Genomic DNA, 59,074 nt, shown 5'->3' with positions numbered 1-59,074 from the left:
ATAGTTAGCTGGGTGTGGTGGGCAACAAAAGTAAAACTTTGTCTCAAAACAAACAAACAAAGACATAAATGATGGAATAAAACATTCCCTATCACTGATGACTGTGCCTCAACTTTCCATTCCATTCCATCATTACAAGTTTGGAGTCAAAGACATGCTGTCGCTAATTTAGCTTTGAATGTATTACAGAATCAGGAACAAAACATTTCCCCTTCTTGGTTTTCTTTTCTGGAATTAGGAGGTGTTTGTGCACATTCATATGTGACTTCCACATGCAGCTGCTCCACTCCTGGTCTACAGAGAGCTGATGGTGCATCCAGACGTGGCCCCTGAACACTCCCTGCTGCCCAGCAGCCCTGACACCACGGGGCCCACACCCCGTCTCCATCCACGTCTGGGGAGAGCCCTTCCCAGGACCATGCCCAGTGCAGCCTCTTCCCAAGCTCATGTCACTGGGTCACCAGAGATGGAATCTAGTTGAGATGAGAGGGACTGAGGGAAGGCACGGGTGAGCGCCAGCAAACCTGTCAGGCAGGACGCTTCAGACTCAGAGAAGATTCCCAACTGCAAGCAGGAAGGAGACAGAACAAGCCACCGAGAAGATCATCTCACCTGAGGAAGAGCCATCCCTAGCTCCTTTGCTTTCCTCTTCCTCTTCCGGGTTTCTTCCTCATGTATCAGGAGTCTTTAAAAGTCAATCCTGAGGCCAGGCGCGGTGGCTCACGCCTGTAATCCCAGCACTTAGGGAATCTGAGGTGGGCGGATCACAAGGTCAGGAGTTTGAAACCAGCCTGGCTAACATGGTGAAACCCTGTCTCTACTAAAAATACAAAAATTAGCCGGGTCTGGTGGCGGGCACCTCTAATCCCAGCTACTTGGGAGGCTGAGGTAGGAGAATCACTTGAACCTGGGAGGCGGAGGTTGCAGTGAGCCGAGATCGCCATTGCACTCCAGCCTGGGCGACAGAGTAAGACTCCATTTAAAAAAGAAAAGAAAAGAAAAGAAATTTCTACAGGAAGACCAACATGTAAGTCTTCTGACCTCCTTCCTCAGAACTTGCTCCCCTCCTGGAGAAGCCCCCACACACCAGGCAGCAGTGGGGAGCTGGGCTGGACCGAGCTCCCCTTCAGGGCACAGACCCAGCCCTGACCAAACCCCAAGCAGAGCACAGCCCCTCCCCTCTCTGTGGATCACAGGCTCAGCTCAGCCCTCAGAAACGGAGGACTCAGAGCCTTGACGCTCAGTGCTGCACACAGATCACTATCACCTGGGACACTGTCAGTATTACTGAGGATGGATCCCAAACTGACTGTGGAATCTTGGGTAAAGGAGCACAGAGATGATTCTGCAAAATGTTCTGCAAAAGCTGAAGTGTTTTCAAGTTTTAGTGGAAAGTTGAAACTGTTTATGTTAAAAGCTATTTTTGCCAGCGGATGGGACAGTGTTTCAAATGGTTTACATTGAAATGGTTATTTCTGCCAGCAGGTAGGACGAAAGAGCTGTTAGTGAGACTGAAGCAACTCTGGGTAGGGATCTGGCATCTCTGGGGTAATGACTGAATCCAGGAAAGTTTCTGCAGTTTGAATTAATTTAAGCAACTTAACTAAAAAGCCCTGAAAATGTCTGTGAGGGGTATGCAAACTCGAATGTGAAATGCAAAACTCTGCCTGGGCAGAATGTGTAATTTCATGTTGCCTTGAAACAGAACTTAATAGAATCCCCTCCATATTCTACACCCCATTCACCCTGAGCGAGAGGGTCAACCCTGTGCACAGTTGCAGAGATTTTCTTATAGTAAATATCTGGGATGTGCAGCAAGGAGGGCTAATACCTGTGACATTAACTCTTGCTTTAGAAAAACCAGTAACTTTTATTTACTTTAAATCTTATTCAAATTCAAAAGGTTATCAGCCATATTCCATGCCATGATTAGCTTTCTATAAGCAATTTTGTTTACTGTGTACAGATCAGTGTCAATGAAATAAAAAGTAAAACTGTATACTGGGCAAAGAACTTTATTAACTTTTGTTTCAAGCTTGATTCCCAGGCTTCTTTGGCTTCATTAGCTGCAAAGAATGAATTGTTTATAAGCAAAAACAGAAAAGAGCTGCAGTGTCTGAGGGGCTTGGGCTTAAATATATTAGAGATCAGGCTGGGCGTGGTGGCTCATGCCTGTAATTCAAACACTTCGGAGGCCAAGGCAGGCGGATCACCTGAGGTCAGGAGTTCAAGACCAGCCTGACCAACATGGTGAAACCCCGTCTTTAAAAAAAAAAAAAAAATTGGAGATCCAGATTTTATCAGATCTATAAAGAAAACTTTCTTAAAAAGCAGTCATAATATAAAATAGCAGCTCCCAGTAACTTCTTCGAGTTTTATCTTCAGAAGTTGACTCAATTCAGTTGCCTCATTCTTGGAAGCCTCATCAAAATTCTCCACAAGATCTGGAACTTCATCATCATCCTCTTCTCCAGTAGCAGGTGGTGCTTTCCCAGCCACAGATTTTGGGCAGAGCTTCAGCCAGTCTCCTTAAACTAGTCAGACTGTCTGCCCCAAGCTGGTGTAAGATGCTGGGTAGCACTTGTCAGCTGCTTTGTCTCAGCATGGCCTGTGATGGTGAAAGTGTTCGCTGCCAGAGATGCCTGAACTTTAGGGTTGTGAAAGCGGATCACTGTTCCTTGGTTTGTAAACACATTCACCTCTTCAATACCAGAGATATTGTTTACCCCTAACTTCTTTAAGGAGAACTGAAGTTCTTTTTATCATCTGCTGCGGCTGTTCTATGAACCACCTTCTTCCCTTTCCCACCAATAAGCACCTGTGCCTGCAGTTTGGGGAGTTTTCCTGGTTCGTGATTGTTTCTTGCATCTTGTCGGAGCAGATAAGGGGCCGCTGGGGGCACTAGGGTTGGTGCTCAGGGGGTCTCGGGTGGACCAGCCGAGATTAGGTGTACGCACGCGGGGACGCAAGATGGCAGCAAAACTAGTAACTTTTAAAAAATAGTTAAGTAACTTAAGTTGGCAATTTAGGGAAACATCTTAGTTTCCAATATAGACGGCCCACATAACTCTAAGGCTTTACCTTAAAATGGAAACATTAACTGAAAATAAGCAGAAAGGAAAACTGCTCCGCAGGACACGAAATAGACTTAAGTGTTCCCAAACCCAGAAGATAGGGACGCTCTGGGAACCAGGTGGCTGGAAACGCAGGCTCGGACCGCCCTCCCTGCCCCGCCCCTTGCCTGTCCAGGCCCCGCCCACCCTGGCGTTTTCCCCCCGCCCCCGCCCCCTGCCGGTCGCGCCCCGCCCAGGCCCCGCCCCTAGGCGGCCTCAGTCCTCTCCGGCCCGACCCCTGCCGGTCGCTTCCTGATCAGACCCCGCCTCTGCCCCGCCCCCTGGACCGCCCAGTCTGAGCTGCGCGCGGTTTTCTGCAAACCCGGAAGCGGATCGCGGGGAGTGAAGATTGCACCGCGGAGCGTGAGTTTTCCTCTCTCTAGATAAAACCTGCGCTTCGCAGTCCCCCTTCTTCCATCCCCCGGGTCTGGAGGGGGTCCCCACAGACCTTAAAACGCCCGCACCGCGCCCTCCACCCCAAGTAAATTCTGACGTTGCTGTGAGAGTGCGGGGATCGCTTTCCCTTTGGGTTAAAGTTGCTCTTAGGCTGGTCCCTGACCCTCGTCTTTCAGCCTCGCGCTAGGTAAACACGGCCTTTCGCGTCTTTTCCTGCCTAAAATCCTTTACCGATTTTTCTTCCCGCCACGCGGGAGGGCACTTCTTAAAGCCCTCACCTGCTGGGTGGATTCAGTTCTATCCGATTCTCCAAGACTCGCCCTTGTCGGTCCCTGGAGCGCACGCAGCGCTGCAGCCTCAGTCCCGAGGGGCCGCGTCCTTTCCTTGGTTCTGGGATTCTGCAGACCCCACCCCTGTCCTGAGGTGCCACCTCTGTCGTTCTCACCTCAAGTCTTTCTCAGGCAGGGCCTTCAAGCTCCCAAGCCCCTCTTGGCAGTCACCTCCCGTGGTGGGAGGTGACCTGGGCTTGTCCTGTGACATCCATGGTGGACGAGGTGACCTGGGCCTGTCCTGTGACACCCAGTATCCTTTTTTTTTGAGACCGAGTCTCGCTCTCTCAGGCTGGAGTGCAGTGGTGCGACCTCAGTCCACTGTAACCTACGCCTCACAGGTTCCAACGAGTCTCCTGCCTCAACCTCCCGAGTAGCTGGGATTACAGGCACCTGCCACCACGCCCGGCTAAGTTTTGTATTTTCAGTAGAGATGGAGGTTTCATCATGTTGGCCAGGCTGGTCTTGAACTCCTGACCTCAGGTTATCCCCCTGCCTCAGGCTCCCAAAGGGCTGGGATTACAGGCATTAGCCACGGGGCCAGCCAACATAGAACACTTCTGACAGCAAATGTGTGGGAGTTTTTTCCCACATACTACGCAGTTCTCCAGTGGACACCAGCTGGGTGTTCTGCAAGACACTGTGCACCTGGAGCTAGAGTCAGATCCAACAGGTTAAGGTCTTAGTCCCACAAGACCACTCCCCACCCTCGCCCTGCTACCACTTCAGATGTCAATCAAAAGTAATAGGCTGTCACCGGTCCTTAAAACTGACCTATATATTAAGGCTCCCATGACTCCCTCTTTGATTAATTTGTGAGGACAGCTCACAGAACTGCTGGAAGCACTTAGGTTTACTGATTTTTTTGGGCAGTCAGTCCTCACTTAATGTTTTCCATAGGTTGTTGGAAACTGGGTCATGAATCAAATGATATACAGAAGGTACTCGAATAATGTTTGGTTCAATGTGATTATTATTATTATTTTGAGACAGAGTCTTGCTCTGTTGCCAGGCTGGAATACAGTGGCACGATCTTGGTTCACTGCAACCCCGCCTCCCGAGTTCAAGCGATTCACCTGCCTCAGCCTCCCGAGTAGATGTGATTACAGGCACCTGCCACCATGCCCAGCTAATTTTTATATTTTTAGTAGAGACAGGGTTCCACCACGTTGGCCAGGATGGTCTCGATCTCCTGACTGATCCACCCACCTTGGCCTCCCAAAATGCTGGGATTAGAGGCATAAGCCACTGCGCCTAGCTGTTCAATATCTTTTTTTTTATGTTGATGAGGAAAAAAAATTTGCCATTTCACTTAAAATTCCAGTTTCCAAGAATCTATTGGTAACATCAAGGGAGGATTTGGTGTATTAATAAAGGATATCATGAAAGATACCCATGGGCAGCCAGTTGAAGAGATACATACGGTGACGTCTGAGAATGTCCTGGGCGCAGGAGCTTCTGTCCTTGTGGATTTGGGTGCACCACCTCCCGGCATTCAAATGTGTTTATCAACCAGAAAGCTCTTTGAACCCGACAGATCAGGGATTTTTTTATCGAGGCTTCATCCTGTAGGCATGAGAGAATATTAACTAAATCTTCAGGCCGCTCCACTCTTTGGGAAATGGGGGATGGGAAATTTCCAAGCTTTGAATCATAGCTTAGTCTTTCTGGCCAATGGCTATATCCAGGAGCCCACCAAGACTTGCCTCATTAGAACAAGCACATTCCTATCATGCAGGAAATTCTAAGGGATTGAGGAGCTTTGTGCTGGACGTGGGGTCAAAGACCAAATATGAGAACAAAAGATTCTCCTAACAGCCCTATCTATGAGGTATCCATGTCCTAGGAACCAGGGACAGAGACCAAAAATATATTTCTTGTTATTTCACACTCCCTCTGAGGGGAGCTCAGTCCTGGTTTGACTTGAGAGTACTGAGTCATTTTGCAAATAAAACTCTTGTGCCTCCTTACCTGAGATTTCCCTTCCTGTAATGGGGATAGTAGTTATATTACCCCAGCTGATCCTGACCTGTGTCCAGCATTGATAACCAGGCTCCGTGTCCTCCATTTCCTTTTTCTTGAGATGGAGTTTCGCTCTGCCACCCAGACTGGAGTGCAGTGGGACAATCTTGGCTCACTGCAACCTCCATCTCCCAGGTTCAAGCGATTCTCCTGCCTCAGTTTCCCAAGTAGCTGGGACTACATGTGTGCACCACCACACCCAGCTAATTTTTGTATTTTTTAGTAGAGATGGGGTTTCACCATGTTGGTCAGGCTAGTCTTGAACTCCTGACCTTGTGATCCACTCACGTCAGCCTCCCAAAGTGCTGAGATTACAGGTGTGAGCCATCGTACTCAGCCTTTTTTATTTTTTAGCTGGAGTTTCACTCTGTTGCCTAGGCTGGAGTGCAATGGGGCCGATCTCAGCTCACTGCAACCTTTGCCTCCCGGGTTCAAGCAATTCTCCTCCCTCAGCCTCCCAAGTAGCTGGGACTACAAGCATGCACCACCACACCTGGCTAATTTTTGTATTTTAAATAGAGATGGGGTTTCAAGATGTTGTCCAGGCTGGTCTCGAACTCCTGACCTCAGGTGATCTGCCCATCCTGGCCTCCCAAAGTGCTGGGATTACAGACTGTGTCCTCCGTTTCTGAGGGCTGAGCTCAGCCTGGGAGCCAGAGAGAGGTGAGGGTGCTGTGCTCTGCATGGGGCTTGCTCGAGGCCAGGTCTGTGCCCTGAAGGGAAGCTCAGTCCAGCTGAGCTCCCCACTGCTGCAGTGTGCATGGGGGCTTCTCCAGGAGGAGAGCGAGTTCTGAAGAAAGGGGTGACAGACTCATCTACTGGTCCTTCTACAAGTTTCTTGTTCCTCCATCATTCCTGATGCAGTAGGTGGCAGAGGACCGTCTTTACATGGGGAGAGGTCTTCCCTGTGTGTGTGGTTGTGGAAGGAAGTGGGTGTGTTGATTCTAAGCATTAAATAACTTATTTTTCACATTCCAGATTGACCTCTAAAGACTCATGTTGCCTGAAGAAGTCCAGAAGAGAAGAAAGGGGAAAGAAAGAGGCAGGGATGGCTCTTCCTCAGGTAAAGTGATATTCTTGGGACGTTGTTCTGTTTCTCTTTCCTTTCTGAAATCTCTTTCTTTGAAGCTGCAAATCTCTGAGTCTAAAGCGTCCTGCCTGACAGGTTTGCTGACACTCACCCATGCCTTCTCTCAGTCCCTCTCATCTCACTTAGATGCCACTGGCTGTGACCCAGTGACATGAACTTGGGAAGAGGCTGCACTGGGCATGGTCTTGGGAAGGGCTCACCCCAGACATGGACAGACACAGGTGTGGGCCCTGTGGTGTCAGGGCTGTCGCACAACAGGGATTGTTTAGCGGCCACATCTGGATATACCGTGAGGTCTCTGTGGACCAGGATTAGATAAGCTGGATGTGGAAGTCACCTACTCATGTGCATAAGTACCTGGGAAACCCTAGAAAAGGAGACTGATTCGGTGAATTGTGTTTGTCTGATTTGATAATACATTCGAAGATAAACACATGAACCACTATGTTTCTGGCTCCAGAACTGTTACGGTTTGGAATGGAATCTAAAGTTCAGAAACACCTTAGCGAAGGTGTTTTATTCTAACTCCGATTTTGTGTGTGTGTGTGTGTGTGTGATGGAGTTTTGCTCTTGTTGCTCAGGCTGGAGTACAATGGTGCGATCTCAGCTCACCGCAACCTCTGCCTCCCGGGTTCAAGCGATTCTCCTGCCTCAGCCTCCTGAGTAGCTGGGATTACAGGCATGCACCACCATGCCCGGCTAATTTTATATTTTTAGTACAGACGCGGTTTCTCCGTGTTGGTCAGGCTGATCTTGAACTCCTGACCTCAGGTGATCCGCCCACCTCGGCCTCCCAAAGTGCTGGGATTACAGGCGTGAGCCATACACCCGGCCAGTTGTGTATTTTTAAAATGTTCAGATATTTATATCTGAAATATTTTCCATAGCCTTAATTTTTTTCCTACATCATCACATTAATGAGTTGACGAATAGTAAGAATACTAATTTATTATGTGCATGCATGTGTATGTATGTGTAATGACCTTTTATGCAGTTTCATGTTGTTAGATGTAAACTCGTGTTTTTTCAGGGAATTCTTTGCCAAAGTACTTTTGATGCTGTATGTGTTACTTAACTGTCTGATTCTTTAGCCCCAAATGCCTAGGTTCGAGGGCTTGTCCTGCTGTATTTTAGCTGTTTTACCTGAGTTGAGTTTCTGAGGGTTTCTGTGACAGTTTTCTCCTAGTAAAATGGAAATAAAAATTATTTCTCTCATAGGTTGTTGTGTTCTTACACGAGTTAGTACACGTAAACCATTAGAATAATGCCCACCACATGGAAAGTGTTCAAAAGCTTTAGTCATGATTGATGTCATCGTCACAGTTTTAATTTTTTTTTTTTTGAGATGGAGTCTCGCTCTGTCGCCCAGGCTGGAGTGCAGTGTTGCAACTGCGGCTCACTGCAACCTCTGCCTCCCGGGTTCAAACGTTTCTTCTGCCTCAGCCTCCCGAGTAGCTGGGGCTACAGGCACGGGCCACCATGCCTGGCTAATTTTTTGTATTTTTAGTAGAGATGGGGTTTCATCTTGTTAGCCAGGATGGTCTCGATCTCCTGACCTCGTGATCCACCTGCCTCAGCCTCTCAAAGTGCTGGGATTACAGGTGTGAGCTACCGTGCCCGGCCTTTTGTTTTTTTGTACGAGATAGAGTCTCACTCTGTCGCCAGGCTGGAGTGCAGTGGCGCGATCTTGGCACACTGCCCTCTGCCTCCTGGGTTCAGGGGATTCTCTTGCCTCAGCCTCCCGAGTAGCTGGGACTTCAAGCGAGTACCACCATGCCCAGATAATTTTTGTCTTTTTACTAGAGGCAGAGTTTCACCATGTTGGCCAGGATGCTCTCAATCTCTTGACCTAGTGATCCGCCTGCCTTGGCCTCCCAAGTGCTGGGATTACAGGTATGAGCCACCACGCCCGGCCACAGTTTTTAGATTGTGACCTTTCTTTCTTTAAAGCCACCATGGAAGTTGCCATCTCGGAAGACACCACCCTTCCTCTGGCTCATCTAGATACTGAGTATCGCCTCGTGTCAAAAGTAATATCCAACACTTCTACAGAGATAGCCCCTGTGTTGATTTTTATTTGTAACTTTCTTCCATTGTCTACAGAAAGGGAAATCCACACTTATTTAGAAGGTATTGTCAGCTCTTAGAGAGTAATATAATAAAATGCAATTAGGGAGACATACCTAGTTTTCTTCCTAATATCCCTAAATCCCCCAAATACCCTAACATGGATCTGCCAGAACCCTCCCTTCAGTCAAATCAATACGATCCTCTCCTTTTCTCATTTTATGTAAAGTTGATACCTCTCCCCGTATGCACTTGGTAAAATGTATTTTTCAGACACAATTCACCTGAAAAGACCTTCCCCTGGATCTCCCAGAATGTCCGTTTAAATTAAATTAACTTACACCTCTCTTTTTGTCATTTGTGTGAAGATAATGGCTCTCCCCATGACTTCTTGGTGAAATGTGTTTTCTCATATCAGGAAAGGTTGACATTCAAGGATGTGGCCATAGAATTCTCTCAGGAGGAGTGGAAGTGCCTGGACCCTGCTCAGAGGACTTTATACAGGAACGTGATGTTGGAGAACTATAGGAACCTGGTCTCCCTGGGTGAGTCCAACTTCCCCCAGAAGCGGGGATCTGCTTTGCTGTATCTCTGCATGTTCCCTTGTGTGCCTCTTGGGAGCCCCCGCATTGCTCAGTTAAGACTGAAGCTGTGTTAATTCTCAGATGAAAAGCGTCATAGTACAGCATCTGGACTTGTCTACTTTGGGCCGGGCGTGGTGGCTCACGCCTGTAATCCCAGCACTTTGGGAGGCCGAGGCAGGCAGATCAACTGAGGTCAGGAGTTTGAGACCAGCCTGGCCAACTTGGTGAAACCTCGTCTTTACTAAAAATACAAAAAATTAGCTGGGTGAGATGGCAGGTGCCTGTAATCCCAGCTACTCGGGAGGCTGAGGCAGGAGAATTCCTTGAACCTGGAAGGTACAGGTAGCAGTGAGCCAAGATCGTGCCATTGCACTCCAGTCTGGGCAACAAGAGTAAAGCTTCATCTCAAAAAAAAAAATCTACTTTGGGCTGAGCATGGTGGCTCACGCTTGTAATCCTAGGACTTTGGGAGGCCAAGGCGGGCAGATCATCTGAGGTCAGGAGTTCAAGACCAGCCTGGCTAACATGGAGAAACCCCATCACTACTGAAAATACAAACATTAGCTGGGCGTGGTGGTGCATGCCTGTAATCCCAGCTACTCAGGAGGCTTAGGCTGGAGAATCGCTTGAACCCGGGAGGTGGAGGTAGCTGTCAGCCAAGATCGTGCCATTGTACTCCAGCCTGGGCAGCATGGTGAAACCCTCTCTCTACTAAAAATACAAAAATTAGCCAGGCATGGTGCCAGGTACCTGCAGTCTCCGTTACTTGGGAGGCTGAGGCAGGAGAATCGCTGAACCCAGGAGGTGGAGGTTGTGGTGAGCCAAGATCACACCACTGTACTCCAGCCTGGGCAACAAGAGCGAGATTCCCTCTCAAAAAAAAAAAAAGGAAAGGAAAAAGAAAAAGATCCACTTTGCTGTTTTCTACCTTTTTGCTTGTGATTCCGTACTTCTTAGAGGAGAGCTCGATGTCTGTATCTTACCATGTTCTCTAAACATTCAAAAGGAGGCGTTCAGTGGGTGAATTTGTGAGGTATTTTTCTAGATCCATTTGCAATGTCCTCTCTCCTCTAAACAAAGGGCTGGGATTCTATAAAAGCCACAGCACATCACATTCCTTTCTTTTTATAAGCAGGAATCTCTCTTTCTGAAATGAGTAGTGTCTCCATGTTGGAGCAAGGGAAAGAGCCCCGGACTGTGGAGAGTGAAGTGAAAATAACAAAAACATCAAATGGTTGGAAATGCATCAAAGGTGTGAACACAGGTAAGAGCTCAGATGGGCAGAGAGGAAGCTGCACCATTAGTTTTCAGGTGACTCTCTCCAAGTTGAAGCATTCTTTGGGACAAAAAGGTTTAAATCCTGTGAGCTCTCAATGGACATCTTCCTTTGCCCTCATTTATCCCTCTACTGTTCTGCTGAGTAATCGTTTATCCTTCCACTATGCCACAGTGCTGCAGCTCAGTGACAAAGGCAAAGTCTTTATCATGATGGACAACACTTCGTCACGTGGCTTCTGTGACCTCTGTGGTTTCTTCACTCTGAGGGGGACGGGGAGGGCTGTGTTTAAAGGAGTCTCTTTCCCCCGTGATCTCTCCTATACAATTCCATCTGATGCTCAGTTCTCTGTCTATACAGATCAGAGCTGAGGCCCCCATAGACTTGCCCCCTTGACCTGAATAGGTTCTGGCCCATTTCCTGTACTTGGGAGACCTAATCAAATGATGGGAAAAGATTAGCAGCTCCTCCTTTGCATCTGGGGCTCCAGAACCCTCATGGTGCTCTCCAGCCCTCTCTGCCTGTTGAAGTCCTTCAGCCTCAGTCACTTCTTCTGTTCTGCTTTTGCCACAGATGGCAGTGTGTGGAACACACTGGGTCTTCTGAGATTGTTACTCAGTACTGGAATGGCACTACACAGAGAGGTCCTCTTTTTTTTATTTTGAGACAAAGTCTGGCTCTCTTGCCCAGGCTGTAGTGCAGTGGCCTGATCTCAACTCCCTGCAACTTCTGCCTCCCAGGTTCAAGCAGTTCTCTTGTCTCAGCTCCTGAGTAGCTGGAACTACAGGCTTGCAGGCACGTGCCACCACACCTGGCTAATTTTTTAAAATTATACTTTAAGTCCTGGGGTACATGTGCAGAACATACAGGTTTGTTACATAGGTATACGCATGCCATGGTGGTTTGCTGCACCTACCAACCTGTCATCTACATTAGATATTTTTCCTAATGCTATCCCTCGTCTATCCCCCCACCCACCGACAGGCCCCAGTGTATGATGTTCCCCTCCCTGTGTCCATGTGTTTTCGTTGTTCAACTCCCACTTATGAGTGAAAAAATGTGGTGTTTGGTTTTCTGTTGTGTTAGTTTGCTGAGAACGATGGTTTCCAGCCTCATCCGTGTTCCTGCAAAGGACATGAGCTCATCTTTTTTTTTTTTTGAGATGGAGTCTCACTCTGTTGCCCAGGCTGGAGTGCAGTGGCACAATCTCGACTCACTGCAACCTCCACCTCCCGTGTTCAAGTGATTCTCCTGCCTCAGCCTCCTGAGTAGCTAGAACTACAGGTGCCCACCATGCCTGGCTAATTTTTTTATTTGTAGTAGAGACAGGGTTTCACCACATTGGTGAGGCTGATCTCAAACTCCTGATATTGTGATCGGCCCGCCTTGACCTCCCAAAGTGCTGATTGCAGGCATGAGCCACCATGCCCGGCTCATCCTTTTTTATGGCTGCATACTATTCCATGGTGTATATGTGCCTCATTTTCTTTATCCAGTCTATCATTGATGGGCATTTGGGTTGGTTCCAAGTCTTTGCTGTTGTGAACAGTGCCACAGTAAACATATTACGTGTGCATGTGTCTTTCTAGTGGAATGATTTATAATCCTTTGGGTATATACCCAGTAATGGGATTGCTGGCTCAAATGGTATTTCTAGTTCTAGATATCTGAGAAATTGCCACACTGCCTTCCACAATGGTTGAACTAATTTACACTCCTACTAACAGTGTAAAAGTATTCCTATTTCTCCACATCCCCTCCAGCATGTTGTGTCCTGACTTTTTAATGATCACCATTCTAACTGGCGTGAGATGGTATCTCATTGTGGTTCTGACTTGCATTTCTCTAATGATCAGTGATGATGAGCTTTTTTTCATGTTTGTTGGCTGCATAAATGTCTTCTTTTGAGAAGTGTCTGTTCATATCCTTTGCCCACTTTTTGATGGGGTTTTTTTTTCTTGTAAATTTGTTTAAGTTCTTTGTAGATTCTGGATATTAACGCTTTGTGAGATAGATAGATTGCAAAAATTTTGTCCCATTCTGTAGGTTGCCTGTTTACTCTGATGATAGTTTCTTTTGCTGTGCAGAAGCTCTTTAGTTTAATTAGATCCCATTTGTCTATTTTGGCTTTTGTTGCCATTGCTTTTGGTGTTTTAGCCATGAAGTCCTTGCCTTTGCCTGTGTCCTGAATGGTATTGCCTAGGTTTTCCTCGAGGGGTTTTATGGTTCCAGGTCTTACATTTAAGTCTTTAATCCATCTTGAGTTAATTTTTGCATAAGGTGTAAGGAAGGGATCCAGTTTGTTTTCTGCATGTAGCTAGCCAGTTTTCCAAACACCATTTATTAAATAGTCAATCTTTTCCCCATGGCTTGTTTTCGTCAGGTGTGTCAAAGATCAGATGGTTGTAGATCTATGGTGTTATTTCTGAGGCCTCTGTTCTGTTCCATTGGTCTATATGTCTGTTTTGGTACCAGTACCATGCTGTTTTTGTTACTGTAGGCTTGTAGTATAGTTGAAGTCAGGTAGTGTGATGCCTCCAGCTTTGTTCTTTTTGCTTAGGATTGTCTTGGCTATACAGGCTCTTCTTTGGTTCCATATGAAATTTAAAGTAGTTTTTTTCCAATTCTGTGAAGATAGTTAATGGTAGCTTGATAGGGATAGCAACGAATCTTTAAATTACTTTGGGCAGTATGGCCATTTTCATGATATTGATTCTTTCTATCCATGAGCATGGAATGTTTTTCCATTTGTTTGTGTCCTCTCTCATTTCCTTGAGCAGTGGTTTGTAGTTCTCCTTGAAGAGGTCCTTCACATCCCTCATAAGCTGTATTCCTACAACTTTTATTCTTGTTGTAGCAATTGTGATTTGGCTCTCTTGTCTGTTATTGGTGTATAGGAATGCTTGTGATTTTTGCACATTGATTTTGTATCCTGAGACTTTGCTGAAGTTGCTTATCAGCTTAAGGAGATTCTGGTCTGAGATGATGGGGTTTTCTAAATATACAATCATGTCATCTGCAAATAGAGACAATTTGACTTCCTCTTTTCCTAATTGAATACCGTTCATTTCTTTTTCTTGCCTGATTGCCCTGGCCAGAACTTCCAATACTATGTTGAATAGGAGTGGTGAGAGAGGGCATCCTTGTCTTGTGCCAGTTTTCAAAGGGAATGCTTCCAGTTTTTGCCCATTCAGTATGATATTGGCTGTGGGTTTGTCATAAATAGCTCTTATTTTGAGATACATTCCATCAATACCAAGTTTATTGAGAGTTTTTAGCATGAAGGCTGTTGAATTTTGTCAAAGGCCTTTTCTGCATCTATTGAGATAATATCCGGTTTTTGTCATTGGTTCTGTTTATATGATGGATTATGTTTATTGATTTGTGTATACTGAACCAGCCTTGCATCCAAGGGATGAAGCCAACTTGATCATGGTGGATAAGCTTTTTGATGTGCTGCTGAATTCAGTTTGCCAGTATTTTATTGAGATTTTCACATTGACGTTCATCAGGGATATTGGCCTGAAATTTTCTTTTTTGTTGTGTCTCTGCCAGGTTTTGGTATCAGGATGATGCTGACCTCAAACAATGAGTTAGAGCAGCTCCTCTTTGTACCTCTGGTAGAATTTGGCTGTGAATCCATCTGGTTCTGGACTTTTTTTGGTTGGTAGGCTATTAATTACTGCCTCAATGTCAGAACTTGTTATCAGTCTATTCAGGGATTTGATTTCTTCCTGGTTTAGTCTTGGGAGGGTGTATGTGTCCAGGAATTTATCCATTTCTTCTGGATTTTCTATTTGTGTAGAGGTGTTTATAGTATTCTCTGGGTGGTAGTCTGTATTTCTGTTGGATCAGTGGTGATATCCCCTTTATCATTTTTTTATTGTGTCTGTTTGTTTCTTCTCTCTTTTCTTCTTTATTAGTCTGGCTAGTGGTCTATCTATTTTGTTGATCTTTTCAAAAAACCAGCTCGTGGATTCATTGATTTTCTTAAAGGGTTTTTCGTGTCTGTATTTCCTTCAGTTCTGCTCTGATCTTAGTTATTTCTTGTCTTCAGCTAGCTTTTGAATTTGTTTGCTCCTGCTTCTCTAGTTCTTTTAGTTGTGATGTTAGAGTGTCAATACTTTAGATCTTTTCTTTCACTTGTGGGCATTTAATGCTATAAATTTCCCTCTACATGCTGCTTTAAATGTGTCCCAGAGATTCTGGTATGTTATGTCTTTGTTTTCATTGGTTTCACAGGATATCTTTATTTCTGGCTTAATTTTGTTATTTACCCAGTAGTCATTCAGGAGCAGGTTGTTCAGTTTCCATGTAGTTGTGCAGTTTTGAGTGAGTTTCTTAATCCTGAGTTCTAATTTGATTGCACTGTGGTCTGATAGACTGTTTGCTATGATTTCCGTTCTTTTGTATTTGCTGAGGAGTGTTTTACTTCCAATTATGTGGTCAGTTTAAGAATAAGTGCAATGTGGTGCTGAGAAGAATGTATATTCTGTTGATTTGGGGTGGAGAAGAAGTTCTGTAGGTGTCTATTAGGTCCGTTTGGTCCAGAGCTAAGTTCAAGTCCTGGATATCCTTGTTAATTTTCTCTCTCATTGATCTGTCTAATATTGACAGTGGGGTGTTAAAGTCTCCCACTACTATTATGTGGAAGTCTAAGTCTCTTTGTAGGTCTCTAAGAACTTGCTTTATGAATCCGGGTGCTCCTGTGTTGGGTGCATTAGTTAGCACTTCTTGTTGCATTGATCCCTTTACCATTATGTAATGCCCCCTTTGTCTCTTTTGATCTTTGTTGGTTTAAAGTCTGTTTTATCAGAGACTAGGATTGCAACCCCTGCTTCTTTTTTTGCTTTCCATTTGATTGGTAGATATTCCTCTATCCCTTTATTTTGAGCCTATGTGTGTCTTTGCATGTGAGATGGGTTTCCTGAATACAGCACACTGATGGGTCTTGACTCTTTATCCAATTTGCCAGTCTGTGTCTTTTAATTGGGGCATTTAGCCCATTTACATTTAAGGTTAATATTACGTGTGAATTTGACCCTGTCATTATGATGCTAGCTGGTTATTTTTCCCACTAGTTGATGCAGTTTCTTCATAGTGTCGATGGTCTTTACAGTTTGGTATGCTTTTGCAGTGGCTGGTACTGGTTGTTTTTTTCCCATGTTTAGTGCTTCCTCCAGGAGCTCTTGTAAGGCAGGTCTGGTGGTGACAAAATCTCTCAGAATTTGCTTGTCTGTAAAAGATTTTATTTCTCCTTCACTTATAAAGCTTAGTTTGGCTAGATATGAAATTCTGGGTTGAAAATTCTTTTCTTTAACAATGTTAAATATTGGGCCCCGCTCTTCTGGCTTGTAGGGTTTCTGCTGAGAAGTTCCCTATTAGTCTGATGGCCTTCCCTTTGTGGGTAACCCCACCTTTCTCTCTGGCTGCCCCTAACATTTTTTCCTTCATTTCAACCTTGGTGAATCTGATGATTATGTGTCTTAGAGTTGTTCTACTTGAGGAATATCTTTGTGGTGTTCTCTGTATTTCCTGAATTTGAATGTTGGCCTGTGTTGCTAGGTTGGGGATGTACTCCTGGATAATATCCTGAAGAGTGTTTTCCAACTTGGTTCCATTCTCTCCATCACTTTCAGGTACACCAATCAAACGTAGATTTGGTCTTTTCACATAATCCCGTATTTCTTGGAGGCTTTGTTTCTTTTCAATTTTTTTCTCTAATCTTGTCTTCTCACCTTATTTCATTAAGTTGATCTTCAATCTCTGACATCCTTTCTTCTGCTTGATCAAATCAGCTATTGATACTTGTGTATGCTTCACGATGTTCTCGAGCTGTGTTTTTCAGCTCCATCAGGTCATTTATATTATTCTCTAAACTGGTTATTCTGGTTAGCAATTTGTCTAACCTTTTTTCAAGGTTCTTAGCTTCCTTGCATTGGGTTAGAACATGCTCTTTTAGCTCAGAGGAGTTTGTTATTACCACCTTCTGAAGCCTGCTTCTGTCAATTCATCAAACTCATTCTCCATCCAGTTTTGTTCCCTTGCTGGTGAGTTGTTGTGATCCTTTGGAGGAGAAGAGGTGTTCTGGTTTTTGGAATTTTCAGCCTTTTTGCGCTGGTTTCTTCCCATCTTTGTGGATTTATCTACCTTTGGTCTTTGATGTTGGTGACCTTTGGATGGGGTCTCTGAGTGGACGTCCTTTTTGTTGATGTTGATACTATTCCTTTCTGTCTGTTAGTTTTCCTTCTGACAGTCAGGCCCCTCTGCTAAGTCTGCTGGAGTTTGCTGGAGGTCCACTCCAGACCCTGTTTGCCTGGGTATCACCAGCAGAGGCTACAGAACAGCAGAGATTGCTGCCTGTTCTTTCCTCTGGAAGCTTCATCCCAGAGGGGCACCCAAGAGATGCCAGCAAGAGCTTTCCTGTATGAGGTATCTGTGGACCCCTGCTGGGAGGTGCCTCCCAGTCAGGATACATAGGGGTCAGGGACCCACTTGAGGAGGCAGTCTGTCCCTTATCAGAGCTTGCATACTGTGCTGGGAGATCTGCTGCTCTCTTCAGAGCTCTTAGGCAGGGATGTTTAAATCTGCTGATGCTGTGCCCACAGCTGCCCCTTCCCTGAGGTGCTCTGTCCCAGGGAGATGGGGGTTTTTATCTATTAAAGCCCTGACTGGGGCTGCTGCCTTTTTTTCAGAGATGCCCTGCCCAGGGAAAAGGAATTTAGAGAGGCAGTCTGGCTGCGGTGGGCTTGCTGAGCTGTGGCGGGCTCTGCCCAGTTCAAACTTCCCAGTGGCTTTGTTTATCCTGTGAGGGTAAAACCACTTACTCAGGCCTCAGCAATTGCGGACGCCCTTCCCCCTACCAAGCTCAAGCATCCCAGGTCAACCTCAGACTGCTGTGCTTGCAGCGAGAATTTCACGCCAGTGGATTTTAGCTTACTGGTCTCCGTGGGGGTGAGACCCGCTGAGCCAGAAGACTGGGCTCCCTGGCTTCGACCTCCTTTCCAGAACTGACAGAACGGTTCTCTCACTGGCATTCCAGGTGCCACTGGGGTATGAAAAATAAAATCCTGTGGCTACTTTGGTGTCTGCCCAAACAGCCTCCCAGTTTTGTGCTTGAAACCCAGGGCCCCGGTGGCATAGGCATCGGAGGGAATCTCCTGGTCTGTTGGTTATGAAGACCATGGGAAAAGCGCAGTACCTGAGCTGGAGTGCACCGTTCCTCACGGCACAGTCCCTTACAGCTTCCCTTGGCTAGGGGAGGGAAATCCTCCGACCCCTTGTGCTACCCGGGTGAGGTGACACCCCACCCAGCTTTGGCTCACACTCCGTGGGCTGCACCCACTGTCCAACCAGTCCCAATGAGATGAACTGGGTACTTCAGTTGGAAATGCAGAAATCAGCCACCTTCTGCATTGATCTTGCTGGGAGCTGCAGACTGGAGCTGTTCCTATTCGGCGATCTTGCCAGCAAATCCCCAATTTTTGTATTTTTAACGGAGATGGGGTTTCACCGTGTTGGCCAGGCTGGTCTAGAACTCCTGACCTCAGGTGATCCACCAGCCTTGGTCTCCCAAAGTGCTGGAATTACAGGCGTGAGTAGATGGGGTCAGGGACCCACTTGAGGCCATGCCCGGCCTCTCTCTCTGATTCTCAGTTCTACACAGGGGGCGTATCTCAGTCTTTCAGGCTCTCAGCTTAACGTCTGTGGGCAGAGCACAGTCATGTATTTAAATCTCACAGAATCTGACCCCCATATGTTGTATTTATGTCTCTCTTCCACACCTCTTACTATTGTGTGAATGTAGAAAAACATGGGCTCTTCCTGATTTTGTGTTCTCGTACATCTTGGTGATTTTGCCTTTGAAACTTGCTTTTGAAATACACATCCCTGGGGTCTGAAGTCTCATCTAGTTTTTTTTCTGCTGTGGCAACCAACCTTTATGTGATGGAGAGCTTCTGGTGGACTCTCCCATGGAGCAGGTTTACTTGATGATGGAAAATTCTTGAAAGGCAACACTTTAATTAATATGTCACTCTATTATCCTGCTACATGCAGATGTGCCCCATGAAGGCACTGAGTCAAGTTGTCAGGATGACCCATGACACTGAAAGTGGAAGTGTCACAAGAGCCAACTGGTAAGTGTTTGCCACTGGTTATTGAGGACTTTCCAAACCATGTTTCCAAAACATGGTTCTCAAAGATATTGTGACAGTGTTGACCAAATATACCAATGGTCATCTATTTTGAGCCAGCAATAAATGTGGTAGGAATTTATCCTAGGGAGAACATTGTCCAAGTTCACAACCTCATTCCATGAGGCTGACTAAACTCTTGTTCATGACACATTGTCCATCCTGTGTTGTGTGCCATTCATTCTTCTTCAAAAATGCAATTGTGAAGCATCTCAAGGGAGCTTATGAAATTGAATGATGCCTACCTTCTTCTTTTTTTTTTTTTTTTGTTGTTGTTGTTGACGACGGAGTTTCACTCTTGTTGCCCAGGCTGGAGTGCAATGGTGCGATCTTGGCTCACCGCAACCTCTTCCTCCTGGGTTCAAGTGATTCTCCTGCCTCAGTCCCCTGAGTAGCTGGGATTACAGGCATGTGCCACCATACCTGGCTAATTTTGTATTTTTAGTAGAGATGGGGGTTCTCCATGTTGGTCAGGCTGGTCTTGAACTCCTGACTTCAGGTAATCTGCCCACCTTGGCCTCCCAAAGTGTTGGGATTACAGGTGTGAGCCACTGCACCTGGCCAATGTCTACTTTCTTTATGTCTACTGTAACTTGTCCTGTTTAAGCCAGTGCTACTTCCATTTAGTACATTTCTGTATATTGTAAATGAACTTGTTTGTATTTAATAAGTAGTCCATACTTTTTATGACTTTAGGGGTTGTTTTATGTTTATAACATATAGACCTTTGTATTGGGAAATGCATTTTTAAAATAGTTTACAAGCTTTCCTTCTTTAGTTTGAGGGAATGAGTCAGTAGCAGTTTCCCTAAAACCTACATAAACTCGAGAATATACTGAAAATATTGTCTAAAAAATTGTTTATTTTTGTTTCACCTGACTTAATGTCTGTTATTAAAGTGCCACTACAATTTGTTACAGCTTCTAAATTGGCGGATTTTCCATATCTTAAGAATACACTCCTTTTTCTTTCTTTTTCCTTTAAAATTTTTTTTATTTGTTGAGTATATACTTTTCTAAATTAATTCAATGTCTTAATTTCAGAAATACCATTAAATTGACTTGACACAATTTGTTATAGAAGATAACATTGCTTTTTCTATAGTGTGTGTGTATATATATGTGTATATATATGTGTGTGTGTGTGTGTGTGTGTGTGTATGTATATATATATATATTTGAGATGGAGTCTCACTGTCATCAGGCTTGAGTGCAGTGGTGCGATTATATTATATTTTTAATTGTCTAATTTGGTGGGTTTGGGTTAAATCTCACTGGATTTTTATATCCTCCAGCTGTTATTTTGTAAACATTATGCTTCTTATCTAGGTTTATCATATCCATCTTGGTGTACTAAATTAATATTTAAATATCTCACAGTATTTTAAAGGAAGCCTGGCTCATTTCTTATCCTTCAAGGACTTCTGCACTGTTACGTATATCACCGGTATTTTCTACAAATTTTGGAAGTTCTGCAAGTTGCATTCTTCAGTTAACAAATAGATGACTATTTGTTCCCATCTTTTTTACCCTCTGAATTTTCTGTAATGTTCACTTGGTTTCTGTCAATCCACTTCTTGGTGCCGTCCTATTATTCTCTGCCCGTTATGTGCTGCTATGTTGCTGAAAACCTAGTCCATGGGTCTCTGTGCACTGCCAGGAAATGTTTCTGTACTTTGCATCCACTGACAGCTCCCTTCAGTGTAAACCATTACCCACTGTAGGTCATTTACTTATTTTCTTTTTTTTTTTGAGACGGAGTTTTTGCTCTTGTTACCCAGGCTGGAGTGCAATGGCACGATCTCGGCTCACCGCAACCTCTGCCTCCTGGGTTCAGGCAATTCTCCTGCCTCAGCCTCCTGAGTAGCTGGGATTACAGGCACGTGCCACCATGCCCAGCTAATTTTTTGTATTTTTAGTAGAGACGGGGTTTCACCATGTTGACCAGGATGGTCTCGATCTCTTGACCTCGTGATCCACCCGCCTCGGCCTCCCAAAGTGCTGGGATTACAGGCGTGAGCCACCGCGCCTGGCCTATTTTCTTTTTTTTTTTGAGACAGAGTCTCACTCTCGTCAACCATGCTCAAATGCAGTGGCATGATCTTGGCTCACTGCAACCTCCGCCTCCTGGGTTCAAGTGATTCTCCTGCCTCAGCCTTCCATGTAGCTGGGACTACAGGCATGTGCCACCATGCCCAGCTAATTTTTGTATTTTTAGTAGAGACAGGATTTCACCACATTGACCAGGCTGGTCTCAGTCTCTTGACCTTGTAATCCGCCTGCCTTGGCCTCCCAAAGTGCTGGGATTACAGGCATGCACCACCATGCCCGGCCGTAATCACTTTTTCTTTATTAAAAATCCTCTTCCTACAAATTTGAAGATCATGGTTGAAAATTTTATAATTGTTCAGTATAAATACTGTTTTTGGTATAATATATTTTTCAGTATGAACTACTGATTTGCCAGCTGTAGTTAACAGAAAACCTGTTTTTCAAATATCTTGTAGATGTCTCTCCTACACATAGGATCAAGGAGTTACCACCAAAAGAGAACAATAGCACAGGAAAAGCCTTCCAAGCAGTGATGCTGGAAAGACGTGAAATCCATGACATCAAAGATTTTTACTTCAGGGAAATGCAGCAAAATGTTCATGACTTTGAGTGTCAGTGTCACAGTGATGAAAGAAATTACAAAGGAACACCTGCAATTAAAACTAAAAACATCACCGGAAGAAGAGATCAATGTGATGGAAGGAAAGCAGGAAATGAGCCAGTTGAAAATCAGCGTGAACTGAGCTTTCAGTCGCATCTGGCTGAACTGCAGGGATTTCAGACTGAAAGGACAATGTATGAATGTAATGAAATTGAGAAGTCTGTCCTCCATGGCTCCTCAGTTTCACTGCTTCAAACAAATCTTCCTCATGTCAACACCAGCATTTCTAATATATGTAGGAATGATTTTATGCATCCTTCATTACTCCCACAAGAACAGAAAGCACAGAATAGGGAAAAACCTTACAAATGTAATGACTGTGGAAAGGCCTTTCATCAGAGGTCCCACCTTGATACACATCAGAGAATCCACACGGGACAGAAACCATATAAATGTGATATATGTGGCAAAGCTTTCAGTCAAATTTCAAACCTAGCAAGTCATCATAGAATTCATACTGGAGAAAAACCTTACAAATGTAATGAGTGTGGCAAGGCCTTTAATCAGGGGTCCAACCTTACTAGACATCAGAGAATCCATACTGGACAGAAACCATATAAATGTGATGTATGTGGCAAAGGTTTCATTCAAAAATCAAAAGTAGCAAGTCATCACAGAATTCATACTGGAGAGAAAACTTACAAATTTAGAGTGTGGCAAGGTCTTAAGTCAACATTCATACCTTTGAAACCATCAGATAATTCACACTGGAGAGAAACCTTACAAGTGTAATGAGTGTGGCAAAGCCTTTAGTGTGCGTTCAAGCCTAACTCAACTTCAGGTCATCCATACTGGAGAGCCCTTATGAATGTAATGAGTGTGGCAAGGCTTTTTTTCAGAGTTCGAAACTTGTAAAACATGACAGAATTCATTCTGGAGAGAAACCACACAAATGTAATGAATGTAGTAAGGCATTTATTCAAAATTCAAGTCTGGTGGACCATCAGAGAACTCATTGGAGAGAAACCTTACCAGTGTAATGAGTATGGTAAAACCTTTATTGTGTTTTAACTAACCATCAGGTAATTCATATTGGAGAGGAAACTTACAAATGTAATGAGGGCGGAAAGGCTTATGTGAAGCGGTCCCACCTTAGACATTATGAGAGTATTCACACCGGAGAGAAGCCATACAAATGTACTGAATGCGGCATGGCTTTTAGACAACGGACGGACATCAGAACTCACCAAAGAATACATGCTGGAGAGAAAGCTTACAAGTGTGATGAGTGTGGAAAAACCTTTACCAAGGCCTCTCACCTCACTACACATAAGATCATCCATACTGGAGAGAAACCATATGAATATGATGTATGTGGCAAAATCTTCAGCAAAATTGTCATCTGGAAAGTCATCATAGAATTCATACTGGAGAAAAGCCTTACAAATGTGATGTGTGTGGCAAGGTCTTCAGTCAAAATTCACACCTTGTAAATCATCGGAGAATCCATACTGGAGAGAGACCTTACAAATGTGATGAATGTGGTAAGGCTTTCAGCAGGTGTCCACATCTTAGGCTTCATGAGAAAATTCACACGGGAGAGAAACCATACAAATGTACTGAGTGTGGCAAAGCCTTTAGACAGTGATCTGACCTCAGGGTTCACCAAAGAATTCATACTGGAGAGAAACCCTACGGATGTCTTGAGTATGGCGAAGCCTTTATTCAGGGCTCACACCTCAAAAATCATCAGATAGTTCATACTGGAGAGAACCTTCCAAAGGTACTGAATGTAGCAAGGCTTGTAAGCATGGCCCTAAACTCAGGACTCACCAAATTATTCATACTTGTAAATGCAATGAATATAGCAGTGTTTTAAAGCAGTGCTCACTACTCTATCAGATATGAGTATCTAATATATCTTGGGGAAAAGGCACACAAATGTAATGTGTGTGACAAGGATTTTATCTGAGGACCAAAAGTTGGAGAATAAAATTCATACTGGGGAGAAACCTTACAAATGCAATTAGCATGGGAAAACCTTTACCACAGTTCAAGTATTACATGACATCAGAGAGTTCATATTGAAAAGAAACCATGTAAACATCAGGTATGTGGCAGAGGCTCTATTCAGGCTTCACAGTGCACTAGATATTAAAGTATACATCTTTTGCCGGGTGTGGTGCTCACGCCTGTAATCCCAGAACTTTGGGAGGCTGAAGTGGGCGGATCACCTGAGGTCAGCAGTTTGAAACCACCCTGGCCAACATGGCAAAACCCTGTCTCTACTAAAAATACAAAAACTAGGCTGGGCGTGGTGGTTCACACCTGTAATCTAACCACTTTACAACGCCAAGGTAGGTGATCACAAGAGGTCAGGAATTCAAGACCAGCCTGGCCAAGATGGTGAAACCCTATCTCTACTAAAAATACAAAAATTAGCCAGGTGCGCTGGTGGGCACCTGTAATTCCTAGCTACTCGTGAGGCTGAGGCAGAGAATTTCTTGAACCCGGGAGGCAGAGGTTGCAGTGAACCGAGATCACACCACTGCACTCCAGCCTGGGCAACAGTGCAAGACTCCCATCTCAAAAAAAAAAAAAAAAATTAGCTGGGCGTGGTGGCAGGTGCCTGTAATCCCAGCTACTCAGAAGGCTGAGGCACAGGAATTGCTTGAACCCAGGAGGTGGAAGTTGCAGTGAGCCGAGATCGCATCACTACACTGCAGCCTGGGTGACAGAGCAAGACGCCATCTGAAAATCAAAAAACAAAGTACACATCTTTTATATAAATCACACAAAAGGAATATGTATGCTAAGGCTTCTATCCAGGGGCCAAAATTGGCACGTCACAGGATTTATACTGGAGAGCAACCTCATAAATGCAATGAAAGTGGTAAAGCTATTTGTTTTGTTTGTTTGTTTGTTTGTTTTTGGGACAGAGTTTCGCTCTTGTCCAGGCTGGAGTGCAATGGTGTCATCTCGGCTTACTGCAACCTTCGCCTCCCAGGTTCAAGTGATTCTCCTGCCTCAGCCTCACGAGTAGCTGGGATTACAGGCATGTATCATTATGCCCGGCTAATGTTTTTGTATTTTAAGTAGAGATAGGGTTTCACCAGGTTGGCCAGGCTGGTCTAGAACTCCTGACCTCAGGTGATCCACCTGCCTCAGCCTCCCAAAGTGCTGGCCGAAAGTGGTAAGGCTTTTTATCAAATGTCCCTGTCTTTCCGGTCATGAGAAAATTCATACAGAATCTATTAAAAATGTCCTAAACGTGGAAAGATCTTTAAGCAACAGTGATGTCATGAAGGTGGTAGTTTTTTAAACCAACTCCCACAACAGTCTCCACATCATAGAATTCATACCAGGAATCACTAAGTCTCTAATTCTCCAAAATTAACTGGTAATATTACAAACTGCAGAATAATTCCAGGTCAAAATATGTTGTGTGTGTGTGTGTGTTTTTTTTTTTGAGATGGAATTTCACTCTTGTTGCCCAGGCTGGAGTGCAATGGTGCCATCTCAGCTCACCACAACCTCTTCCTCCTAGGTTTAAGTGATACTCCTGTCTCAGCCTCCCAAGTAGCTGGGATTACAGGCATGCGCCACCATGCCTGGCTAATTTTGTATTTTTAGTAGAGACGGGGTTTCTTCATGTTGGTCAGACTGGTCTTGAACTCCTGACCTCAGGTGATCCACCTGCCTCGGCTTCCCAAAATGCTGGGATTACAGGTGTGAGTCACTGCACCCGGCCAAAATATGTTAAATTCATACATGATGTATATCAAAGGAGCAAAGGACGTGTGGAAATGACACATCATCTTCAGTTTATAAAATATTCATTTATGTGAAGTTTCTTGGAAAGGCTACATGACTACTATTTGTTTCTATCTGAAGTTTGAAATCTGTCGATGCCATGCTTTTGTTATAGGCCTTTCGTTATGGTCTTTGGGAAGGAATCAATAAAATGAAAGGGCCTACTCCATTAGGCGTGGTTCATTCCTACCCAGGCTCCCTGAAGAACAAGGATGCTGAATTTAAAAATTTAATATTGTATGAATTAGCATCAGAAATGGGTGAAGAATAATACAAAACTATAAGCCATGCTTACTGTGTTCAGTGTGCTCTTCTCCAGAGGGCCACTGGCTTATCAGAAAGGCTGCTGCTCTACCAGCTGACCACGAGATGGCATGCCAGGACATTAAGACACTGGGCTTTTTTTTTTTCTTTTTGAGATGGATTCTCAGGCTGGGTGCAGTGGCTCATGCCTGTAATCCCAGCACTTTGGGAGGCTGAGGCAGGCGGATCACAAGGTCAGGAGTTCAAGACCAGCCTGACCAACATGATGAAACCCCATGTCTACTAAAAATACAAAAAATTTAGCTGGGTGCGGTGGCGCATGCCTGTAATCCCAGCTACTCAGGAGGCTGAGGCAGGAGAATCACTTGAACCTGAGAGGTGGAGGTTGCGGTGAGCTGAAATTACGCCACCATACTCCAGCCTGGGCAACAAAAGCAAAACTCCGTCTCCAAAAAAAAAAAAAGAGAGGGAGTCTCGCTCTTTTGCCCAGGCTGGAGTGCAGTGGCGTGATCGTGGCTCACTGCAACCTCTGCCTTCCAGGTTCAAGGGATTCTCCTGCCTCAGCCTCCCAAGTAGCTGGGACTACAGGCGCTCGCCACCACGGGCACCTGTATTTTTAGTAGAGACAGGGTTTCACTGTGTTAGCCAGGATGGGCTTGATCTCCTGACCTCGTGATTGATCTGTCTGCCTCAGTCTCCCAAAGTGCTGGGATTACAGGTGTGAGCCACCACGCCCAGCCTTGACACTGGGCTTTTTATGAGAGTGACAGATTGGTAGGACCTGGTTAAGTGGCAGAAGTAACGTAGGGGAAGTGGTGATCATCCTTCTTAAAAAGCAATAGCTGTTATATCTCAATGATTAATGAAAAATTAGTTATTCTCATAAATTGAAGAAAGAATGGTCATCATAGAGGGTAGTTCAAGCAAAAGAACCAGAGCTGGGCGTGGTGGTTCACACCTGTATTCCCAGCATTTTGGGAGGACAAGGAGGACATCTCTTGAGGCCAGGAGTTCAAGACCAGCCTGGCCAACATGACAAAACCTCATCTCTACAAAAAACACAAAAATTGCAGATGTGGTGGCGGGTGCCTGTAATCCCAACTTCTCAGAAGGCTAAGGCAGGAGAGTCACTTGAACCTGGGAGACAGAGGTTGCAGTGAGCCGAGACTGTGCCACTGCAGTCTAGCCTGGGCGACAGAGTGACACTCTGCCTCAAACAAAAACAAACAAAAGAACCAGAATAGCATGTGCACATTTACGTGGACATTTAACAACTGGCATTATGTTTTACTATTGTTTTATTTAGAATGTATCATAAGTTTTATGCTTTAATTAAAATTTAATCATAACTTTTAAAGAATCCTGTTTCTTCTGCCACCACAGTTTCATCTGCCCTCAGTTGGGTATTTCATAACAGATAGTAATAATGCACCATTAGGCTCTCTATGTTGAAGGAACCTTGCAGGGAAACATGAGGTTGTGCTTTAACTGTGGCAACTGACATCATATCCTCCCCTTTAATTTGTTCTCATCCAAAAATCCTACATCTATTTTTCTTTAATAAGTGATTTTTCAAGTTTGCATTTATTTTTTCCTTGATATCACACTTTGAGAGTCACTGTTATTAGTGCTTTATGTGTAAAAACTGAATCTTAAGACTGTGAGGTTCAGTACTGATGTTATTCACATTTCACAAACGAGGAAATGTAGGACAAACATGGTTTAAGGACTCACCCACATCCCTATAAGTGGGTGAATCAGCATTCATGTTTGGCTGCAAAGATGAGTGATACGGTGTGGTATTACTATTTTTTTTTTTTTTTTTTGATGGAGTTTTGCTCCTGTTGCCCAGGATGGAGTGCAATGGCACGATCTCAGCTCACTGCAACCTTGGCCTCCCAGGTTCAAGTGATTCTCCTGCCTCAGCCTCCCAAGTAGCTGTGATTACAAGTGCCTGCCACCATGCCCGGCTAAATTTTGTATTTTTGGTAGAGACGGGGTTTCTCCATGTTGGTCAGGCTGGTCTTGAACTCCTGACCTCAGGTGATCCACCCACCTTGGCCTCTTAAAGTGCTGGGATTACAGGTGTGAGCCACCGCGCCCGGCCTGACCAACACTTCTGACCCCAGCTTCTTTCCTGGTCATAGCTGTCCTAGAGAGTGACTGTGTCAGTAGGAATAAATTGGACACAGGTCAGACAAGGGTTACACGTTTTCTGTGGGAGGGATACCTGTTCACAGGTGGGACACAGGCATTAGGCCATCTGCCAGGATAAAGAAACGTCCCAGCGAAGGCACAATGCACAAAGCGTCCACAGCCAAATCCTGGAGCCTCATTCGCGCAGGGCTGTATTTATTTATGGCCACTCTCCTGAGAGACCTGGAGACCAAATTAGAACAACCAAATATAACAGAACGCATAGATTCTAATATGCTATTAGATACAATTAGGTGAAGTAAAAACAATGAAACACAAAGGACTGGATGTCTGTCCTCAGGACACCTGGAGCCAAGAAAGGGATCATCCTTCATTCCTGACCCCGCTGAATCCGGGCCCGACCACCTCTGCCCACCAAGGTTGCACCACAGACTATTGGGCACACCCTTTCTCTTCCTTTTCTGAATGGGAAGGTTTATTGAGGTTTCACTGATTTGTTCTACCATGTCTTGTGGGGACTCCACAGGGCTAAGAATCAGAATTCTCCTGAGATCCCATTTGTGACTAAAGTCATGTTTGGGTAGGACTTTCTCTTTTTCAGGAAGGAGCAAGTTGGCCGGGCGTGGTGGCTCACGCCTGTAATCCCAGCATTTTGGAGGCCAAGGCGGGCTGATCACCTGAGGTCAGGAGTTCAAGACCATCCTGATCAACATGGTGAAACCCTGTCTTTAAAAAAAAAAAAAGGGAAGGAGCAAGTGTATTTTGTGTGAACAAAAGAGGGACAAATTATTTCTGATAGAAGCTGTATTGTCCTATATTGTAACTGATTCCCAATTAATTATCACCCTCCTATGAAATTACACATCTCTGCCCTTTGGTATCAGGCATGGCCCTTGACTTGAGGCAACACTTCAAATCAAGGATTGAAATTCCTCGCCTGATTTATGATAGGCTTGGCTTTTTGAGTTCCTTGGTCAATTTGGTGTGAGTAGAGATGACATGTTTAAATTTTTTTTTGAGATGGAGTCTCGCTCTGTCACCCAGGCTCAAGTGCAGTGGCACGATCTCCGCTCACTACAACCTCCACTTCCTGGGTTGAAGCAATTCTCCTGCCTCAGCTTCCTGAGTAGCTGGGATTACAGGTGTGCCACCACACCTGGCTAATTTTTGTATTTTTAGTAGAGATGGGGCTTCACTATGTTGGTCAGCCTGGTCTCGAAATCCTGACCTAGTGATCCGCCTGCCTCAGTCTCCCAAAAGTGCTGAGATTACAGGCATGAGCCATCTGTCAATAAGTTGGATAAACTGTCAACGTATTAGTTCACTATCCCTGTCAATTTTCTCTAATTAATTTATAGTCATTTAGGCCACTTTGAGCTCCTCGAAAATTGTCTATCGTGGGCATGTCCTTTGATACACCTTCCCTCAAGTAGCTCAATGTCATACTTATAATTTTTTTTCTTTATTCTTTGGCTTATTGCAGGAATGATATAAAATTCTCCTTTGATCAGAGCAAATAACTAAAACTCCTCCAAAAGGCAGCTGACTCACCAGAGTTCTCAGAGTAAAATGCAGATTCCCAGGCCACATCAGGCCCCGCTGAAGTCATCTGGACAGTGCTTTTGTTTTCAACAGCTTTACATAGTTATGCATCACATAATGACGTTTTGATCAATGAAAGACTGCATATACAATGACGGTTCCATTAGAATACTGTATTTTTACTATACCATTTCTGTTTGGACATGTTTAGATACACAAATACCGCTGTGTTACAACTGCCTATGATAATACGCTGTACCCATTTGTAGCCTAGGATCAATAGTCTATATGGTGAAACCCTGTCTCTACTAAAAAATATAAAAGTTAGGTGTGGTGGTGCATGCCTGTAGTCCTAGCTACTCAGGAGGCTGAGGCAGGAGAATCGCTTGAACCTGGGAAGCGGAGGTTGCAGTGAGCCAAGATCGGGCCATTGCATTCCAGCCTGGATGTCTCAGTGAGACTCTGTCTCAAATCAACAACAAAACCCCTAAAAAGTCTCTATGGTATAGCCTAGGTGTGTGGTAGGCTATCCCATTTAGGTTTGTGGAAGTACACCCTATGATGTTAGCACAGTGATGAAATCAGCAAATTTCTCAGCATATGTCCTCATCATTAAGTGACCCGTGACTATGCTAACAAAAAGCTGCACATACTGAGGGTGAGGCCAGCTTGGGGCCCCACGTGCTCATGGCGCACGATCTGCATTTGAGAGCTTCCTTCTTAACTTACTACTTTCTTCCCTTCCACTTTGTATATTCTACTTCCATTAGAATAACCATTTATTTTAAATTCATCTAGAATTAAAAATTCTTTAGCTTTCATTATGTGAAATTAAAAATATATTAGCTTTCATTATGTGACCACCCTCAATGAGTGATTGTTCCCTCACTTATAACTTTACCCACCTCATTTATCATCATCAGATATTTGTAAGTATCTTCAGGAAACGTGCCCTCTTTCACTCTGCCTCCTTCACCTTACTGATCCTCAGAATCAGAGGAGCTCAGTGACTGACTCAACAACGAGGAAGTTCATACTGATGACAAAAAACAAAAACCCCCAAACAAATTTTAAAAACCTTCTAGGCCGAGGGGCTTTGTGTTAAATATGAGTTAAAGCAAAATTGCCGACGTTCGTCCAGGGGCGCTGTTACCCAATGTGTCATATTGTAATGGCAAATTTCTTCCAACTGGGGTGTTTAGCGCACTTCCTTTAAAGTGATTATTACATGGCTAAACTGTCTTGATTTTGGCTTTATGTTGTTGCCTTTGTTCTTTCTTCTCGTTTCCTTCTTTGTCTCCTTTGGATTTTTAAGTGGCTCTCTTTCAATTTCTTTTTTTCTTTCTTTTTTTTTTTTTTTTTTTGAGACGGAGTTGCGCTCTTGTTACCCAGGCTGGAGTGCAATGGCGCGATCTCGGCTCACCGCAACCTCCGCCTCCTGGGTTCAGGCAATTCTCCTGCCTAAACCTCCTGAGTAGCTGGGATTACAGGCACGCGCCACCGTGTCCAGCTAATTTTTTTGTATTAATAGAGACGGGGTTTCACCATGTTGACCAGGATGGTCTCCATCTCTCGACCTCGTGATCCACCCGCCTCGGCCTCCCAAAGTGCTGGGATTACAGGCTTGAGCCACCGCGCCCGGCCCTTTTTTGGTTTATTAGTGTTAACTATAACCAAATTTTTGGCATTTGCTTTAGGGGTCATACTACACAGCTTATCATAGCCTACCTTCCAGTGATTCCATATTACCTCATCAGAGCATCAGTCCCTTACCCATGTATACTTAAATTTCACAACTGCTGGTCTGTGTGCTGTCATTATCATATATCTAAGCTTTACATAACCTATAAGCCCATACTAGATTATTTTCTAAACAGTTACAGTCTAAAGAGATTTAAAAGGAAGAAATACATTTTAAAATTACCCATGTTGTTACTATTCTGGTGCTCCTCCTCCTTGTGTGTAGATCACGTTACAGAGCACAAGTCAAATATGAATTACTGAGCGAGGAGGCAGGGCTTGGGACTCCAAACCAGATTGAAAACTAGCTCAAACAGGGAAGAGACAAAAGCACCTCTCCATAAGACACGCCGTCCACTGCCATGTCACTTTACCATTGCCGTCGCAACAGCTGGAAGTTACTGCCCCTTTCCATGGCAATGACCTGGAAGTGACCACTCCCTTTCTACAAATTTCTGAATAATGGCTGGGCGCGGTGGCTCACGCCTGTAATCCCAGCACTTTGGGAGGTCGAGGTGGGTGGATCTTGAGGTCAAGAGTTCGAGACCATCCTGGCCAACATGGTGAAACCCCATCTCTACTAAAAATACAAAAATTAGCTGGGCATGGTGGCAGGCACCTGTAAGCCCAGCTACTAGGGAGGCTGAGGCAGGAGAATCGCTTGAACATGGGATGTGGAGGTTACAGTGAGCCAAGATCACGCCACTGCACTCCATCCTGGCGACAGAGACTCCATCTCAAAAGAAGAAAAAAAAAAGAAATTTGGGAATAAGCTGCCCCTTAGTTTGCATGTAATTAAAAGTGGGCATAAATATGACTGCAGACCTGCCCCTGAGCTGCTACTCTGGGCACACTCCTTACGGGGTAGCCCTGCCCTGCGAGGAGCAGTCCCTCTGCTGCCCACCACCAGCTCGCCTTTGAATTATTTCCCGGGCAAAGCCCCAATCTGGGGGATCAATTGCCCTGCATCATCACCATGCCTTTAAATAATGTTTACTTGGGACATGGCCAAACCCATGTGTAGGTACTACTGATCCATTAAAGGCAGAGTAGAATATTAGCCAACAGTATCGCCTACAAAGAATAAAATACCACTTGGCCCTTTAAAGTCTGTCAACTTCTCATGTAGAATCATATTCTTTTTTCTTTTGAAACCAGGTATCGCTCGTCACCCAGGCTGGAGTGCAGTGGCGCAATCTCAGCTCTCTGCAACCTCTGCCTCCCGGATTCAAGTGATTCTCCTGCCTCAGCCTCCTGAGTAGCTGGGATTACAGATGCTCGCCACCATACTTGGCTCATTTTTTTTTTTTTCTTTTTGTATTTTTAGTTTCACTATGTTGGCCAGACTGGTCTCTAACTCCTGACCTCATGATCTGCCCCCCTCAGCCTCCCAAAGTGCTGGGATTACAGGTGTGACATTTTCATTTTTAAGCTTTGTCTTATTTACCTGAAAGCAGCATTTCCATATTTTTTCCAAAGAATATTAATTCTGTTAAATGGCTACTGTAATTTTAATGAAGAACAGGGATTTTCAAATTTCATATTCACACATCAAAAACAGAGCAAGAGAAAGAAACAAGAAGTTAGAAAGCCAGGCACAGTGGCTCATGCCTGTAATCCCAGCACTTTGGGAGGCTGAGGTGGGAGGATCGTTTGAGGCTGAGCACAGGAGTTCAAGATCAGCCTTGATCAACAGCCTTCAAGATCAACAACACAGTGAGACTTCATCACTACCAAAAAATTAAAAAGTTAGCCAGATGTAGTGGCACACACCTGTGGTCCCAAGTACTCGGGAGGCCGCTGTGGGAGGATCATTTGAGACCAGGAGGTTGAGGCTACAGTAAGCTGTGATCACACCACCGCACTGCAACCTGGGCTGGACAGAGGGAGACCTGTCTCCAACAACAAAATCCCAAAACAATGTGCTTGTTACCAATTATATTAATGACAATGTGGTCACCATAATTTTGGAAAGAGACAGATTATATCAACTGATTTTATTCTTTATCCTGAGAGTCTAATATTCTGTGTAACCTATGGCCTGTCTTTTAGGTGTTTGAAATGAAAGACAAGAATTATTAAACTGTCCTTAGCAGTTTTTTTTTTAACTTACAGATTTACTTCAGTGGAGCTCTATTTGTATCTACATAAAAAGATTTCTCCAAGTTTTAATATATTCTCAGTCTACTTTCAAGGTAGGAAAACGAAAGAATTCAATCTGAGATTTAAAAACAAGATGCCATCTTACCTTAAAGTGAGAGATATGCAAAAGGCTTGTGGTTGGGAAATATTCTAAGTCACTTCCAAATATATTTTTGTATTACACTGTAACTTGAAGGTAATCTAACTGTTATATCATAACTCAGGAATTTTCAGAGGGAGCCTATGTTAAATATTTCCAGTGAAGCATTAAAGCCGTTCACAGGATTTCCTTGGGTATACAGAATATCCTCAATTGAGGGTGAACGTTTAAAATGTGTAAGGCTGTATTTGCTTGTAGTTTATGCAAACTTGCTTATAGTCTTCAATTTGTTTAGTTTCCTTTTTGTTTTTCCACATGCAAAATATTTTTGTCTATAAAGTCAAAATTATATTACAAACATATGAAAATCCCTATTCTAATTTGCCTTTGCAAACTTTTCATTTTCTTAAATAGCCTTCTCGGTAGGTATTAATTTCAGATTTTTTTTTATCACAAAGAGAATACCATATATGATATTCTATACCTTGTTTTTTAGGCATGGTAGTAATCACTCCAATATGACATTCTTTCTTTTTTTTTTTTTTTTGAGATGGAGTCTTGCTTGTCGCCCAGGCAGTGGCACAATCTCAGCTCACCGCAACCTCTGCCTCCTGGGTTCAGGCAATTCTCCTGCCTCAGCCTCCTGAGTCGCTGGGACTACAGGTGTGTGCCACCACGCCCAGCTAATATTTTAGTTTTAGTAGAGACAGGGTTTCACCATGTTGGTCAGGCTGATCTCGAATTCCTGACCTAGTGACCTGCCCGCCTCAGCCTCCCAAAGTGCTGGGATTACAGTGTGAGCCACTGCGCCCAGCCCTGACTTTCCTCATTCTTTTAACAGTTTCACATACGTAGACAACATTACCCTAATTTCTCAGCCACCTTGCCTCAAGTTAAAATCGTGAGACCAGTTTTGCCAAACAGGATGTAAGTGTATTATATCACTTTCAGGTCAAATCAGTTAAAAGGAAGCGTGACCTTCTTGCTTGTTTCCTTTGCAATCATCAGAGGCCCATTTTTGAGATGGAGAAACTGTAATATGGAAGCACCTCCATCTCTGAGTTACCATGTAAGCATCAGTTGCCCGACAGGGTCAACTATTCCAGTGGTGCAACTGACAGAAAATAGTCCTTCTATACCCTAAGCTTCCGGGATTTAACACGAAGAGGTTTTGTGTCTCCCAGCACTACAGGACATGCCATTTCTTACAGGACTTTTTTTGTTTGTTTGTTTTTGAGATGGAGTTTCGCTCTGTTGCCCAGGCTGGAGTGCAGTGGTGCAGTCTCGGCTCACTGCAACCTCCACCTCCTGGGTTCAAGCTATTTTCAAGCTATTCTCCTGTCTCAGCCTCCTGCATAGCTGGGACTCCAGGCACGTGCCACCACGCCCAGCCAATCTTTGTATTTTTAGTAGAGGTGGGGTTTCACCATGTTGGCTAGGATGGTCTCAAGCTCTTGACCTCATGATCCACCCACCTCGGCCTCCCAAAGTGCTGGGAATAAAGGCGTGAGCCGCCGTGCCCGGCCACTTATAGGACTTTAAAAAGTAAAGCCTAGACAGCTTTAGCAATACCCTCTTTCTTGACAAACTGTTAGAGATCTAGGCCTGAAGAGCAAGTCAAGGACAATACAGTTTGTCTTTCTACGTCATCTGCTTCTCAATGATGCTCATCAATTGCCATAAATCACTGTGTTGTTTCCACTGCCAATGTTTTTTAGATATTCACCCTACGTCCCCCAAACCCCAACCTATCCTGTGTCTTAGTCCATTTTTTTGTTGCTGTGACAGAAAACCTGACCTGGGTAATTTATGTGTATGTACTTTATATGTGTGTATATAATTCATGTATGTGCATATATATAGTTTATTTCTTCCAGCTCTGGAGGCTGGGAAGTCCGAGGCTGACGGGCCACATGTGGTGAGGCCTTACCGCTGCATCATGTCGGAAGTCATCGCATGCTGAGGGGAGGAAGCATGCCAGCCCAGCTCTCTTTTCCTCTTCTCATAAGGCTACCAATCCCAACATAGGGACCACCCCCATAACTTCATCTATCCCTAATTACCTCCCAAAGGCCCCCACCTCTAAGTACCATCAACATATGGATTCGGGGATTCGATTTCCAACATGAGCTTTTGGGGAATACATTCAAACATAGCACCTCGTCACCATTTTCTAAAAGAATAATACTACAGCTACCCAAAATAACTGAACAAATATATTAGGCGCCATCTGCATTCACTATCAACGTTTTTAAAAGCATCTCCAGTTTTGAGGTCAACAGGCCTCAGCTACTTTCCTATACGGCAATGTCCTTTGTCCACTTAACACTGCCACCACTGCAATCCGCTGCTCAGAACTGTTTTCCAGAAGACTTTTCCTGTATAGTTCTTGCTAAACTTTGCCAATGAGAAAAACCTGAATGGGCCAGGCGCAGCTCACACCTGTAATCCCAGCACTTTGGGAGGCTGAGGTGGGTGGACTACTTGAGGTCAGGAGTTCATGACCAGCCTGGGCAACATGGCGAAACCCTGTCTCTACCAAAAATACAAAAATTAGCCAGTCTCTTAACCCACCTTTAAAATAAATAAATAGATAACGTTAAAAATTTAAAAAAAAAAATTTTTTTTTAAAAAGGAAAGCCTGGATGGAATAGGAGAGGCAGAAGTGAAGCATTAAGGCATTAATCTCAGATGCACACCTCACAGACCCCATCATCTCTAATCCCAATCAAGCAGCCCAAAGCAGTGACTTCTAAGACATGTCCATGAGTTCTGGTTTCTCACCCACCTCACAGTTTCAAACTGAGTTGCCAGTGGCTATCTGATGTTCCAGCTGGAGTCTTCCACACATTTCACAGCTCAAGCACCTCCCAAATTCTTAACTTACATAACTATTCTTACTCTTTAAATAATTGTATATGTTCCCCTAAACACAGACTAATACAGAATAAAGCTAATTCCATGTTTTCAAAGTTTATTCATCACCATCTGCATTCCTGTATTGGTTTTGAGTCTCACTCTGTGACCCAGGCTGAGTACAGTGTCAGTCTTGGCTCACTGCAGCCTCAACCTCCCTGGCTCAAGTTATCCTTTCGCCTCAACCTCTCGAGGAGCTGGAACTACAGGTGCATGCCATGATGCTCAGCTAATTTTTTATTTTTTGTAGAGATGAGGTCTCACTATGTTGTCCAGGCTGGTCTCAAACTCCTGGACACAAGTGATCCTCTCTCCTGGGCCTCCCAAAGTGCTGAGATTACTGGTATGAGCCACAGAACCTCGCCAACTTCGCCAGAATAAAGAATGCCATCAAGAAAGTGGAAAAACAGTACACAGAAGTGGAAAAAGTATTTGCAAATTATGTATCTCCTAAGGGTGTAGTATTCAGAATATAAAAGAATTTTTACAACCAAAAATACATAGTCTAATTTTGAAAATATTAAAAGAAATTTTTGAGTAGACATTTCTCCTCAAGACACAAATGGCTAATAAGCATAGGAACAGACGCTCAACATTCGTCATTAAGACAAGCAAATCCAACCACAATGAAATATCCCTTGTAAGTGACTAGAAGGCTATACTATTGCTGCTAACCCAGTAAGTACAAACATCAATAATTGATAGGAAGTGCAGAAAATGGAACACAGGGGCATTTCCGGTGGAAACATGAAATGGTGCAGCTGTCTTCTAAAAGTTTGGCAGATCAACAGAAAGACAGTCACCGATAATTACCATGGCACAGCAATTCCATGTTTACAAACGTACCCCAGTGAACACGTGTATCTCCGAAAACATCTTGTAAAAAGTTGTTCATAGCAGCATTTTCCATAATAGCCTAATTTCTAAAAGTAGAAAGAGTTAAAATCTCCATCAAACAATGAATAGACAGACACATTGTAGAATATTATTCAGCAACAAGAAGTTATGAGGTACTAGGCCGGGCGTGGTGGCTCACGCCTGTAACCCTAGCACATTGAGAGGCCTAGGTGGGGAGATCACTTGAGGTCAGGAGTTCGAGATCAGTCTGGCCAATAATGTGAAACCCCATGTCTATTAAAAATATAAAAATTAGCCAGGCATGGTGGCACATGCCTGTAGTCCCAGCTACTTGGGAGGCTGAGACAGGAGAATCGCTTGTCTGGGAGGTGGAGGTTGCAGTGAGATGAGATTGCACCACTGCACTCCAGCCTGGGCACCAGGGTTGGACTCTGTCTTAAAAAAAAAGAGAAGAAAATTATGAGGTACCAACAAATGTTAATTTGGGGTGGGAGGTATTTTTTATAGAGACAAAGTTTGCTAAGGGTGGTCTCGAATTCCTGGGTTTAAGTGATCTGCCAATCTTGGCCTTCCAAAGTGTTAGAATTACAGGCTTGAGCCACTGTGCCTGGCCTAGAAATTGACTTTTTTTTTTTTTTTTTTTTTTGGACAGGGCCTTGCTCTGTCACCTAGGCTGGAGTACAGTGGCATGATCTTAGCTCACTGTAACCTCCAACTCCTAAGCTCAATTAATTCTCCTGGTTCAGCCTTCCTGAGTAGCTGGGACTACAGAAATGTGCCAACATACCCACTTAATTTTTAATTTTTTTGTAGAGACGGGCTCGCCATCTTGCCTATGCTAGTCTCGGACTCCTGGGCTCAAGCAATCCTCTCACCTGAGCCTCTCAAAGTGCTGACATTACAGGTGTCAGCCTCCATGCCCAGATGACTAGCTGGAAATTCAAACCAAAGATGAGTACTCACTCCAGCCCTACCAGATCTAAGTATCATAACACCCCAAGTCAGTCATCTTTCACTGCCTTCTCTAGCCATTTTTGAACCAGCTTGGGAAGTCTACCATGATCTCTCCAGAAAGCCTTTTGTAACAAACATTCTTACCACACTTTGATGTAGAGTACCAGCAATCCTAAAATTTAAACTAAATTCTGCATGGGGTTCTCTCCTGTTCCACTGAAGTGGCCACAAGTACAAATTAGTAAGAAAATATTTTGGGGGTAAATATGAGGTTTCTAGTTTCTTTTTTTTAAAAAATCCCATTGTCTATGTTCATTATTAAGAGGAAACTCATGACTGGGTGCAGTGGCTCACGCCTGTAATCCCAGCACTTTGGGAGGCCGAGGCGGGCAGATCACAAGGTCAGGAGTTCAAGACTAGCCTGACCAATATGGTAAAACCCCGTCTCTACTAAAAATACAAAAATTAGCTGGGCCCGTGGTGGTGTATGCCTGCAGTCCCAGCTACTCGGGAGGCTGAAGCAGGAGAATCACTTGAAACTGGGAGGTGGAGGTTACAGTGAGCCAAGATTACGCCACTGCACTCCAGTCTGGGCAACAGAGTGAGACTATCTCAAAAAAAAAAGGAAACTCATGAACACTGATTTTTTTCAAATTATTTCAGGAAGTGCTCCAAGTACAAAAAAAGAAGTTATGTTATTATTATTCCAGAAATTTTGTTTACTAATATTTTTGTATGCTTACATTTGTATTTTCATCTCATGTAAAAGAAGGTGCAAGCCATTCTTGCAAAGGCATGCAGAAATAAAGACATGTAGGAAAAAGCATGTAGAAGTATAATCACCCAGTGCATATTCATGAATGAGAAGGCAGGTTTCAGGGGTCTGATAACTGTACCACTATGGCATGGCATTTTCACTACAGCGATAGAATTCCTCTGGGGCAGAGTGTGGAGAAAATATTTCAAGTGCAATTTATGAACATATATTCCTCAAGTTGTATACTATTTGAACGTAACATGGATAGAAATTGTTATAGATGACATTCAACCTTGAGGGTCTAATGATGTACTGTAGTGTTTGATATTAAGAGTTCCAACAAGGTGGGATATGCTTGGGTTGACAGAAGGCACATGATTCATTCAGGGTTACTAAAAATAATATTTGTGCTGGTTGCAGTGGCTCATGCCTGTATTCCCAGCACTTTGGGAGGCCAAGGTGGGTGGATCGCCTGAGGTTAGGAGTTCAAGACCAGCCCGACCGATATGGTGAAACCCCTTCTCTACTAAAAATACAAAAATTAGCTGGGTGTGGCAAGGTGCACCTGTAGTCCCAGCTACTCGGGAAGCTGAGGCAGGAGAACGGCTTGAACCTGGGAGGCGGAGGTTGCAGTGGGCCGAGATTGTGCCAGCCACTGCACTCCAGCCTGGGTGACAGAGTGACACTCCATTTCAAAAAAAGAAAGAAAGAAAGAAAGAAAGAAAAAAACAATCTACTAATTAAGACATGAGAAGTATAATATATTCTAAATAAAATGGTACTAAATGCAATCTCAGGGGCCAAATGTGAATCCCTTATAAGCACACACTACTCTGCTTCTTTTGATGGGAAGTGTCCTCTGTGGTCACTTCTCTCTTCTCTCTAACCATTCTCTCTTCAGTTTCCAAAAATAAGACCTATTTTCAATAATCTGTGATATGCAACAGTTACTACCTTTCAAGAGAGGGTGAGCATCATTCCCCCTCCATTTCTACCACATATGCAGTCTCTAGTAACCTACCATTTTACTTCCATAGAAATCTTTCTCTCAATGTCCCACCCTAGTCCTCTTGTTTCATTATCATCTTGTAGTGTAACCTATCTTTCCCATGATCGACAAAGGTCCTCGGTCACAGCAACGAAATCTAAGGGGTCCTGACCACAAAAAGCATGTTAGACAACAGTTTTTCCTCTATTGTCACAAACCCCCATGCTCTTAAATTTATAGTATATTGTATATTAAAATTAGTGTTCTTGCTTTTTTCAGGTTTCAATAATATAAATAAACCACACCTAAGGAAATAGCCCTTTCCATCTTACCAATCCATTCCTTGAGACAATCATGATAAATGAAAAGCATGCCATGAAGATTTAACATCAACAGATTTCAAACTTCAAGTTGTAATAATTCATCAATAACACTTTAAAACTATGAAATAACTGAATTAAAAAAAGTTTTAAACTGAAGAGTTAGATCTTTCCACAGATATCCTTGCTCCTCTGACACACACCATCTCATGAGTTTTAAGTGACTTTTAAAAATCATCTGTGAATTTAACATCGGTCATCTAATCTTCAAGGAGAAACAAAGACTTAGTTCCTTCTAGCATGAATTTTTGTATGACAAAATGCTTTCATATAAGCATGAATTCCCATTGAGAAATTTGTTTAAAATAATTTGCCACCTTCATTTGTAATGTTTCTCTCCAACATGAATGGTGTATCCTGAAGTCAGAACATTGCTTAAAGGACTTTCCACATCCTGAATGTATTGTCATAACCATATTAGTGTAAATATTTTTATAAAGCTGTTCACATTCATTATATATGTAAGGCTTCTTCTCTACAGTAAGAATTCTGTCATGTTCCACAAGGCCTGAACTTTGGTAAGCCTTGCCACACACGCTATCTTTATGTGGTTTATCTCAAAGATGCATATTCTGATATCAAGTGAGGTATAAGCCATAGCTAAAGGCTTTGCCACCTATTTTAGTTTTATATGGTTTCTTTTCACAATGGAGCCCCGATGGTAAGTACAGCCTGAACACTTAATTTTTGTCTCCTTATATTTGATACGTTTTTCTCTATTATAAATTTTTTGATGATCCCCAAGCTTTGAACTTTGGAATAAAGCATCACCATATATATCATGTTTACAATGTTCCTTTCCAATGTGTATTTTCTGATGTCTAGTAAGGTTTGCGAATTGGGTAAAAGCTTTGCCACACTGAGCACACTTTTAAGGTTTCTCTCCAGTATGGATTTTCTTATGCTGCGTAAGATTTGAACGTTCAGTAAAGGCTTTGCCACACTCATTACATTTGTGTGGTTTCTCTCCAGGATGTGTGTTCTGATGTCTAGTGAGATGGGAGCACTGCTTAAAAGCTTTGCCACACTCATTACATATGTACGGCTTCTCTCCAGTATGATTCTCTTATGTTTCATAAGGCTTGAACGCTCAGCAAAGGCTTTGTCACACTCATTACATTTGTAAGGTTTCTCTCCAGTATGAGTTCTCTGATGACCCCAAAGGTGTGAATGTTTGCTAAAAGCCTTATCACATTTATTACATTTGTAAGGTTTTTCTCCATTATGAATTCTCTGATGTTCCACAAGGCTTGAACTTTGGATGAAAGCCTTGCCACACACATTACATTTGTGTGGTTTCTCTCCAGGATGTACGTTCTGATGTCTAGTGAGATGTGAGCACTGCTTAAAAGCTTTGCCACACTCATTACATATGTAAGGCTTCTCTCCAGTATGGATTCTCTTATGTTTCATAAGGCTTGAATGCTCAGCAAAGGTTTTGTCACATTCATCACATTTGTAAGGTTTCTCTCCAGTATGAATTCTTTCATGACCCCAAAGGTGTGAATGCTGGATAAATGCCTTACCACATTCATTACACTTGTAAGGTTTCTCTCCAGTATGCATTCTCTGATGACTTGCAAGATTTGAACTTTGACTACAGACCTTGCCACATATATTACATTGATATGATTTCTCTCTTGTATGGACTCTCTGATGTCTAGTGAGGTTTGAACATTGGTTAAAGGCTTTGCCATACACATTACATTTGTAAGGTCTCTGTCCAGAATGAATTCTCTGATGATTAGTGAGGTTCTAACTTTTGCTAAAAGCCTTCCCACAGTCGTTACATTTGTATGATTTTTCTCTATTGTGCGCTCTCCCATATTGTGTATGTAACAAGGGGTATTTCAAAATCTTCCTGTATTTATTACAAATGTTTTTGACACTAGGAGGAAGTAGTGAAACTGAGGAATTACCGTTGACAGACTTCTCAAGTGGATTACATTCATAAATTTTCTTCCCAGTCTGAAATCTCCATAGTTCAGCCAGCTGTGCCTGTGAGCTTAATCCAATTCTGTTTTCAAAACACTTCACGTTATTTGTTTCCAGCATATCTTATATTATTTTTCAGTTTTAACAAATTCCTTATAAATGGTTTGTCATGTATGAAATACTGATATGCACTATCCTATCTCTTACAGAAACACTCTGCTTTAAAGAGAAATTTATTGAGGATTTATTATGTTGTTGATCTTTTCTATGAGTGAGATTTTTGTTACAGGTCAAAGGCACTCCTTTGTAACTTTTTTTTTGAGACGGAGTTTCGCTCTTGTTACCCAGGCTGGAGTGCAATGGCGCAATCTCGACTCACCACAACCTCCGCCTCCTGGGTTCAAGCAATTCTCCTGCCTCAGCGTCCTGAGTAGCTGGGATTACAGGCATGCGCCACCATGCCCAGCTAATTTTTTGTATTTTTAGTAGAGATGGGGTTTCACCATGTTGACCAGGATGGTCTCGATCTCTTGACCTTGTGATCCACCCACCTCGGCCTCCCAAAGTGCTGGGATTACAGGCGTGAGCCACTGCACCTGGCCCCCTTTGTAACTTTTTGCATCATATTCCCACAGGCTGTCACATTTATGCATATTTTCCCAGGCTTCCTTGAGGTCAAAACTGTTAATGCCATGGCTTTCCTTTCTTTCCAATATTACCAGATAGTAAAATTCCTCTTTATTATTTTCCTTTGGTGATAATCCCTTGCTTGCAAATCCTGCAGAAATATCTGAAATATATAAAAAACCACAGGCTTTCCATCAAATAGAGTTGGAAGATAAATATTTTATCTAAATACATAATATTACAAGAAAATTAAGAATGATAATAAACAGCGTTATAAAGCTTCTCAATCATTATCTTTAAATGTTTAAGAACACAGAGATTGTCCTCAATAAAGTAACATAGCAACAAAACATGTAACAAATTATTTTAAGCACAGTTTGAAACACCCTATAGCTAAAACACTCATAGTATGTAAACCCACATAAGCCCTGAAAGGAGATATTTTTCCACCACAAGGAACACGTAAATTGGCATAACTATATGGTAGTCTTATATTTGAAGATAAATAGATAGCAATGTTATTATTTAGTACATAATTATTACATATAAATAAAAGGTAAGGCACAGCTCAAACTTATCTAATAAAAATATTTAAAAATGGCAATTCATAATTGCAAAAAAAACTGCAAGGAAAAATTAGGAAAAATTTAATAAAATTTTGAGTATTTACAAATTGTAAATATGAATACTTGTTATAAACCTACCTATACCCATGCAGAATGTGCATTTTCCAGCATTAACAATTTGTGCATGGTGGTTATATTGCATGATATATACTGAAAAATCATCTTCTGTAAATCATAACAAAAGTAAATAAAATACTTTAGTAACCTGTGAAAACCTAGCAGGCAAGTTAGATTACACAGAATAATTGTCTGGGAAATTCTAAAGAACTACTGCTTATGAACTACAGAAAGAACTTACAGAAGGAACACACAATAGGAAAAATAATATGTTGAGAATCACTAAATTTTGAAATATCAGGTTCAGGTATGTAAGGGTTAACTAAATTGTTTATAAAGCTTTGCACAGACTCCTCATGATCTTCATTTCCTTGTATGAGTTGAGAGCATTCGGTGCACAGAGTGAGCTCAGCTCACCTTGAACCCGGATCTGGGAACCTGGCCAGTTCCCGTGGTTCACTTTTTAGTAAAGTAATTCAAGGACGCAGTTGCATAATGAAGACGGAGTCAGCATATCTTAAACTGTAAATAAGCTGCTTTCTTTAGCACAATATAAAAGAAATGAACTTTTTTTAGTACAGTATAAAAGATAATTCAGTACTAATACACTATAAGAAGAACAGTCTAGTGTTATGTTACAGGAAAGAGCTTATTACTAAGAGTCGACAGAAGGCTTGGCTTTGCCGTTACCCGTGCTGATTTCTTTGCCGGACACTCGTGCTGATCTTTGTTGCCGGACGCCCGTGCTGATCTTTGCCGGTGTATACCTGTGCTGATTTCTTTCCGGTGTATGCCCGTGCTGATTCCTTTCTGATTTATTTGCCGATGTTGCTGTGAGGCTCCCAGATTGACCTTGCGATTACCCGTGCTGATTTCTTTGCCGGTGTTGATGCAGATGGTAATGTATATATTTGTAAATAAACCTATTCCTTATTCCTATTTCTCGGCTGGTGTTTTTCCTTCCCATGAACCTGCCTGTTTAAATTAAAATCCAAGCTTGGTACTAACTGAAACTGAAACAAGGTAAATACATATTATATAGATTAAGAATTAGGGGGGGAGTGTGAAAATTTCATGCCTGCAGTTATATGGCAGCAGTATATAGAGAAACTCCCTGACTAGGAAGTGTCATCTACTTTTCCAGTTCTATGGCCAAAAAATACATATAATGAAAGCTGTGTGCTTTGAAATTTTATTATGTAGAGTCAGAGAAGATGTTGGTATGAGAAAAAATTACAAGAAAATAAAACATGTAAGACATAATACAGGCAAAGATCAATCTCATAAGAAACATGGCAGACACCTGACATATCTGATTAATAAAAGTAACTTTTCAGACCATATTAAATGTTATGCCAGGTACTAAGATCTCTAACAGCATTGACTGATTTAAATCCTCTTGAGGTAAATTATCACAAATGTTCATACCAAAACAAAACTATCTATCCCTAACTCACACAGAAAGCAAATTTAAGAGCCGGAATCTGAAAGTGTGTGCAGGCTAAGATGCCATGTTCATAGCATGAGGCAGCACTGCCCACCCAGGCAGTACAGATTACAAGTCACAGCAAATGCCAGGAGTGTAGGTATTCCGTGTGAGAGTGCCAAAAGCTGTCCATCACCTACTGGTGGGTTGTTATCACAGCAGAAAGAGAGGAAATTTCAGACTCTAGGAATGTGTATTTCAAAAGACACTTTCATAGGCAAATCTTAAAAGAATATGAAATAAGGAAGACCAAGGTCTCTCTAAGTTCCTGGACAGGTTAGAAAGCTAGAAAAGGGAGACAAATATAAGATATGAGGGTAAAAAGAAAGGTCAGATTTTGTAGGATTCTTTTTTTTTTTTTTTTTTTTGAGACAGAGTCTCGCTCTTGTTACCCAGGCTGGAGCGCAATGGCGCGATCTCGGCTCACTGCAACCTCCGCCTCCTGGGTTCAGGCAATTCTCCTGCCTCAGCCTCCTGAGTAGCTGGGGTTACAGGCATGTGCCACCATGCCCAGCTAATTTTTTGTATTTTTAGTAGAGACGGGGTTTCACCATGTTGACCAGGATGGTCTCGATCTCTTGACCTCGTGATCCACCCGCCTCGGCCTCCCAAAGTGCTGGGATTACAGGCGTGAGCCACCGCGCCCAGCCCAGATTTTGTAGGATTCTTAAGAAGAGGCAGTGTGTTCTGTCCATGGGCTTCAAGCCGAGAGCTGAAAAAAATGAGATATACTCCCGTTTTGGAATGGCAGTCAAAAAGAGGATCTGTCAAGTCTTATATTACTGCTGGGCAGCAACCTCAAAAGTCCACCTGTTCCCCTTTAGACACACATGGCGAAAGCGGAACTGAAGCAATGGCCAAGGGGCCTGAACAAGTAGAGAGACTGACAGTCTTTAAAATTTCAGAGAACCCCAGATACATTCTGGGGGAGCCACTGTTTTCCTCATTTACCTGAAGAGTTCTTGCAGGTGTTAAGAAATGAGAATAAAAATGGAATCGGTTCTGGAGCCAGGGCTACAAAGGCCTCGGCTCTGATCTGTACAGACTAAAAACAACACATCAGACGAAATTAAATATGCAAAAAGAGAGTCCTTAAAAACCATCGCCTGAGTCCTTCTCAAAACCAAGGGACTAAGAGTATTGCAGGCCATGATAGCACCTTTGCTTTTGTGTCTGCATGAGTTGGGGCATCACAGAGAGTGGGAGTCCAGCCTTTCACACATTTGAACAACAGTGTGCTGGGGACAATGGGGGGGGTGTGGACTTTTCTTTGACAGCTCACAAGAAATCAACTTTTGTTTTCCCACTGACGTTTCCAAATTGCAGAGTTTTCCAAACAATGCTCAATGGAGTAGCTTATTCTTAGCCATCTGAGTGCTTATTTGTGCTCACATTCTGACTATCTCATTTTTTTCCCCATTTTCACTTCACTCTCCACAGTCCGGGACTCTTTCCTTTTCTCCAAAATGAACATAATATTCAGCTCAGGAAAGATTTCAACTTGTTAAGAAAAAAGGAACATGGAATGCCGAGCTTTTCCTGGATACAGTCCCAGCCCTGTGTTCAGCTATGAAGAGAGGACATTACAGATGGGTCTGGAAAAAGTATTACTTTAAATATGCAGACTCTGAAAAACTACTGAATCAAAGGCACAAGGCTAAAACCATGATACCAGATACTTCGCAAAGTTTCCATAAGGTTAGTAAGTACTGATGTTCAGGAACCACCACTCATCAAACCTGACTACGTGCAGAACTTCTGAAGAAAGAGGAAGTTTAAAGTCTACATGCCACATTATGAAGCCTTTCCACTCTCAATCAAAACAGTTTCAATCTCCCCTTTTAGAACAGGGATCAGATTCAGACAAGCAAATCAGAGGCTCCCAAGAGACTCACAAGGGAAAATGCAAAGATGTACAAGGGTGGTTACTGTTTTCTGGAGGGATGTTATCCTCATCCAGAAGCAGCAGGTTCCTGTAGTTCTCCAACATCACATCCCTGTACAAGGCCCTCTGGGCAGGGTCCAGGCACTCCCACTCCTCTTGAGAGAATTCTATGGTTACATCCTTGAATGTAAACAGTCTCTGAAATAAAAACACACTTCACCAAGTAGACACAGGGAAATTTCTTATTTTCACACAAAATGACAGAAGAGAGGTATATTCATTTGGCCGCAGTGTTGTGACTGCTTTATGTGAGATAATGCAAGAAACTTACATATCCCTAATTTTATTTTTTTTAAACTGAGAAGAAATTCACATAACATAAAATTAGTCATTTTAGGCTGGGTGCCGTTGCTCTCACCTGTAATTTCAGCACATTGGGAGGCCGAGGCGAGAGGACTGCTTGAGCCCAGGAATTTGAGACCAGTCTGGGTAACAAAGTGAGACTCCATCTCCACAAAAAAAATTTAAAAATTAGCTGGGCACAGTAGCATCGGCCTGTGGACCCAGCTACTCAGGAGACTGAGGTGGGAGGATCACTTGAGCCTGGGAGGTGGAGACTGCAGTAAGCAGTGATCATGCCACTGCATCCCAGTCTAGGTGACAGAGCAAGACTTCATTTTAAAATAAAATAAATAAATTAGCCATTTTAAAGTACAATTCGGGGCATTTACTACATTCACAAAGCTATATGCCACCATCTCTGTCTAGTTCAAAAACATTTTTATCAACTCCAAAAGAAATGTTTTGGAGCAGTCACTCCCCACGTGACTTTAACATGAAATAAATTTAACCAAATAGGTAAATGACTTGCATGCTGCAAACAAATTAAAGCAGACAAAACAAATTAATGGAAAGATATTCTATGTTCAAGAACTTAGAAAATTAATATTATGAAAATGTCCATATTATCTGAAGCAATCTACAGATTCAATTCAATTCCTATCAAAATCACAGTAGCACCTTTTACAAAAATATAAGAAACAATCCTAAAATTCATATAGAACTACAAAGACCCCAAGAGCCAAAGCAATTTTGAGCAAGAATATCAAAGCTGGCGGTATCACATTGCTTGATTTCAAAGTATATTACAAAGCTATGGTAATCAAAACAGTATGGTACTGGCATAAAACAGACATACAAAACAAAAGGACTAGAATACAAAGCCCAGAAATAACCTCACACATATACAATCAACTGATCTTTGATAAGTGTGTCAAGAATACATAATGGAGAAAAGATACTCTCTTCAGGAAATAGTGCTGGGAAATCTGTACATCCAAATGCAAAGAATGAAACCGGATGCTTATTTTACGCCATAAATAAAAATAAACTCAAAACTGACTAAAGACTCAAGGTAAACTGGGTCTTTAGTCTTACCTGAAATTGTAAAACTCCTAGAAGAAAACATAGGGAAAATGTTCTTGAGATTATCTTGGCGATGATTTCTTTGATATCACACCAAAAGTGCAGGCAAGAAAAGCAAAAACAAACTAGTGGGACTACTTCAAACCAAAACACTTGTACACACCAAAGGAACCAACCAACAAAACAAAAAGGCAACCTATAGAATGGGAGAATATTTGCAAACTATATATCTGAGAAGAGGTTAATACCCAAAAAAATAAGGAACTTCTACAACTCAAGAACCAAAAAGCTAATAACCCAATAAAAAATGTGCAAGAAAGCTGAACAGACTTTTTTTTCCCAAAGAAAATATAAAAATAGCCATTAGGTACATGAAAAGGTGCTCAATATCACTAATCACCAGGAAAATGCAAATCAACAATATAATTTTAATCTCACATCTATTAGGATGACCATTAAAGGAAAAAAAAAAGGACAAGCAATGTCTAGGATGTGGAGAAAAAGGAACTGTTGTACAATGAATTAGTGCAGCCACTATGGAAACAGTACGGCGGTTCCTCAAAATTAAAAACAAAACGACCATGATCTACTAATTCCACTTCTGGGTATATATCCAAAAGAATTAAAATCAGGATCTTGAAGAGAGAGAGGTACTCCCACGTTTATTTCAGCTTTCTTCTTAATAGCCAAGTCATGACTAAATGTCCATAGAGGAATGACCGGATAAAGAAAATGTGGTGCGCACACACACGCATGCACACACACACACCCCCCCATGAATATTATTCAGCCTTAAAAAAGAAGGAAATCCTGCTATTTGCAACAGTCAACCTAAATGAAACTGGAGCATAAGTGAAATAGGCCGCACAGAGAACAAATACATGATTCCACTTACATGAGGAACTGAAAACAGTAAAACTCATAGAAACAGAGAATAGAATGGTGGTTGCTAGGTGCTGAGGGTGAGGAAATGGTGAGGTAGTAATCAGTTTCAGTTATGAAAGATGAAAAAGTCCTAGAGATCTACTGAACACCACAGTGCTTATAGTTAATTCTGTATTGTACACTTAAAAATTTGTTAAGACAGTAGTTCTTATTTTGTGTTCTTATAAAAATATTAAATAATAAAGAGGGCAGGAAGAAACTTTCTGAGGCAATGGATATGTTTATGACATCGATTGTAGAGGTGGTGTTAGAGGTGTACACTTATCTCCAAACTCATTAAATTGTATACATCACATATATAGCTTTTTTATGTTAATCATACATCAATAAGGTAGTTAATATTCATTTAAAACTGAAAAATTCAGTTTTAAATGAATATTACTGATGTCTAATTTTACTTCCATTACTGATGTCTAATTTTACTTGATTATGGTGTGAGAACACAGTTTTATGAGTTCTACTATCTTTCTAAAATGTATCAGGACTTCTTCCGTGGCCTGACATGTGGTCTAACCTGGAGAATATTCGATGTGCACTTGAGAGGAGTGCACATTCTGTTTTTGCTGAGTGCAGTTTTCTGTGCTTGTTCGGTGTAGTTAGTTTATAGCAGCAGTGTCCAATCTTTTGGCTTCCCTGGGCCACATTGGAAGAAGAATGGGCTCAGGGAAGCCAAAAGATTTTGAGCCACACATAAAATACACTAACACTAATGATAGCTGATGTGCTTAAAAAAAAAAAAATCACAAAAAAATCTCATAATGTTTTAAGAAAGTTTACGAATTTATATTGGACACCATTCAAAGGCATCCTGAGCCACATGCAGTCCGTGGTCCATGGGTTAGACAAGCTTGGTGTAAAGTGTTGCTCAAACCCTTTATTTCCTTACTAATCTTCTGCCTGGTTGTTCTATGCATGATTAAAAAGAGAGCACTGAATTATATTATAGAACTGTCTATTTCCTTGTAATTTTTGCTCCAAGTTACCCAGGCTGGAGTGTAATGGCACGATCTCGGCTCACCGCAACCTCTGCCTCCTGGGTTCAGGCAATTCTCCTGCCTCAGCCTCCTGAGTAGCTGGGATTACAGGCACACGCCACCATGCCCAGCTAATTTTTTTGTATTTTTAGTAGAGACGGGGTTTCACCATGTTGACCAGGATGGTCTCGATCTGTTGACCTCGTGATCCACCCTCCTCGGCCTCCCAAAGTGCTGGGATTACAGGCGTGAGCCACCGCGCCCTGCCTAATTATTGTTATTTTTTTTGAGACAGAGTTTTGCTCTTGTTGCCTAGGCTGGAATGCAATGGCACAATTTTGGCTGACTGCAACCTCCACCTCCCAGGTTCAAGCAATTGTCCTGCCTCAGCCTCCCAAGTAGCTGGGATTACAGGCACGTGCTACCATACCCAGCTAATTTCATATTTCTAGTAGAGACGAGGTTTCACCAAGTTGGTCAGGCTGGTCTGGAACTCCTGACCTCAGGTGATCTGCCCACCTCGGTCTCCCAAAGTATTGGGATTACAGGCATGAGCCACTGCACCCAGTCCCTTTTGGCTATTATTAAAAAGTCAAAAAAATGAAACAGATGCTGGTGAGGTTATGGAGCAAAAGGAACACTTACACACTGTTGGTGGAAGTGTTAATTAGTTCAATTTTTGTGGAAGACCATGTAGCGATTCCTTAAAGATCTAAAAACAGAACTCCCATTCGACCCAGCAATCCCATCATGCCTGGATGAATATACACATACATGCGTATGTTCACTGTAGCACTATTCACAATAGCAGAAACATAGACTCAACCTAAATGCCCATCAATGGTAGACTGGATAAAGAAAATGCAGTACATATACACCATGGAATACTATGTAGCCATTAAAAAAAAATAAGATCATGTCCTTTGAAGGAACATGGATGGAGCTGGAGCCCATATCTTTAGCAAATTAACACAGGAACAGAAAACTAAATACTGCATGTTCTCACAAGTGGGAGCTAAATGATAAGAACCCATGAACCCATGAAGGGAAACAACACACACTGGGGGCTACCAGAGGGTGGAGGGTGGGTAGAGGGAGAGGATCAGGCAAAATAACTAATGGGTACTAGGTTTAACACCTGGATGATGAAATAATCTGTACCACAAACCCCCACAACACAAGTTTAGCTATATAACAAACCTAACCCTGAGCTTAAATTAAAAAAAAAAATTATAGACATTTTTATCTAAACATCTGCTGCAAAAGAATTCCTAAATGAACAGCAGAGTCCTCATGACATAATGCACTGTGAATAATTTAAAGAATCTCCTGCTGTTAGACAATTAGGTTGATTCCGTATTTTAAAACCAATTTTAAAAAAAGACTACCTTCTCCACCCCCAATATCTATTTCTGAACCTCCCATTCCACTCCAAATTAATATTTTAGAGCTAGAAACACACTGATTCAATTGTTTAGCTTCAAATGTATTATAAACTCAACCAAAGTTTCCCCCATCAGTCTTCTTTTCCACAGCTTTCCAGGTATTCGTGCACATTAATGTATCACCTATGCAGTTCCTTTAATCCTGGTTTATAAAGAGCTGAAAGGGCATCCAAATGAAGTCTCTGAACAGTCACTGCCACCCAACCTCACTGACGCCATGGAGCCTGCTCCCCATATCCAATACATGCCTGGGTATAAAACCCTTTCCAGAACAATCATGTAAGGGGAGTCTTTTCCAAAGTTCTATGTTACTGGGTCATAGTGAGATGGAATCTATGTGGAGATGGAACTGAGGGAAAGCCCTGGGTACGAATATACATGTTAGGCAGGACACTTCAGAGTCTGAGAAAATTAGCAAGTCCAAAATACGCATTTCAGGAAGGAGAGGACAGAACAATCAACCAAAAATATAACTTTTACCTGAGAAAGAGCCATTCCTTTCTCTTCTTTCTTTCCTCTTCGTCTGGGTTTCTTTCTCACGTAAGATCAGTCTGTATGCCAAAAATACGTCGTTTAATGCTTAAAATCAATATACTCCCTTCCTCAATCACACACACACAGAAGAGGCTTAATATAGAAAAAACATAGTCCTTAGCTTCCACTGCAACAAGAGGGAAAATGAACTCATGAAAAAAATAAACTCCTGAAGACAGAATAGAGAGTTATTCCACCCATGTCTTCGAAAAGTTCTCCCCTCTTGGTGAAACCCACATTCTGCTTCAATTGCATTGTTCTTTGTTCACTTGATACTCAGCCAAGAAAAACTGCTGTGTCCAAGTTCATGGCCTCTCCCTAGGTCAGCAGCATCCAATGACTGGTCAATGCAGGATATAAAAGCCTCAAATTGGAACATCTGAAGAGCTACCATAGTTCCAGAAATCCCTGTTGCAGCCATGCTAAGTAGTTCACATTTTTGTCCCACAGGCAATACTGTCCCACAGTAAAAGCATAAATGGGTTTAACACCAGGAGATGACATAATAAAACAAGACTTACTCCTGATGCAGTTAGGGAAAAAGAATAAAATGCTGAGAGAGAAGCAGCTCTCTTGTCTCTAAGCTATGCCCCCACCCCTTTCCTAGTAGTTTCCATCATTTTTGGAGGTCTGAGAGCTACTGAAGACTATAACTGGTCACCCTCTCTCAAAATATCACCACATGCAGATACATGCTCAATTCTGAAAATCATTTCGGGGATCCCATCGGCTCAGAATCAGAATTTCTGGTATACCCATCACCTCCATGTCACAGGTGGGTACACTGAGGCTCAAAGAGAGGAGACATTTCACCATGTCACCCAGAAAAGGTCTAAGTTGAGTGAGCAGAACTCAGTTGTAAGTGAATTCTGAAAGGGTGGCCTGAATAGGGCAGTAGGGAAGGTTTGTCCTTATTTCCAGATTACCATTCATATTCCTGAGTAGAAGCTTCTATTCCATGGGTTTAATCAATCCCAAGGATTTAATTCCTTTTTTCCAGAAAAATATTTTAAAATATGAAATGACAAATAGCTATTACTCTTGGAAAGCATGAGAAGGGGTCAGCTGTGGAGATCAGTTCTGAGTAATCTCTTCATTATGAACAGATGGCCTCTGTTGGAACAAAATTCCACATCAATCCAGCCCCTTCTTCAACATCTTGCAGAGAAAAGACAAAGGGGACTTGGATGAACATCTACTTAGTGGGAGGCTTTAGATTACATAAGGGAACAAAGAAACTGAATACAGTTGAGCCTTGGGCAATGCCAGTGATATTGGCACTAAACACCACCCAGTCAAAAATCCAGGTACAACTTTTGATTCCCCAGAAACTTTACTGATAGCCCAAAGTTGACCAGAAGTCTATCAGATAATTTGTGTTGTTCAAGGTCAACTGTATTAAACTAACTGGTAAAACCAGATTTTAAGTGTTAAAAGATTATCAACACCCTTAAAGTGAAATCTGAAATCAGGTACCAGACATCAAAGAATAGTTCCAATATATGATAAAAAGTAGAAAGCATTTAGGCCAGGCCTGGTGGCTCTCGCCTGTAATCCCAGCACTTTGGGAGGCCGAGGTGGATCACCTGAGGTCAAGAGTTCGAGACCGGCCTGGCTAACATGGTGAAAATCCCATCTCTACTAAAAAATACAAAATATTAGCTGGAGGCATGGTGGCGCATGTCTGTAATCCCAGCCACTCAGGAGGTTGAGGCAGGAGAATCACTTGAATCTGAGAGGCGGAGGCTGCAGTGAGCCAAGATCAAGCCACTGCACTCCAGCCTGGGTAAAAGAGTGAGTCTCTGTCTCAAAAAGAAAAAAAAAAGCATTTAAACCTCATAAGCTGAACAATACATTTAAGAGAAAATAATCTGAAAAAAAATTAAAAATCCAGTAAATTCTGGGATTACATTTAAGACAAATTTGAGTATATGTCAAATTTAGAAAATGACACAAGCCGGCCGGGCGCGGTGGCTCACGCCTGTAATCCCAGCACTTTGGGAGGCCGAGGCGGGTGGATCACGAGGTCAAGAGATAGAGACCATCCTGGTCAACACGGTGAAACACCGTCTCTACTAAAAATACAAAAAATTAGCTGGGCATGGTGGCGCGTGCCTGTAATCCCAGCTACTCAGGAGGCTGAGGCAGGAGAATTGCTTGAACCCAGGAGGCGGAGGTTGCAGTGAGCCGAGATCGCGCCATTGCACTCCAGCTTGGGTAACAAGAGCGAAACCCCGTCTCAAAAAAAAAAAAAAAAAAAGAAAATGACACAAGCCACACAAAAAAAAGAAAGGAATAATATTGTTAATATCTGTTTGCAAAAGCAGCATACGGTGTAGTCTCTTCCCATTTCTTGACTCTCCTCTTTCAAGATCAGAGAAAGGGAAGAAGGTGAGCTGGAATTAACTGAGCCAAGTCAGTTAACCCTCTGGCCGAATAAGGGTTCCTTCTGATGTCATAATTAGAAAAGTCAGAAGCTTCACACCCTACCTAGTTTTGCAGTTTTCATTATCTTCTGTATAAACAATGAAACAAATTTTAAATGTATTATACAGCCACACATCAGTACTTCACAACTTAATGTTCCATATTAAATCAACTCCACATTTACCTGGATTTGGGTCTCCCCCTTTCTCCACCATTATGTGATTTTTTCCCCCTTTCTGTAAACGTCTCTATCCCACCTTCTGTTTCTTTCCTCTTCTTTTTCCCACTTCTGAGATTTCCTGTCCATTTCTGCTTATTTTGCTTCCCTTCCTCTCTACTCCTTTTCTGACAGCGTGTTTGGCCCCATCCCGGTAACCCTTTTTTTTCAGTCCCTGCTCTTCTTTCTGATTGCTAATTCCCTGCATTTCTTCCTCTATCTCCTCCATTTCTGCTTTCCCTCTGCTCTCCCTGGAGCGGGGGCGAAGGGTGTGTAGCCACCCCGAGTGAGGGCTTTACCTGGGGGAGGGAAGAGAGAGTCAAAGAAGGTTTCTAAGCAGAGAAACGACGCGTTGGGCAGTCGGTGTCCAAACCGACCCTAAGGCAAAAAGATTGGAGCCATAGGCATACCCTTCAGAACGATTTTAAATCCGAAATGGACGGAGACCCCGAGACCCTCTCGGACCGACGGGACTGGGAACGTCTTACGACCACGCCGCGAGAGGAACAGCAGCTTCGGGGTTTTAACCTACAGGGCGACCCCAGAACTTTACAGCAGAGCGTGGACACCTAAGGCCCCCTAAGCGCAGGCCTGAACCCGAAAGACTGAGACTCACTCACCCGAGCGTGCAAGTCTGCCCACGAGATCCACTTCCGGATCTGCCGGAAGCTGCGCGTGCGCAAGTGCACTAGGGCCACACAAAGGGCAAGGGCAGGAGCACGGGCAGACAACTGCGGGGATGGGCGGACAAATGGCGGGGATGGGCGGGGACAATGGCAGAATGGGCGGGGTCAATTGCGGAGGGCGGGGCCTACGGGTCCGACCCCTTGGCCTCCCCTCGGCGCGGCCTGGTACTTTTCTAGGTGTTTTAGTCACTCAGCAGGACCCGATTCTTCTCTTTTGGATTCCCTTTTTTTTTTTTTTTTTGAGACGGAGTTTCGCTCTTGTTACCCAGGCTGGAGTGCAATGGCGCGATCTCGGCTCACCGCAACCTCCGCCTCCTGGGTTCAGGCAATTCTCCTGCCTCAGCCTCCTGAGTAGCTGGGATTACAGGCACGCGCCACCGTGCCCAGCTAATTTTTTGTATTTTTAGTAGAGACGGGGTTTCACCATGTTGACCAGGATGGTCTCGATCTCTTGACCTCGTGATCCACCCGCCTCGGCCTCCCAAAGTGCTGGGATTACAGGTGTGAGCCACCACGCCCGGCTGGATTCCCTTGAATCTCTTTTGTGTCCTTTGGGGCTTGGCTAAGCAAAAAACTAGACACTCGTGGGCCCCTTATATTGGAGTCGGAGCTTACGTTGGAAAAGGTTTGCGTGAAAACGTTTCTGCGAGCAATGAAGGAGCGTCCTGCGATGAGGCAGGAGGACAGCTGGGACCTGGGGGCTGGGAGAGGGCGACGGCGTGGGGCGGAGCTTGGATCCAGGAACTTCTGAGCGCTGGACGCTTAGAATTTTTAAAATTTATTTTATTTATTTATTTATTTTTATTTTTATTTTTTTTGAGACGGAGTTTCGCTCTCGTTACCCAGGCTGGAGTGCAATGGTGAGATCTCGGCTCACCGCAACCTCCGCCTCCTGGGTTCAGGCAATTCTCCTGCCTCAGCCTCCTGAGTAGCTGGGATTACAGGCACGCACCACCATGCCCAGCTAATTTTTTGTATTTTTAGTAGAAACGGGGTTTCACCGTGTTGACCAGGATGGTCTCGATCTCTTGACCTCGTGATCCACCCGCCTCGGCCTCCCAAAGTGCTGGGATTACAGGCGTGAGCCACCGCGCCAGGCTATTTATTTATTTATTTATTTTTAAAGACAGGGTTTCACCATGTTGGCCAGGCTGGTCTTGAACTCCTGACCTCAGGTGATCCGCCCGCCTCGTCCTCCCAAAGTGCTGAGATTACAGGCGTGAGCCACCGCGCCCGGCCCTGAAATTTTTATTTAAGCGAAAGCTGAACTTATCTGCATAGGTGACAGAAACTGGAATGAGATGCATTTTTGTGCCTGTGCAGAGTGTACAATTTCATATTGACTTTCGCTGGAACATAATTTTCATTTCTGTTCCCCAGTCACCTAGAAGGCAGAGATGCTCCATGGGCTGAGTTCCAGAGAATTTATGGGGCCAGACTCTGGCCTGTGCAGGTGGAGGGCTGAGACTAGGCTTTAAAAGAACAAGCATTTCTGCTTGTATCCATACAAATGTATTTTCCTTTCTTTAGTTTATTATTCTAATGAACACTTCTTGAAATAAATTATAAATCCAAATACTGAATTTATTAGAGTTGGTATTTTGTGTTTTGCCTGTTATTAATTACTAATATATTATTATTTTATTATTATTTTGAGAGGGAGTCTTTCTCTGTTTCCCAGGCTGGAGTTGCAATGGCACAATCTCAGCTCATGGCAACATCCGCCTCCTGGGTCAAGTGATTCTCCTGCCTCAGCCTCCCGAGTAGATGGAATTGCAGGCAACCGGCACCATGCCCAGCCAATTTTTTGTATTTTTAGTAGAGACGAGGATTCACCATGTTAGCCAGGCTGGTCTCGAACTCCTGAGCTCATGTGATCCGCCCACCTGGACCTCACTAAGTGCTGAGGTTATAGGCTGTTAGCCACCGAATCTGGCCTTCAGTTTGTAGTTTGTAAAGTCTTTACTCTCTCTTTTTTTTTTTTTTTTTTTTTTTTTTGAGACGAAGTCTAGCTATGTCACCAGGCTGGAGTGCAGTGGCACGATGTCGGCTCATTGCAGCCTTCACCTCCTGGGTTCAAGCGATTCTCCTGCCTCAGCCTCCCAAGTAGTTGGGACTACAGGCACACCCCACCACGCCCAGCTTATTTTTTGGATTTTTAGTAGAGACGAGGTTTCACCATGTTGGCCAGGAGGTCTCGATCTCTTGACCTCGTGATCTGCTTGCCTCGGCCTCCTAAAGTGCTGGGATTACAGGCATGAGTCACCGTGCCCAGCCTTGAAGAGTATTTTGAATATTATATGTGCTCAGCAATTCTTCTGGCCCACTGAAGTGATTTCTCTTGGGCCCAGAGAGAAACCTTATTGATTGGGGGCTCCCCAACAGATGAGCCCATAAGGTGGTATCTGAGTAAACCAAGGTTTATCCACTGCCTTTTTGGGTCTCTGTTTTCATAACTGGGAATTACATCTGATAACAGGTGAAGGGTGAAAAAAATGAGAGTGCATTTTAGCATAAAAATACAAATATATTTACATATAAACATACACATATATGAAATTCTACATTTCATATTTATTTTACATATACAAATACATGTATGTATTAAATTTTTTTTTTTTAAGTGTATGGGCATGGTTCTTGGTGGTAGAACATAAAAACTGTAGGTTGGAGAGTCTAATTCCCCTGGATGGGGATATAGCCACATGTAAGGCTGTCAGAAGGGAAGTTTGAGAATTTTTTCCTCTGATTTTTCTGCTGAAAGCTTCAAAATGCACATGCCTTAAGATTATATCATTTTTTGAGGCTGGGCACGGTGGCTCACACCTGTAATTCCAGCACTTTGGGAGGCCAAGGCAGGCGGATCACGAGGTCAGGAGTTCGAGACCAGCCTGGCCAACACAGGCTGCCTTTACTAAAAATACAAAAATTAGCTGGGTGTGGTGTAATCCCAGCTACTCAGGAGGCTGAGGCAGGAGAATTGCTTGAACCCTGGAGGAAAGGGTTGTAGTGAGCCAGGATCGCACCATTGCACTCCAGCCTGGATGACAGAGCTAGACTCCTTCTCGAAAAAGAAAAAAAAAGATTATGTCATTTTTTCTTCCATGATGAAATGGAATTTATTTCTGGATGTGTAATTTTCTAAAGATGCAATGTTGGGGATGAAGAAAATAAAATTCAGAAGTAGAAAATGAAAGTTTTCCTTTTCCTGACACATCCATTCTAGTAAATAACTGGATCTTGGAGCCAGCTCCTCGACAGAATGGTGACCGATTTATTGAAGAGAAGACGCTTCTGTTGGCTGTCCGCTCATTTGTGTTTTTTTCTCAGTTAAGTGCATGGATGAGTGTTTCTCATGGTGCTATTCCACGAAATATTCTCTACAGAATCAGTGCTGCTGATGTAGACCTACAATGGAATTTTTCACAGACTCTGACTGAGCATGTGTTTCCTGTTCCCAATGTTCCTCA

General features: G+C 43.1%; 3 protein-coding genes across 4 annotated transcripts; 2 read left to right on the top strand and 1 right to left on the bottom strand.

Moving 5' to 3' along the window:
* The first annotated feature begins 3,436 nt into the window (after positions 1-3,436).
* On the top strand, positions 3,437-23,283 carry LOC105734247 (zinc finger protein 160-like). 2 transcript variants are annotated; one of them, XM_064380895.1, is made up of 5 exons: positions 3,437-3,476; positions 6,839-6,923; positions 9,436-9,562; positions 10,737-10,865; positions 21,579-23,283. In XM_064380895.1, the coding sequence occupies exons 2-5, from the start codon at positions 6,909-6,911 to the stop codon at positions 22,514-22,516; spliced, it is 1,209 nt and encodes a 402-aa protein (XP_064236965.1). In that variant the 5' UTR covers positions 3,437-3,476; positions 6,839-6,908; the 3' UTR covers positions 22,517-23,283. The 2 variants fall into 2 exon arrangements, with proteins under 2 accessions (XP_064236965.1, XP_064236966.1); XM_064380896.1 differs by lacking the exon at positions 10,737-10,865.
* LOC105734248 (putative zinc finger protein 818) lies at positions 22,886-25,970 on the top strand. Its single transcript, XM_064380897.1, is given in 4 exon segments — positions 22,886-23,120; positions 23,123-23,175; positions 23,178-23,280; positions 23,443-25,970. Coding segments are annotated over 4 exon segments (552 nt in total). The 3' UTR covers positions 23,604-25,970.
* Positions 25,971-39,552: 13,582 nt separating this feature from the next.
* LOC105734251 (zinc finger protein 677-like) lies at positions 39,553-55,628 on the bottom strand. The gene is made up of 5 exons (XM_064380761.1): positions 55,539-55,628; positions 52,221-52,291; positions 46,996-47,149; positions 42,210-42,223; positions 39,553-42,072 (listed from the first exon to the last, which is right to left on the bottom strand). Exons 2-5 carry the CDS (start codon positions 52,233-52,235, stop codon positions 40,978-40,980), a joined length of 1,278 nt encoding a protein of 425 aa, XP_064236831.1. The 5' UTR covers positions 52,236-52,291; positions 55,539-55,628; the 3' UTR covers positions 39,553-40,977.
* Between the last annotated feature and the right edge of the window lie 3,446 nt (positions 55,629-59,074).

Source organism: Aotus nancymaae, unplaced genomic scaffold, assembly GCF_030222135.1.
Source record: "Aotus nancymaae isolate 86718 unplaced genomic scaffold, 86718_ANA_hifiasm-v0.15.2.pri h1tg000028l, whole genome shotgun sequence".
NCBI classification, from domain to species: Eukaryota; Metazoa; Chordata; class Mammalia; order Primates; family Aotidae; genus Aotus; species Aotus nancymaae.
Note: the sequence above shows the minus strand (reverse complement) of the source record. Positions and strands in the feature narration are given on the sequence as shown.

Excerpts from the sequence above, each read along its gene's own strand:
- LOC105734247 (XM_064380895.1), top strand. Across the intron at positions 9,563-10,736 it reads TAGGAACCTGGTCTCCCTGG|GAATCTCTCTTTCTGAAATG; the intron begins GTGAGTCCAACT and ends TTTTATAAGCAG. Across the intron at positions 10,866-21,578 it reads CATCAAAGGTGTGAACACAG|ATGTCTCTCCTACACATAGG; the intron begins GTAAGAGCTCAG and ends AATATCTTGTAG.